At 44.5% G+C, this 56,172-nt stretch overlaps 2 protein-coding genes across 11 annotated transcripts; one reads left to right on the top strand and one right to left on the bottom strand.

The window, feature by feature from the left end:
- Nucleotides 1-211: 211 nt before the first annotated feature.
- Nucleotides 212-27,397, top strand: LOC142187954 (lysine-specific demethylase 5C-like). Of its 10 annotated transcripts, none has more exons than XM_075261749.1 (28): nt 212-358; nt 1,373-1,721; nt 8,386-8,463; nt 12,398-12,520; nt 12,659-12,829; nt 12,912-13,049; nt 13,294-13,359; nt 13,658-13,781; nt 14,795-14,979; nt 15,269-15,427; nt 15,558-15,677; nt 16,077-16,235; nt 16,333-16,514; nt 16,992-17,154; nt 17,256-17,375; nt 17,612-17,988; nt 18,088-18,212; nt 18,295-18,448; nt 18,792-18,888; nt 18,977-19,332; nt 19,430-19,568; nt 20,339-20,518; nt 21,250-21,390; nt 21,587-22,108; nt 23,443-23,497; nt 23,576-23,778; nt 24,273-24,491; nt 26,357-27,397. In XM_075261749.1, the coding sequence occupies exons 2-28, from the start codon at nt 1,578-1,580 to the stop codon at nt 26,366-26,368; spliced, it is 4,512 nt and encodes a 1,503-aa protein (XP_075117850.1). In that variant the 5' UTR covers nt 212-358; nt 1,373-1,577; the 3' UTR covers nt 26,369-27,397. The 10 variants fall into 10 exon arrangements, with proteins under 10 accessions (XP_075117850.1, XP_075117849.1, XP_075117848.1 ...); XM_075261748.1 differs by lacking the exon at nt 212-358 and adding an exon at nt 367-600; XM_075261747.1 differs by lacking the exon at nt 212-358 and adding an exon at nt 367-537.
- A 5,403-nt stretch (nt 27,398-32,800) lies between these two features.
- On the bottom strand, nt 32,801-53,067 carry LOC142187955 (semaphorin-3F-like). Its single transcript, XM_075261758.1, has 15 exons — nt 52,983-53,067; nt 51,818-51,937; nt 51,126-51,219; nt 50,927-51,046; nt 50,527-50,666; nt 50,330-50,444; nt 47,709-47,778; nt 47,325-47,469; nt 43,895-44,117; nt 43,721-43,809; nt 42,495-42,536; nt 42,129-42,292; nt 41,355-41,422; nt 41,119-41,252; nt 32,801-33,548 (listed from the first exon to the last, which is right to left on the bottom strand). The coding sequence occupies exons 1-15, from the start codon at nt 53,001-53,003 to the stop codon at nt 33,303-33,305; spliced, it is 1,791 nt and encodes a 596-aa protein (XP_075117859.1). The 5' UTR covers nt 53,004-53,067; the 3' UTR covers nt 32,801-33,302.
- Between the last annotated feature and the right edge of the window lie 3,105 nt (nt 53,068-56,172).

A 56,172-nucleotide genomic window follows, 5' to 3' on the forward strand; every position in this document is an offset into this window, starting at 1 on the left:
TTATTTTAAAGCTACAGTGCCCCTAACACCCTCCTTATGGCTTTAGTCTTAAATCCTTCTCCTGTCCCTTTAAACATTGTTTTCCAACGTGCCTGCTCACACTTCCGGGTTCCATTGACGTCACCCAGCAGGTATTTCCCCTCCCTCCACCAACCCGCTTCCTGTGTGGCCGCGCATGCGCAGCTGGGACCTTTAAACGTGCGACTGCACGGGAATATCAAGTCCGGCTCCCTTCCCGGCCTGGTCGCAGTGTGTTGATAGATCCCTCCGCTGAGGGGGGGGGGACTTATTGACGTGCCTGTCACATGAGCTCCTACGCGACGTTCGTCGTTCCATTGAGAGTCTTGACAAGTGTCAGGTTAGATGTCTCCTTATCTCCTGTGACAACTGGGGCTTTTGTCTTTCCGTATGGTGGTCGGTAAAGGGTGGGGTCACCGGAGGGGGCGCGGAAGGACACCGGTGATATGATTTCAAGATGGCTGCTGCGGAGACTGAGGGGGAGAATCGACTCTGAAAGAAGAAAACAACAATAACAAGGTGGAGAGCTGTCCATTAGGGTCCTTATCAGCGGCCTGGGCCGGAGAGGGGAGGAAGGAGGAGGTGTAAGGGGATGTGCCGCCATCTTTGCTGCTGCCTGGGTCTCTCCTCTCAGTCAGTCTGTTATAAATCTCCATATTACTTGTGTGACAAGGGGGGTGATGGGGCAGCAAGAAACTTCTATGTCAGCCAGACAGGACCTGTATATCTGACTGACTTATCGCTATACTAGAACAGCCGGCCATAGTCGCACGCACAGTAAGCATCCGCACATGGTTTTTTTTGCGTTTCTGTGGTAGAAAATTCGCCATCTTCACCCAATGACCGACTTGTTTTTGTATTTATCGGACCATCTTTAGAAGCAGCTGACGATTTTGTTACCAATCGTTAATGTTACTACGTGACGCCGATTTTCTGTGAGACCATCGCATCGTAACAAAATGTCGCATATTTGCTGACTGTGGCCGTGTCGGCTTGTATCTTAGTTATTTGATGTGGCGGCCATCTGCATGTATCTATATACTTGTTTCCATCCATTTACGTATGTCGTGTTTACATCTAACGTGTGTGTATAGGGCCAAGGTGACCGAAAACCTGTCAGGTTTTCTTAAAATTGTGTTAAACATCTGTATGTTGTTACGGCTCACAAATCGGTGTTATTTGGTAAGTACGCGATGATGTAAATGACCGCCGGCGTGCCACCAATAGTTATTTTGCCTTGCGTAGTATGAAGAATAGGGCAATGTATATAAATAGCACACGGGCGGCCATAGCAAGGGAGGAAGTGTCGTCTCTGCTGAGTCTATTCTCACCCTGTCTTCTGTTTACTACACAGGCAGAATAATCCGTGTCTCAGGAAACAGTCGACATCTTCACATCTGGGCTACCATCTTGATTCAGGATCAGTTTACAGTCCCCGGGCCTGACTCATCCCACCATTATTGTATTCTGCCCAGACCTCCTCGTTTCTGCTGAAGGATAATGCAGTGATACACGTCGACACCCTTCCCCTTGGATTTACCTTCTCAAGTCACTCAGACATGGAGACTGAAGATTTCATTCCACCTCCCGAGTGTCCTGTGTTTGAGCCCACTTGGGAAGAGTTTGCTGACCCATTAGGTTATATTGCCCGAATCAGGCCTATTGCCGAGAAGTCTGGAATATGCAAAATCCGGCCACCCGTGGTGAGTATAGGGTGGCTGCATTTCACAGCCTAAACTCCAACAATATAACTTTTCACTATAAACCTCCTTTTTTTTTTTAAATTGGTTTTTGACTAGTTTTGTTTCTTTATACTACTTCTCTTGTTTGCCTCGTTTCCCAGCAGTATTACTCACAAAAGTCATTTGTAAGGCTCTGTTCACACTGGCATTGTGACTTCCATTTTTACAGGAGCTTTTGTCCTCTGTCCGGTTGGTGGGGGGTGGGGCTGTGGGTTCTCTATGACATATGCACCAGGAGTTTTCCTAGTGCGTATGGCAAACATCGTGGTAAAGGCATCCAGGAGTGAGCCTACTATAGTCTGAAGAAGTCTAACAGAGTGTGAATAGAGCCCAAGTGTAGGTCCTTGTCTCATCCTGGTCAAATGTTTAGTTGTATAAGCTCAGGGGGGAAAATGGGTGGCAACCAATATGGCTGCCAGTACAGCTCAGCAATGCTTGTGACGAAGTTGGATTTCAACACATTTGGCCCAGGAAATGAAAATGTTGTATGGTTAGGCAGATCTGCTGGGACAGCTGAGTAATAATACCATATAAGTTGTAATGGCAGCCATCGTAGTTTTTATCCAGCTTTCCCAGACTCCCTGAAGGCTGATCTAAAGCAGTGGGGGCAGGAATTGGTACAGAATCAGGGGCACCAGCACTCTGGTATTTTGCATATGGTTTGATTCTGTTGTTACTAAAATCTTGCTGTCCACTGACCATGTAATTTTGAAGGTAGGCACCCACATAATCATGCCGTCATTGTAGGGTTGAGGCCTTGTGTGTTCATCTAAAGAGCCATATTTGTTTCACCCAGCTTTCCCAAACGTCAGATGTAACCTCTTCTACAGGGTGTATGAGAGTTGTTTAGTTGCTTGCTTCCTCTGGTGATCTAGTTGGGCTGAACCTTGGGTTTCCAGACAGGTCTGAATCCTGGGTCATGGGTTTGGACTAGAGATGAGCGAGTACTGTTCGGATCGGCTGATCGCTCCATAGAAATGAATGGATGCACCTGGTACTTCCGCTTTGACAGCGGCCGGCCGCTTAACCCCCCCGGGTGCCGGCTACGTCCATTCATTTCTATGCGAGCGTGCTGTTCGGATCGGCTGATCCGAACAGTACTCGCTCATCTCTAGTTTGGACCCAACACCCGAGTTGATTGGCCTCCTGAGTCATGCACATATACTTGTGCCGGGGAACTAGATCATTGTAACCTTAAATCCAGAACCCATGTAAAGCAGTAAGGCTGATACCTGTGAGACAGATCGACTCGGTGCTGGGTTCTGGTTCCAGTCACGTGACCCAGGGTTGGAACCAGCCTGGAAACTTGAGGTTCGACTGAAATAGAATCCCAGAGTAAGTAAATGATAAACTGTCCCTGGATAACCCGTTTAATAGAAGGCCTGAGCCTGGAGTGGGAGTATGCTGAAGGAAATGTTTCAGCATTTTAGTGGCTACTTTTGTTGCTTCCTCTCTTATCTTTGTGTAATTGCCTCCCACGCCTGCTCAGTGGCAGTCCTGACTCTGTCGGCCATATTGACATTTCTGATCACTCCTATTATCAGTAAATGTCTTCTGTGCTACCTATGGGTACTGCAGGACGGGCTGCTTGTTCTAGGCAGATCCCTTTCTTTTTTTCCTGTGACCCTACAAGACCAAACAACTCCAGGGGATGAGTATGGTACAATCCAACTCCCCTCCCCCACCTTGTAACTATTATACACAACCTCATATTGTATGACATGGCTTCTAAGTGAGAGGCTTTGTCAGCAGAGCGGCAGGAGGCGGCTGCCCTAGGCAACATGGCAGCACTATAGCCTTTCTTTAGGCCTGAGGATAGAAGCCAAGTCTTCTGACTCTAAATCACTCGAGGTTTCTCACACTAATATACACTTGTCGGTGTTAAAAACTGGATTCGAGTTGTAAAACTAGTTGTCTTGTCTAAACTACACCTGGCTTTGATGGAGGGGGATATCGTGGGGCAGATTGGTCACTGTACACAGATCGGCTCTGCTTCTGTCTATTATGCTGCAGTCACACCTCTGACTGTCCATTATCAGGCGCTTCCTGTCTCACGTAAGCAGTGAAATGTGAAGATCTGCCTTTCTGCAGTAAGCACTGACACCGGCCTACACTGAACTCATGTTGTCTTGTGTGACATCGACATGGAGTTTTGTAATGTTTGCTGTTGGGTAAAGGGGACATTAACCTGGCAATTACTTACATCCCTTTTAATGACCGTTTATCCCTTATCCCAAATATATAAAATAGGGTTTGGGTTTTTTTCTCCCTCTTATTTTGCTACTGAATAGAACACATCAGGCCCAGATTGGTTTTTGCCTTACATGGACACAATAGATGAAAGGCTCCACCCAAAGGTTCATGCCAAGATATGTTTGCTAGCAGACCATACAAACTATGGGGGAAAATGGTCATGTGGGGTGTATATAGCAAAAAATATATCTTTCATGGTCTTGTTTGCCATTATGGAGATTAGTATGATTTATAGCAACACTTCCAGAATTTCCTTGGATGTTTGTAATCAATCGTACATTGAAGGAGGTGTGTTTTTTTTTTTTTTTTTGTAAAGTGCAATGTTTTTGAGAAATTCACAAATGTTTGTTTTTTTCAACATATTTTATGGATTTAACAGAATACTGAAGACTTCAGGAATCAGGCAATAGCAAAGCAGTCTGAGGCTGAATGGGACAACATGGCGTGCTAATAAGTCCCTAAAGTTATGGCAGCGCAGCCTGAAAACTAAGTCGTGAGAACGTAGACCCTTGTGATCACAATGGCTGCTGGTTACAGTAGTGTTGTGTGCTCAGGTTTTACTGGATGCATGAGATCTTATAACAAGTTCCAGTAACTTAAATTGGACTGTTGGGGTCTTGTGGTTGTTTTTTTTTGGAGGGGGGAGGTCTAATGGTGCAGCACACTTTTTTTTTTTTAAAAAAAAACTTCTGGAAACTGAGCACCAGGGAGAGATGGGGCCTTCAAAAAATTATATATCGTTACCAATGTTCCATAATGTGACCTCAGAGAGCCTCTGATACAGGATCTAATGCTGCTGAGAACATGGTTTTCAAGGAAACAATTTTGGTCTTAAATAAAAGTTCCCCAGGCTTGCTTTGAAAGGATCTCCATGTTATCCCGTTTCATCATACACCACTAGTTGAAAAGTAGAAAATGGTTGTAATAAGCCATTTGTGACTAGTACTAGGTAGCATTTGCACATTCAGTATAATCATCCATTTCTGGATGGTTAGCATTGCTGGCCATACAACATAATGTTGGTGCTATGTAAGATATTTTCACAGCTTGCTTGCAGCGCACACCCATGCAAGTGAATGGGGCTGAGCTGCGGTACAGTCCCTGCATCATGTCTCACCACGTTGCTTTGGCCTCTTCAATGAGTACAAAGCAATCACCTGAATGTTGATTGGTGGAGGTCCTGGGGGTCCAATTCCCCACTAAGCTGATATACTTAGTATAGATCATCAATATCACAAATATTGTGACTAATGATCTTTACTTTGTAACTGGTTGCCCTTCCTTTGCGCCACAGGTATTTAAGACCATATTATCAAAGACTGCATATGTAAGATGGCAGGGAATCTTCCTTGCCTGTGATTCCCCTCCTTACTGTATGTGTGTGTATTGAGGGATTTTCAGGGGACTTTGCAAGTCCCAGAATTTGGTTCCCTTCCCTGGATTCATGAGCGGAGGTGTGAGAAGTGTTATCTTCTCAGTATAGAAGGTGACCGTACTGGATCTGGGTCACCTTTGCCTGTTGCATAAACTGGTTCAGGCGCTGTCTAGGAAGTGCTGTGCTGGCAGTGAGTAGGAGTCTGTTCACAACGCGTCTTCAGCTTCCATTTGACATATGCTAGGATAAGCTCCCATCCTCTAATGGATGGTTATAGCCCATTGTGTCTCATTGGAAAAATTAAAGATGACCGTGTACCTTAGATTTCTGAAGGACCTGGCAACTTTATAATGGTGACTGATATTGGGGGGGGGGGGAGCTAGAAGGGTGGGCATCTTGGATTCTAGCATGTGTCTCTTGTTCTCGCTGGGGTATGACAGCAGGTTACCCTCTTGTAATTGAGAATACATGCACACTCAATAAAATCCATCATGGAGGAGGTGGGCTTGAGAACCCTGACAGCTATTCAAGGTGTAGCCATCCACATTAGATGATGGCAACATAAGCCAGACCATTTTGACTGATCATGGTGGACAGACATTTGCTGTTGTATTCATTTTTTTAAATGATTGGTCAAAATCCCAGAATCCTTTGTCTCTGACTTTTATCCTGTGTATGGGCAGCTTTAGCTTGGACCTGGAAGTCCTTAAAGCTGAGGATAGAGCTGTTTATTACAGCAGTATAGTCGATCCTTCAGACCCATCTTACAGAGACTGAAACTGGTGTATATGCAGACATTTTGTTGGGATAGGCCAGTCCTCTTCCTCATCTCACAGATTTTTCTATTCCCTATAATGGAGCGGTCTGTTAGATTATCTTTCAGATTTTTCTGCATGCTACAAGCCTTGTGATCGGCAGATTTTATTTATTTTTTTTCTGATGTCAATCAGATCAATTTGCCATTTCCAAACGTCAACTTATCTGAGCAGTTACTGTTCTTATATGGCAGCAGTTATGGGGATTTGGCACTTGTAGGACTGTTTGTTCAAAATAATTGTCCTGATTCTAGTCCCATGTATGGTCGGTGACACACAAGGTACCAATAGCCACATGTAGTCTTCAAGCTGCCGCTACATTGACAAGTCAAACACCAGTTTATTTACTCTGCAGTTAAAGGGGTTGTACTATTATAGACATTTATTCCTTATCCACAGGACAGGGGATAAGTGTCCAATCACTAAGTCTCCCCTAAGACCTCCTTGTGAATGAGCGCCAGTGCGCTTTTGTGCCTGTCCTCCATTCACTTCCATGGGACTGTGGGTGCTGCTGAAGATTATAGACCTGGCAACCCCATAGAAGTGGAGGGAGTGTAGGTCACGGGCACACAAGGCGGCCTTAGAGCAGTGGTAGAAAGCCTTCGGCACTCCAGGTATTGTAGAACTGCAACTCCTAGCATGTGTACTTGCTCCGCTGTTCTTGGAAGTGAATGGAGCATGTTGGGAGTTGTAGTTTCACAGCAGCTTGAGTGTCGAAGATTGCTGACCCCTGGCCTTAGAGGAACTTTCTACCTGTCCTCTAAATCACTGAGAACCCAGAGATCGGACGCTTATCCCATGTCCTGTGGAGAAGTGTACATTACAGGACAACCCCTTTAAGTACTGGCTGTTTGGTTTGTTTAGTTGTTCCATAAAGCTGAAATTGATATAGGCAAAGATGTCTGCATCCGGGTACATTGTAGCGTCACTTTTTCATGACCGTTCATGTGACCTCTGCTGTGTGCATTGAACTTGCTGCATCATAGTGAGTAATAATGCAGGGGCTTCTGAATGACGGACGCTCTATGTATTGAATGGCTAGAAAGACCTCGCTGTGATGTAGAGCAGAGTTCAGTCAAGAAAATATGGATAGCTTTAAGCAGATGGAAGCTAAACACGTGAAAACCACCTAAGGCCGGACCCCATGTGGCGTAAATACTGCTTGTGATTCCCATCCCGCGCTTTGCAAGAAAATATGCGCAGAAGACACTCTATGGTTTCCAAAAAACATTGCGGTTTTGGAAACCGCAGCATGTCAATTATACCTACAGAAATGCTGGCTGTTTCCCCATAGGTATAACTGAAGCTGCAGCGGAAACCTCGACAAACTTTCTGTGAAAAACACTGCGGGAAAAACCACAATGTGTTGCTGCCTAGGTTTATCACGCAGCATTATTTTTGCTGTAGGACACCACGTGGGGCCTTCAGTCTCAGGTGGCGTTTACATAGGTCTCTTTATAAAGAATTTCATTCAGTTATACAGATCACCTATAAGTTATCCGCCATTATAATCCTCATGTTACAGACGTAGCAGACATGTAGGCTACTCAATACTGAGATAAAAGCAACATGTAAACCCCATCTGAAAGGGCGATCATCCTCCTGCACCACACCCTCTACTTGGGCACCCTCCACCCTTCACAGGCAATTTGGAGGCATTTATGTATTATCAGGCATTGTTTGCTGTGAGGAGTCCTATTGGGTAATTACAGAAAATTGTTATTAGAAGGTTATCTGGTGCAGTACAAAGTTGTGACACCAGGAGGCAGAGCTGCCCCTTGTGGTTTTATATAACATGGGCTTGTTTCCCCTATTAGGGCAAGTTCACACATGGTGGCCACAATAACCACAACCAGCTGACGTGGATTTACCTGATGAGCACAACCACTTTTAAATGGCTTTGGGGTCTGTGGCTGCTACATGTGAACACTGCCTTATGCTGTGTAATAAATGTTATCTGACCTGCTTGTACCAGGGTTTACACACTTTGTCCTCTTCAGAGTGCTCACCTGGGATGTGTGGAATCCACTCTGTAGAATGTAATGTCATTTATTTCCTCTTTTTTCTTAATGTGCCATTCTGTGTTTCCAGCTCATCATTGTGTAAATGTTTCATATCTTATTGCTTGCTGCTAGTAACTTTGTTGTATTCTGCCACCCCCTTCCCAATGGTTTTTTTTCAGGATTGGCAGCCGCCGTTTGCCGTTGAAGTTGATAACTTTCGTTTCACCCCTCGGATTCAGAGACTTAATGAGTTAGAGGTAAGTTATCCAGAAGATTTTTGAGGGGCTTGTTTAGGTAACACTACATAAAAGCCAATGGCTTGGTGTCTCATTGGGGCCATATTCAAACAAGTTCCTCTGCAGGTAAGACTGTTCACACCATGTTTCCAGCCTTTGTGTATCTGGGGGAAAGCTCCTAGCATATGTCTACAACAGAAAGCTGCAAAAAACTTCCACTGTGTAGGCATAGAGCATAATATTATATATTTTACATGCACTACACAGTGGGGGGAATTACATTTTCAAGGTTCTACCAACCGTTTCATTTGGACCAAATCGCAACTGCTATTATTATACTCTAAGGTCCCTTCAGACCCCAGAGTATGATGATTGGAGGCCCGGGGGAGGTGATCAAACCTGAAAACCAGTGTTTCTCACCTCTCCTGGTCTCCCTTCTGTCTCTGTCACTTCTATCTTCCATTATTGCTGAAGCCTATGGTTGGGCCTGGAGGGTCAGACGTCAAGTCTGAAGTGTCCAAGAATACAGGGAGCCACATCAAAGCTCAGGAGAGGTGAGTAACACTTTGTTTGCTCGACTCTCATCATTATGCTGTGTGGCCTGAAACCCCACAGTTTAATAGTAGTTTCTGTTTGGCCAAAATGAAACCACAGTCTTGCAAGGTTCTCCTGACTTGTACTGTAAATGGACGTGAACTAAATAATCCCATTAATCATAAGGTAAAATGCTCATTTAATCAAGATTTTTATTTGGGTCCTGATTGCCCAGGCCTAATCTTGTGCACCAGAATGGAAATCTTTGCCAGTCAAGAACTGGTGTAGATAACTCGCGCCAGCTTTCTGATGGGCGTTATTGAAAACTTGTCAGGCTAGGGCTTGCCTCCTGTGGTGTTGCCCACATTCTTAAAAAGTGGCACACTGTGTGCAGAAGGAACATGGTGCATCTATAGGGTGAAACAGGGCTGTACACCACACCTCCAACCTTGTATGCCAGAATCCTGGTGTAGGTGGCTTAGTAAATTCCCCCTGGATTGCTGTATGCTATTATATAGAATAATGTAGTCAGCTATGTTGTGTGCCTGTAAAAGACTTCTCCCAGCCCAACAGAGGCCTAAAGCACTTACAATTAGCACCACACACCTAAAATAACTCCACACTGGAACAAAAAACATTACAGCAAATGACTTTCTTTATTTGCAGTAACAGGGTTCGGGGCTTTTCATGTGAACACTGCAGAACATGTTGTGAAGTGTCCTGTTGTTTCTTTGTAATATAACTGGTCATGGGAAACCTGTAAAATTAGTAATCTCTGCAGGTGACCATAGAGGGGGCTCCTATAACATATGCAGCTCGCTGGTTTTCAGGAAGTATTATTATATGTATATTAATATCTTTAAAAAAAAAAAAAACAACCCTGTATGTCTCTGTGGTTCATGTTGACTGTCAGGGTATCAATGCCGCCGTGTTTTCACTATTCTGCTTCTTTACCTTTCAGTGGGTCATGTCCGATCCTAGGATAACGTGTTGTGTATAACTTTGGTTCTGCATTTAGCCTTTAGATTGGGCTCTTGATATAAGAAGTTTCAGGTTGTGCCGCTTATTGTGGTAGTTTGCTGCAGTGTGAGCGTTGTTTACTCTGGATACCATGGTGTTAGCTGGACTTGCTCACAGATAAGAAACCATGTACAGGGTTCCAAGAGTTGTCAGCAAATATACACTGCTCAAAAAAAAATAAAGGGACCACTGAAATAACACCTCCTAGATCTGAATGAATGAAATACTCATTGAATACTTTGTTCTGTAGAAAGTTAAATGTGATAACAAAAAAATCACACAAAAATCATCAATGGAAATCAAATTTATTAACCAATGGAGGCCTGGTTTGGAATCCCCCCCCCCCCTCATGTCAAAATGAGGCTGAGTAGTGTGTGTGGCCTCCACGTGCCTGTATGACCTCCCTACAATGCCTGGGCATGCTCCTGATGAGGTTGCAGATGGTCTCCTGAGGGATCTCCTCCCAGACCTGGACTAAAGCATTTGCCAACTCCTGGACAGACTGTGGTGGATGGAGCGAGACATGATGTCCCAGATGTGCTCAATTGGAATCAGATTTGGGTAATGGATGGGCCAGTCCATAGCTTCAATGCCTTCATCTTGCAGGAACTGCTGACGAACTCCAGCCACATGAGGTCTGGCTTTGTCCTGCATTAGGAGGAACCCAGGGCCAACCACACCCAGCATATGGTCTCACAAGGGGTCTGAGGATCTCATCTCTGTACCTAATGGCAGTCAGGCTACCTCTGGCGAGCACATGGAGGGCTGTGCGGCCCTCCAAAGAAATATCACCCCACACCATTACTGACCCACTGCCAAACCGGTCATGCTGAAGGATGTTGCTGGCAGCAGATCTCTCTCCATGGCATCTCCAGATGTCACATGTCACGTCTGTCACATGTGCTCAGTGTGAACCTGCTTTTCATCTATGAGGAGCACAGGGCGCCAGTGGCCAAGTTACCAATCCTGGTGTTCTGTGGCAAATGCCAAGCGGCCTGCATGGTGTCTGGCTGTGAGCACAACCCCCATCTGTGGACGTCGGGCCCTCATATCATCCTCATGGAGTTGGTTTCTAACCGTTTGTGCAGACACATGCTCATTTGTGGCCTGCTGGGGGTCATTTTGCAGGGCTCTGGCAGTGCTCTTCCTGTTCCTCCTTGCACAAAGGCGGAGGTAGCGGTCCTGCTGCTGGGTTGTTGCCCTCCTATCGCCCCCTCCATGTCTCCTGGTGTACTGGCCTGTCTCCTGGTATCGCCTTCAGCCTCTGGACACTACGCTGATAGACACAGCAAACCTTGCCACAGCTCGGATTGATGTGCCATCCTGAGTCCGTCTCATGCTACCACATATGTGAAAGCGCAACCAACATTCACAAGTGACCAAAACATCAGCCAGAAAGCATTGGTACTGAGATGTGGTCTGTGGTCCCCACCTGCAGACCCCTCCCCCCTCCTTTATTGAGTGTGTCTCGATAATTGCCAATTTCCATCTGTTGCCTACTCCATTTACACAACAGCATGTGAAATTGATCGTCAATCAGTGTTGCTTGGAGTTACGTTGTGTTGCTTAAGTGTTCCTTTTATTTTTTTGAGCAGCGTATATTTTGGGAGAAATTAAGGTCTAGTCGCATAGTAAGATACTTGTCATGGCATTTTAACTGGAAAGCCCCTTTAAGTTGTGCTGCGGCTTTTGAAGAATCACATCTATGCTTGAAGGGATGTCTCACTATGACAATTTGTTTGTTTTCAACCCCTGTATTTTTGCATGTCATGTGTTTGGTCTTTTTTCTCTTCTCTACCGTTTTGGCGTATAGGTTTAGAACCATTTTGAAGTTTGTCTGCAAAATTCATGTATGATTGCATAGGCTGTGTGGCTGCACACGGGTCTCTGCATCTCCATACAGTGGACACGCCACATGTTGCCGCATGCACTGCATTAATTCATTGTGGCAGCTGTATTTATGGATCATATAATGGCTGCAAATCCTGACTGTGGGTCTGATGGCTAACTGTTGGGATGGAATTTGTGATATGGTCCATATAATAAAGCCATCTGAATTGGCCCCTACAGAAACTAACAGTAAAATTGACACACAGAGGTACAGCAATTCCCTATAGAGTGCTATGGGTGCCATATAACAAACCTATACTACTTTCTGTAAAACAATGGCTCTGTAATATGCTCACGCACATGAGACCCCTCTCTGATATGTACATGTTATGTGTGCCAAATATTTCTATGGATGAACTGTGTTCCCCTTAGTGCATACATGTGTTTTGGGATTCTGATTGACTAGTGGTACAGGAGAAGCTTCGCGGTTTTCTTTTTTTTTTTTTTTTTCTCTCTCTCTCTCACAGGAGAGTGTGAATATCATCCTAAACTTTAACTTTTCCATTTTCAGGCAGAAACCAGAGTCAAGCTAAATTACTTGGACCAAATTGCCAAGTTCTGGGAGATCCAGGGATCATCTCTAAAAATTCCAAATGTAGAGCGAAGAATCCTGGACCTCTACAGCCTCAACAAGGTTGTATACCTCTCCACATGGCACTGATATTTTTTATGTATTAACAGGTTTATAACGATGGAGAACTTGCAGGACCAGTCTTGGTATACGCATATACTTTTGTGTTGCAAATCTCATGCTTATGTCTTGACTTTTTAGATTGTGCAGGAGGAGGGTGGCTATGAACCAATTTGCAGGGAGAGGAGATGGGCTCGCGTGGCACAACGCATGGGTTATCCCTCAGGAAAAAACCTTGGCTCCCTGTTGAGATCCCATTATGAACGTATTATATACCCCTTTCATATGTACCAGTCAGGAGCAAACTTGGTGGTAAGATTTCCCAGCGTTCTATACACTAATCCCATACCAAGGTATGAAACTTTTCCTTTACATTGGGATATTTCAAACGCAGGATTGTGGCGAACGACCACGATATGACAGCGAGGAAAAAGATAAGGAGTATAAACCGCATAGTATACCATTGCGGCAGTCTGTGCAACCTTCCAAAATCACCAGCTACGGGCGACGAGCCAAACGGCTGACTCAAGAGGTAAGAACTCTAGTCTGACAACCCAGTCTTCCTCCATTTGCTGACTTTCACATCTCCACGATATTCTTGTTGTCCACATTATCATGTAATACTATGATGCATTATTTTGGTTACCTTTGTCAGGATGGTGTGTGTAGGAGGCTGTGAGGAAGGCTTCACCTCCAGGTAGAGGTCACCTCTGACCTCCAGGGACTGTTTGGTCTCACTTTTTTTCCTTTTCCCTTGTTTTTGTCATCTCATGCAGGATCCTGACAGCTCAGATCCTGCCACACAAAGTTCCTCTCGGCCCCCAGAAACATCACCACCCTGGGTATATGATTTTCGCGTGTCCTACATTGCGCTTTAGCCCTATGTTTCTAATAAGTGTGTGCGAGTCACGTCATATGTGACCTTTTTTATAATGCTTAAGACTGCGTGTTTAGTGCTCACATTGTCCTGTATTGTAGTCTTATGTTTCTATCTGTTATAAGAGCTGTTATCTAACCTTGTACTATTATTTCTTGCTTGTGTAGATTTAGTCTTTAGATGCTGCTTTGGTTTCCTCTTTCTTCCTCACCAATTTTTCTGTCAGAAATATTCTCACTTCTGATTTCTCCTTTTGTCTGTAGCCAGAGCCCACCGAAGAAGATATAGAAAAGAACCCAGAGCTGAAAAAGCTTCAAATTTATGGCGCAGGCCCAAAAATGATGGGACTTGGCTTAATGGCAAAAGATAAAAACCTTCGTAAGAAAGGTATGAAGATTATTTTCCAATGGAGGAGATAACTAAATTTGGGACTAAATGGGATATCAGACACTTACTGATGCTGTCAATATTAGTGGGGTATAATATTCTGACTCCAAGCAGCCCTACTGATCAGCTGATTGCAGCATCCCTTACACTGATTATCAAGCACAGCTCCATACATCTGGTTGTGGCTGTGTGTGGTATTACAGCTTATTCCTATTCACTTGAATGGGACCAAGCTGCGACCATACTACCGAATGTATGTGCTTGATAAACAATGAAAAGGACTGGGCCACCTTTGGAATTAAATGGCTCATGTGTCTAGCTATTTGAAAAGTGGTGGGGAGGATTCTTAAGACTAGGCTAGCAATATCAAATGCAAAGAATTCTTCTTCCAGCCCCTTTATAATTGATGCATTTAAAGGGGTTGTCTGAGATCAGAAATGTGTATGCAGGTAGCAGGGGAGATGCTGAAAATAGCACTTGCATCCCTTGTTCCTGCACTCCGTGTGTCCTCTTCACTGTTTGTATACAGTGTGGTGCAGCAGTATATGTGTGGCTGTCCTGTCATGATGTCACTTCTGCAGCTGCTCTCTATACAAATATAGCAGCAGAGTGTATTGGTGACCCAGTGCAGGATACAGATAAGCAGAAGTGCTGTTATTTGCTGCATTCAAATCTCTGATCCCAAATTCCCCTTTAAGATGGTTGGTTCTGAGTTAGTAAAATCTAAAAGCCTCCTTGTCCAGGATCTTAGTCTTGTATGACAGATCAGCTCCATTCTCTAGTTATTTGGCATTGTAGACAGATCAAGCACAAAGATGACTGGCCAGCTTTGGTAATCCTTGAAATCCACTTTGCTGTTTCTGACAAAACCTGATGTTTCCCAGAGCTAGCATGATATGTGGCTTTTGCTTAGAAGATGACATGGTGTAGACATTGCAAAAACCTCCAGGTTTTGTATAGGTTTGCTGTAGATCTTTACTACAAAGTATAACCAGACTTTGTTTTTATTACAGAAACTGATATTCCTGAGTGCCCACCAACGTTGGTGGTGAAGGAGGAGGTTAACATAGATTCAAGAGAGTATGGAGAATACCATCCACATATAAAGCGGGAGAGGTCACTCAGTCCTGAACCCTGCACCAAGATGACTATGAGGCTCCGAAGAAATAATAGCAGTGCCCAGTTTGTACGTCCGCTTGTTAGTGTTAATTTTTTCTCTCAATTTTGTCTCTTAAAGGGAACCCCTGTCCATACGCCCTATTAGAGTATACAGATCTCGTGCTGTGTGAAGGGTCCTCTACTTGGCACCCACTTCCATAACCCAGAATAGAAAGCTGCTCTGGGAACCGTTGCCATGTAGGCCTTACTGGGTTACCCTTGCATAGTTGGTTGGGGTGGATGTTGAGACTGGGACTCCCAACACTAATCTGATCTTCCCCAGAGCTGCATTATTATGAAACCAGACCTCACTTGTGCTTCCCATACAGATGGATACCTACGTCTGTCGTATCTGCTCCCGTGGAGATGACGATGAGAAATTACTACTTTGTGATGGATGCGATGACAACTATCATACTTTCTGTTTGCTACCCCCATTACCAGAACCTCCAAAAGGCATTTGGCATTGTCCTAAATGTGTCATTGCAGTAAGTCAAATGGGAGAAACCTTTTTGTGTTTCCTAAACAATACATAAAATAACTTAACCCAGTTCCAAAAAATAACTTCTATACAGGATATGTAACAATTTTTTTTTTTTCTCTACCCTTTACTTCTAGGAATGTAAGAGACCCCCTGAAGCTTTTGGCTTTGAGCAGGCCACTCGAGAGTATACATTACAGAGCTTTGGGGAAATGGCCGATACATTCAAGGCGGATTACTTCAACATGCCAGTTCATGTGAGTTTGCCAGTCTAGTTTGGCGCTTGCATTGGGCACTCTGCAGGAAACCTGACAGTGATTCTGGACATGAATTGGTACAGTGCAAGGAAGTTATTGTGAGGAATTGTGGCTCATGGCGCTTTTCTGCCCCATGATGCACCACTTTGCTCTTTCGGAAACTGTTGGCCACATTTTAAGTAAATGGGTAGGGGTCTAGACTGGACAGCTTGGTCCATCAAGCTTGCTGTAAATCGCAGCATGAGACTTACTTGAAATTTCTACTAGTCACTGCTGGAGTACATTTCAGTTCTGGCACTCGGGAGCCTCCTGTGTTGTGTTAGTATTAAGATGATCCAATGATACAACCAGCACACTTGGTTTCTTGCTGCTGTTAATAATCTTCCTTGTTCCCTGCAGATGGTACCTACAGAGCTGGTGGAGAAGGAGTTCTGGCGCCTGGTGAACAGTATAGAAGAGGATGTGACTGTACAGTACGGAGCAGATATTCACTCCAAAGAATTTGGCAGTGGCTTCCCAATGCTTGATGGCAAAACCGAGTTGACTCCAGAGGAGGAGGTGATTGACATGTTCAGTTTGCGTACTTTTATTTTCCATGCCTATATTTGAGGTTTTTTTTTTTTTTTAAATCTGACTCTCTTGTTGGTTCTTCTAGGCGTATGCCACAAGTGGCTGGAACTTGAATGTTATGCCAGTGCTTGAGCAGTCTGTCTTGTGTCACATCAATGCTGACATCTCTGGGATGAAGGTGCCCTGGCTGTATGTGGGCATGGTGTTCTCTGCTTTCTGTTGGCATATTGAGGATCACTGGAGCTATTCCATCAACTACCTGCACTGGTAAGATGCAAAACCATTCATAATAATAAAGACACACACTGATGTATGTTGTTAGGGGTAACATTTTTATAGGATTTTATAAAACTTTAGCAGTTGTCCTATATGTGTATTGGATACTGATGACCTAGCACAGGGTTGGTCCACACAAATCTATGTAAAGGGTAGGTGATAAATGTGTGATATGCTGAGATCTCAGCTGATCATGAATATGTAAGAGGTACTCTTGTGTCCTGCAGCCGTGGGACGTGTGTTCTGCTATTCCATTCATAGTCTATCCATGGAGATGGCGGAGTACCCAACCACTTATGTGAACAGTTCTCAATGGAGGTTGAGACACCCAGCGTTTGGATCCCATATTCTTCCTTTTACGCAGATGTCTTGGCTAATAATCCCACTAACACCCCCCACCCCCCTTCCCCTGCACATTTTCTAGTCTGCAATTTTGAGATGACATAAACCACTACTATATTCTTCCAGGGGAGAGCCCAAGACCTGGTATGGGGTGCCGTCTTCTGCTGCTGAACAACTTGAAGAGGTTATGAAGAAGTTGACTCCAGAACTCTTTGAAAGTCAGCCCGATCTTCTTCACCAGCTGGTCACACTCATGAACCCCAACACCTTGATGGCACATGGGGTGCCGGTCAGTGATTCTCTAGACTTGTGCAATGACGTTTTCTTTTAGCATTAGATGGATTTTATTCCGTTCTTCTCTCGTCATATTAAATTCTCGTCGTCCTTTAGGTTGTGCGGACAAACCAATGCGCTGGAGAATTTGTAATTACCTTTCCGAGAGCTTATCACAGTGGCTTCAACCAGGGTTACAACTTTGCTGAGGCAGTCAATTTCTGCACTGCTGACTGGGTGAGAGTCTCATTAAAACGTTTTCAGGCTAAACCTGCAGTTTGAGCATTAAGATTGTATAAGATGTAGATCAGAGCGTCAGAATTCTTAGCCGGCTGTCCTAGCTGAATATTAAAACATAAAACCCTCCAGGCAAATGCCTGCTGCAATAACACTTAGAGTGTGAAAGTTTACCAATTAAAAGTCAATGCAGATTTATCCAAGTCAACCTCACAGATGATCTCTTCAACTTCTAGCTTACAGCCGGCCGAAAATGTATTGAACATTACCGGAGGCTCCGGCGATACTGCGTCTTCTCCCATGAAGAGCTAATGTGCAAGATGGCTGCATGTCCGGAGAGACTGGACCTCAGTTTGGCTGCTGCAGTGCACAAGGAGATGCTTATTCTGGTGCAGGAAGAACGGAGACTGCGCAAGTCCTTGATGGAGCGAGGCATTACAGAGGCTGAGCGGGAAGCCTTCGAGTTGCTCCCTGATGATGAAAGGCAGTGTCAGAAGTGCAAGACCACCTGCTTTCTTTCTGCATTGGCATGCTATAATTGTCCTCAAGGCCTTGTGTGCCTGTATCACATTGACGACTTGTGCCAGTGCCCAGCAGCCCGTCAGTATCTCAGGTAAGGCTGGCACTTTTGTGCACTTCTAGTAAGAACCAGTTGTGTCTGGTTTACAGTGGAAGTCACATGTCCTGTAGTGAATGATAATATTTGTTTTAGGTACCGCTACACTCTTGATGAGTTGCCAGCCATGTTATACAAGTTAAAAATTCGGGCTGAATCCTTTGACACTTGGGCAAACAAAGTAAGACGGGCCTTGGAGCTTCAGAACGGTGCTAAAATAGGTGAGACTTTAACAGCTCTCTCAACTGTGGCTTCTGCTACGTCTTCATTGTATTAAACTGGCTTGGGGTTGTTTATCTTTAGCAGAACTGGAACAGCTGCAGGTTCTTGCAAAAGAAGCTTCTGACAAAAGGTTTGCGGAGAATGAGATGCTTCATGAACTAAAAGGCACTATTAAAGAGGCCGACTCTTGCATCAGTGAGGCCCAGAAGGTTCTTGGTGCTCCTCAGCCTTCAAGGTTTGTATCAGAAGTGCAGTATAAGGTTGGAGATTCTTTTTTTTTTTTTTTTTTTTCTGAGCCAAACTCAGAAGAGTACTTAGTAGGGTTATATAGAAATTTTTGCTGCATAGCCATAAAATTGCATTACTTCACCCATTCGTTGATTGGTGAAGTGATGCAGCTTGCATAGACTTCATCTTCTGTTTCAGGGACCACCTGAGGTGCTAAAATTAAGAGATGCAAGCCATTTCATGACTGAGCCCTATGCTACTTGTGTATGCCCCTAGCTCAGCATATCAGGGTAGGATGCTGTACTTGCCTGTTGGTATATGTATTACATTGTATTTTTTTTATATATTAGGACTAATTCTACAGTAGTGTCTCTGGACAGTTTGCATAAGCTCATACGACGTATCCAAGCTCTTCCATGTGCCCTGGATCAGCTGGCGCCACTACAGGTGATTATAAAGTCATCCTTTCTTCTAGGTTCATACAATGTTATGCCAGTGATGTGCAGGATGTTATATCTGCGTTAAATCTTCTCAGGAACTTCTGGAAAAGGCTGAGGTATTACAAAAGGAAGCAAAGAATTGCTTACAGTCTCTCCCAGACAGTGCGCCCCAGATGCAGGAGTTGTTGGAGCGCTGTGATGCTTTTGGTGTGCAGTTGCCTGAAGCTGTACAGCTGGCAAGGCATTTGCGTCAAGGGCAGTGGTTATCGCGGGTACGAGCAGCCCTCGTTGCAGGACGTTCGGGCACGCTCCAGGAGATGCGGGCATTGTTACAAGAAGCTGGTGAAGTGGCTGAAAGCCCTGCAGTGGAGAAGGCTCGTAGTGAGCTGCAAGAACTCATCTCCATTGCGCTCCGCTGGGAAGAAAAGGCTCAGATGTGCTTAGAAGCAAGGTGATGTTTCCTCTCTAGTCACCTGAAGAAAACCTCATTCATTGTCTTATTAGTTCTCTTGTGTTGATACCAAACATCTTGATGGTTATCTCTGTAGGCAGAAGCATCCGCCTGCAACTCTTGAGGCAATCATTAAGGAAGCGGAGAACATTCCAGTACAACTTCCCAATACAATAAGTTTAAAGGAGGCCCTCTGCAAGGCCCGAGCCTGGAGTGCCGATGTGGACGAGATTCAGGTCAGAAATAGTTCTTATATTGGATGATTCACAGTCTAGTGATTTTCTTAGTTATCTGGGTTCTCCAGAAGTCTCTTTAGATTGGCGCTATACCTAGGAGATTCAGGCTGGTATAACCAGGTCTTGAGATTGGAACCAGCTCCTTGCCCCTGGGTCCCTAAACCCTTTCTTATCACGATTTACTTGTATGGGCTTCTCTTACTATAGTCGTCAGCTTCTATAGTGCAGATAGCTTCCTGTGAACACTGGGAAAGTAGGTGGCAGAGTGACCCAAAAGCTAGTTTTGATGACAGAACCAGAGAAAGCTGGAGTGGGGATGTCTCAGCCTAACTAACTTCATTAGAACTCGTACATGAGATCCGTATCCGTTCCTGACTGGCTGTAACCTCCTAATAATTCTGCTGTGCCATTCGGGGACTTTAAGACTGGTGTAGTCTATGCTGTGTGTGGCAGCAGCAGGGGACAGACAGGCCTGACTTATGTATTTCCTTCAGTAAACAATAAAAATGGTCTCTTACAATTCCCTCAGTGCATGTGAGTCACACTCTCATTTTATCATCAGTGATCTCAGGACCGCTCCATTGTGGAGTACACAAGTTGCCAAACACTGACCCAATAAGACATTTGTTCTGTTCACGTTCTTGTCTGTAAATCTCCACAAGTTGTATTGCTGAGATCATGGAGGGTTGGATGAGCACCCCAAAGTATTCTGGTATCTGACCCTACATACAGATCCCTGCTCTTCTGACCTCTTTGCATGCTTTTTATAGAATGGAGATCACTATCCCTGCCTCGATGACTTGGAGGGACTGGTTGCTGTGGGTCGAGACCTCCCAGTGAAAATGGATGAACTTCATCAATTGGAAGTGCAAGTGGCCGCAGCTCATTCCTGGCGGGACAAAGCAACGAAAACCTTCCTGAAGAAGAACTCTTCTTATAGTCTTCTAGAGGTGATTAATGTGAAAATAACCCTGGCTCGTGTCCAGTGTCTTATCCTCACTGTCAAGGAGTCAGACATTGATGGCCTATCCTTAGGAAGCTTTCAGTGTTGTATGCCTAGGAGCCAAAAACATGGGGCCCCTGCTGATCAGTGGAATTTGTTGAGTCTTGATTTCTATTTTGCTTAGTGGTAGAGGTCCCAGTGGTCAGACCCCACCACATCTAAGGATGGGCTACCATCCTGCTAAAGAATGGGAACAGATGTCCTAGTAGGGTGAATGGAGAAATAGGATGGTGCTGCGCCCTGTCAGAAGACAAACACTATTTGTTACTGGTCCTGGTGCTACATGTTCAGTTTCTGCAATATTGTGCTGAAATTGTAATACTGGAATAAGTGCTTGTGACCATTTGGCGGTGGGCTTTAGCCATATCTATTCCAAGCGCTGTCGGGTTTGAGCAGGCAAGCATTGCTTACAAAGCAGCAGAATAGGAATGAGGAGATTCCTCCCTAATCTCTATAGTGAATGTTCTTGCTCTTTTTGGCTGCTGTGCTAATCGTACGTCCCATCATGCTAAGTGTCTTCTAGAACTGAAAGGTAGGGCAAGACTAAATGCCCAACTGTTTTACAATGTGGAGAAGCCCCCTACACCCTGTCCCTGCCTGCAGACAGTCCAGCTATTTTACAATTATCTTGCACTGTTTTCCTGTAAGAAGGTAACTTGTCTCTTCCTATTATTGCAGGTGCTGTGCCCAAGTGCGGATGTTTCTTCAGGTACTGGCAAGAGGTCCCAGTGGAGGAAAGAGCGAGAACATGGCTTGTATCGATCTGATATAGAGAGCCTGGGGCTGTCCGCACAAGATCTGCGGGATCCTGGGTGCATTGTAAGTAAAGGTGGCCATACCTGTGCATATGTATGTGTGTGTGTCCATAGACAAGAGGTAGCCAATGACTCTGAAACCCTCAAGTTTAGCACAGTTTGGTGTGTTGTGTGTCTTTTTGTTTTTATTTCTCTTCTCTCCATTTGTACCCTGCCTTAGCATAGCTAATAATCTTATTGGCTCATGTCTGTCTGTTCAGGTCCTGGCCTTTAAAGAAGGAGAGCAGAAGGAGAAGGCAGGAATTCTAAGACTACGGACTATGAACTCCTCGCTGGAGAGAGGTTGTGTCTGCGTGTGTGGAGAACCTCCCGGGGAGCTTATGCTGCGCTGTGAGCTTTGCCAGGACTTGTTTCATGGGCTGTGTGTACCTGGGCCCAGACTTTCTTCTCATCGTGTGGCACATGCTTCGCCATCTCTGGCATGGTGGGAATGGGACAGTCGGTTTCTGTGTCCACTCTGTGTGCGCTCACGGCGGCCACGGCTTCAGACTATACTTTCTTTGTTGGTTGCTCTTCAGAAACTGTCAGTGCGCTTACCGGAAGGAGAAGCACTACAGTGTTTAACTGAGAGAGCAATGAGCTGGCAGGATCGAGCGCGCAGGGTACTGGCAACACCAGAAATAGCCAACGCTGCTACAACACTGGCGGAGAGAAGACAGCGGTTACAAAATTCTAAGGACCCACAGGCACTAAGGGAGACGACACGTAATGAGCAGAACCCTGTAAGTCTTGTGGAAATGCTTCAACGATTTCATATTCCAGGAATCCATAAACTTCAACTACAACTCCCAGCATGCTCCAGTCACTTCTGTGCAAGTGTGCATGCTGGGAGATGTGGTTTAACAGTTGGATTGCATCATAAATTGGCATAAAACAGATTTTATCCTCTTGTGTCGGCTGAAACTACACAATGAAACCTGCAACAAAAACCTCCATGATTAGATGCAGTTCTCGCTGTTAGTCGGTTGTCTTTTTATCTGCCGTTCAGCCCTGAACTCTTGTGGTTCAACTCCAATGGTTAAAAAATCACTTTGCATCTGCACCAGGTCTCTGTGCCAGAGCTGCAGTAGTCCAGGACAGGAGGGTTTGTCATGGGGACATTTATGTAGAGACCCAGCTTTAAACATTGACTATTTTAATATACCACCTGTGCTAGTGTCTTACATCTATAGTGAACAAACTCTAGGCACCTACCTTACCGGGTATGTAGGGTATGCACAACCCCGATAACCACCTTTCCTATGGCATTAGTGGTGTCTTTTTAGTAGGGTTTTAAAGGGCTTTCCGGGTCACCATATTGGCGGTCTATCCTATATCCCCATCAGCTATGACATCCGTGCGAGTGCTGCATCCTTGTTCACACTGCATGCCATCTACATAGCAGCTAAAGCTGCAGCCGCTACTATGGAATATTCTCCTGATCTATTTGGGTATTTGACACCCTGTTCTGTCAGTATGGAGAGCCAGATGCCTTATGTTTTGCATGCTTAAAAAAAACTTTCCTACTTCTGCCAGCAGGGGACAGTGTTGTATATAGTTGTATCTGAATCCTGAGTACCAAAATTGGAGTATTGCCCTATAAACTGACTGTAGGACTATTCTAATGAATGGAGTGTTTTCAGCCAGAGGGGCGTCAGTCTTCACTTTGCTTTTTCTGGATGCCGATGGTTGACAGATTCTCATGAATTGGAGATTTCCTTCATTTAATTTTAGTTTTGTGCTGAGGATTTTAAAAGACTTGTGGGTTCTCTCTTCCAAGTATCTGCCCACAATGTACCATTTCTGCATTAGTACGAGCCAACTATTAGAGAGGCGTGGTCACTCACGTAAAAGGAAGTAGCCCTGTGCCCTGCAGAGTACATAGGAGGGTACTGTCATGCAGCATTGCCCAGCTCCGGACTCCACTATAAACATGCACCCTTGACTTGGCTGAGTGTGCACATGCTCTAGAAGAGAAGTGAATAAGCCTCTGCCCGACCCTTTACCTTTCCCTAAGAACAAGGAATCCATCGTCCTCTCACTAATCTACATTTCATGGTTATGTCTTCCTATACAGGTTCCCCATGAAAATGGAGATGGTCATTCAGAGAATGGCACGTGTGTGATGCCAGGTAACCTAACTCCATGGGACATCTGTGATCATGTGTCAGTGTCAGATGTGCCCTGGGTTGACTGTTCCCTCCTTCCAGATCTAGATGCCATGGCAGCCCTGCTCCCACGTATCGACAGGACGTCAGTTCTGGATATTTCTATTGGGTCTCGAGCTTTGCTGGAGGACCTCATGTTGGAAGGGGACCTACTTGAAGTGACACTTGAAGAAGAACTTACTATTTCGAGGCTACTACTAGCATCACAGACGCCGCCGGTGGAGAGACTGCGGACATTGATAGAGGTAATAGAAGTCTTTATATGTAGTGTAGGGTCATATACTGCAAAGACTTACTGATAGGGGATCTACAGTCCTATATGGGACAGTAACAACGTCTGTAAAGCCTCTGCAGAATATGATGGTGCTATACAGGAAAAAAATAAAGTGTCTGTGTAAAGTGATATATAAAACATGCTCACTTGGATTACAGGACTGGCTTTTGCGTAATGGACCTGGCTACTGTCTTGTCCTCTAAATTTAAAAAAACATTCAGTGACCCAGCTTCGGAGTTATACATGACGTTCAGCTCTGTCCCTTTACACTACTTGATGGGGAGTCAGCGGTTCTAGGAAGCACTAGAGGTAGTTTGTGGCCCTGTATAGTTCCCTAAACCAGTTTTGGGGCTGCACCCCCAGTGTCTCCATGAGGCTTACACATTCAGCGAGAGTTCTGTGTTAGTATTGACCTTTCTGTGCCACAAAGGATTCCCAGGCTTATTTGTCTCTGTTCCCTCACAGATAGAACGGTGTGAGCGAAAAACCAGTCGACTGAAAGGAAAAGACCATGAAAAGAAGAAAAAGAGAAGGAGTGAGAGGGCAGAAGGAGGTTACCTGCCCCCAACACTCCAGAAAGAGGAGCTGGGACCAAAGAGAAGCCGCAGCGACCGATCTCAGGACCTGACGGCAGAGAAGGAGAGTCCGAGGAAAGTTGGTGCTGAAAGTAATCAGAATGGAGAGGTGAGAAATGCAGCATCTTAAGATCTCTCATTGTACATGAACCCAAGTAGGCCAAGACGGTGACCATTTGTGTATGACACGTAGAAGAGGTCTTTGTGAACGAGTCCAGGCAGCAGGTGCAGGGTCTGTGGTCCGGGCCCCCTGTTAGTGGTGGTCTAATATGTCCTTTATGGAGGTGATGCTGTACTAGATAAGATTGGATGGCTTCATATCTAGGCTGTGCAGTGCACAGAGGATGGGCCATTCTGGATACAACGGAAGCAAACACTCAGCTGTACGAAGTTATTGCAGTGCTCTGTCTGAATGTAAACCAGAATGTTCATTTACTGACTGTAAGCAGAGCAGTTAGTGAGGGAATGGTCCACAATGTGAATGAGAACCTTTCATTATGAAGAGGGTGAACTGTCTGCAGTGTCTTAAAACTTCTGCCATATAAAAGCCTTAGATGGTCTGGACTGAGACCTCCCCCTTTCCCCCCAGATGTGCTCCATCCGATGTCCTATTGTCGTCCCTGACGAGGAGGGGCTCGTGTATAGTCTCTATAGCTGGTATATATGTGTGTACATAACTCTGGTCACTGTCACAGCTGCATGCACTTCTGCCCTGTAGGTGGCGGGTCTCGCACTCACTCTCTGGTCACTCTTACTGATGTATCCCAATAATATAAAAAGCACCAACTAAGTATCAATGTATAAATAACACAAAAAATTCTTTTGATTTTAAATCTAAATTTATTGTTACAAAAATGTTTTTAATTGTAAAAAATATTGGTATCAGGAAAAAACAAACACATAAAAACATTTAAAAACACACAAGAGTGGAGGTCGCACTGGACTGAGCAGCTCCAGCAGGTGTATAATCTGCTAGTGGTGTAGGGGATGAGAACAGCCACAATTAATGTGTGTATAGAGAGGCCCAGTATTTTGTATATATAAATGTAAATAGGCTCCTATTGCCCACAATATCACAAGATCAGGGCACTTAATTGAAAAATATCTGTAGCATTGCAAAAATCATACCCCTATCACCACTATATAGTAAGAGCATATAAGGTAACAGAACCAATGTAAAGTTACACACACATGCCAGTATTACATAAGCCAACCTACATAGGACAAAATGTGAAGCATATACATAAACCACTGCTCACCAGCTGCGACCTCCACTCTGAGCCCCCTGAAGAAGCAGGGGCGAAACGGTCCGTCGGGGCTCAGAGTGGAGGTCGCAGCTGGTGAGCAGTGGTTTATGTATATGCTTCACATTTTGTCCTATGTAGGTTGGCTTATGTAATACTGGCATGTGTGTGTAACTTTACATTGGTTCTGTTACCTGATATGCTCTTACTATATAGTGGTGATGTGGGTATGATTTTTGCAATGCTACAGATATATTTTTTCAATTAAGTGCCCTGATCTTGTGATATTGTGGGCAATAGGAGCCTATTTACATTTATATATACAAAATACTGGGCCTCTCTATACACACATTAATTGTGGGTGTTCTCATCCCCTACACCACTAGCAGATTATACACCTGCTGGAGCTGCTCAGTCCAGTGCGACCTCCACTCTTGTTGTGTATTTTTAAATGTTTTTATGTGTTTGTGTTTTCCTGATACCAATATTTTTTACAATTAAAAACATTTTTGTAACAATAAATTTACATTTAAAATCAAAAGAATTTTTTGTGTTATTTATACATTGATACTTAGTTGGTGCTTTGAGTTTTTGCGGGTATCTTTGTTTTTTATCTAGTATTGAGATTGCTTTGGGTTTGGTATCCCAATAATATGTCTGTCCCAGTAATGGACCAGGCACTGAGCTCTGCAGAGATGTGACCCTGACTCCATCTTCTCTTCCTCCCTAGCAGCGCTTGTGACATTCGGCGTGATGGACCTGACACTATACGGATCAGGACAGTGACACTCCCCACCAGACCTGAGTAATACCTCGCTGATGAATAAGGCGGCTGCAGGGGTGACCAGACCTAGAATCCCCTCTACCTCTTACTCAGCATTCTCTGTTCTACACACTCGTCTCCTGGAAAAGGAGGGGAGAACTTCTTCTTCTTTCTGGGGACACCGAGTGGAAGCCGGTGCTACTTCTTCAAGACAGATGGCAAAATTCTGCATAAGACTCCTCCAGGATCCCAAGAACATCTCTTCCTCTGACGTCAAGCAATTTACTCCACTTGGAGACAAGATGCAAATTCTGTCAAGTTTTCTCCATGGATCCTGCAGGGCGAGGTCGTGTCCTGGCCAGCACATGCAGCTCAGCCTTCTGGACTGGGGTCACATACGTGACCAATGCCAGCATCTGGTGCGGTGCCGGGCGAGGGTCTTGTCAGTAAGGAAGCTATAACAGTGGTTGGGGGTGGGGGCACACCTTTTATTTATTCCCTTCTCCTTGTGGTTTCTAGTTTCACTAACTGCCCTGCTTCCTCCTGTTTCCCTTGGATAGTTCAGGATCCAGGGGGCGCTCTGCACTTCCCATCCCTGTAAAACATGTTCACTTTGTTGCAAACACTTTGTTTAAGGAAAAAAAATAATTTCTAGAAAATGTAAAATGGAAAAAAAAAAAATTCCCTGAAGACTCCGTTCTGGAGAGTTATCTTTTCTGACATGTAGAAATAAAGGTAGAGGTTTTTTTGGACGCCGTGTCCCGGTTTGCTCCTAAGCTGTGTTATACCTCAGTATTGCAGATACAGTTTATTTTACAGAAGTTATGTTTGGCGCCTCGGGAGACTTTGGGTCATGTTAGTTGGGGTTTTTTGTTAGGGTGTTTTTTTATTTTATTTTTTTTCCCCACCCAGAAAGATTTAACTTATTACCGTCCTATGACTGGAAGTATTTGCTCTTTGTTAGGTCCAGGTAACTGGTAATAATGTCCTTACGAGGTGGCGCTTTGGATATATTACATTTTTTTTAATTTTTTTTTTTTTTTTGTTCAATAATTCATAAAGTTCTGTCAAAATCACTTTGGTTTCTTGAATGGTCCGTTGTCCTAAAAATGCGGTTTTGTTGACAGCCTTGTTGTTGGTGCTGAGAAGTTTCTTTCCATAGGTCTACAAGACTACGTGAAGGTAAGACATGAAATGAACATGTAGAAGCCTTACTAGGTAGCATGTGATGTCGCTTCAGGGAAAGTCAGGTGCTTACCCAAGGGAAAGATAAAGTCCTACCTATGGCTACCACTAGAGGGAGCCACTTTATATACTTCATACCTAAGGCCCCACATTGCGGAAGTGCAACTTTATTTGGTGTGGTTTTTTGAGCCAAAGCCAGGAGTGCTTTGAGCAGGAGGTGGAAGTATAAGGACTTCCTATATAGTTCTGATTCTATTTGTAGCCATTCTTGGTTTTGGCTAAAAAAAAAATGCAACAAAAAACCTGCTGCAATGTCTTAGCCTTAAAGAGGTTTTTTGGGACCTGTATGTTGATGACCTGTTCTAATCAGTAGGGGACTGGCTCCTCTGACCCACACAGAAACTACCAAGAACAGCTCTGTACATGCTGCAGTGGATGTGCTGGGTATTGCGGCTTAGCACCATTTGAATGGAACTGAGCTGTGATACCATGTCACTTGCCATGGGCACAGGGATTCAATTAGATGATCTTACAGGACTTGGGTGTTGCCATGAGTGGCAGCGCTGCTTTCTTTGCATTGTGTGACCACTTACCAAGGAGTTGGCTATTTTGTGAGCTTCTATGACCAGTGAATAGTCCACAGACGTAGCGGCAGATAAATGACCTTTATTGTCTATGTGGTAGGATTGGTTGTAGTCACATTATGGATACATACATCAGGGTAAGTATATGTCACCAATAGTGCTGATGCCCTGCGGCTAGTCACTGATCCAGCAGAGCTTGTTGTCTGGCAGGAGGTTTCATTGACAGATGGCATCTGAACGCCGATCTCTGCGCTGCCAGATGAGATGTGTGACAGGGCCCGATCTGGCCTCCAATTTGGACCTCTCTCTTACAGATACTTCATTGCTAAATATGTTTGTTTCCATATTTAACCACTTCAGGCCTAGAAGTACTTGGAGCCTTAAAAATGCCCCCACCCAATACTGTAGCTTGCTGGGATGTGACTGATCTCTAGGCTCCATGTACAGCAGCCTGTAATACCGGAGTACAGGGGCCAAGTGGCAGAGTGTAGCCAGACTCGAATTGTGGGTGTGCTGTATGTTACTGCTGCAGGTTGGTGGGGAACCTATGAGGACGGCCCCCAAGACTGCCATAAAGCAATCCTAAAGCGTCTACTCTTCTGATTTGCAATAATGGCTTGTTCATATCTGCGCCCGATCTCCATCTGTCAGGTTTCTGTCTTCTGCAGGCAGAAGACGGAAACCTGACAGTGTCTGGCCGTGAGCGTTTTATTCTCTGCGGCAAAACCAATTTTTTTTAAACTGGACACAAAGTCCTGCATGTCCAACTTTGTGTACGGTTAAAAAAAAGCTGTTTCACCGTAGAGAGCATAAAACGCTCACCGGTGCTCACGGCTGTACACTTTTCAAAGATGCCTGCAGGTTTCTATCTCCTGCCCTGATTCTGGAAACTTGCATAACTGTGAACCTGGCATAACTGATATACCATCTTATAGCAGTTGTATATTAGAGATGAGGTGGCACTAAGTACCGGTGACTCGGTGTTACTGCACTGTCCTGTGACGTCTGTCTCTTCCAGCTCCACCTTCTTGGACATACCCTAGGCTTCTGGCAGGTAATGAGCTCACCAGAGGTATACACCAACCACCTTCATTGTCAGGGAAGCGTCTAATAGCAGGTGGCGCTCTCTGCTTGACCATACATGGAGTGTGGAGAAGGCACTTGTGCAGTACGTTTCTAGTACACTGGTATTCTTAGTGAGAATGGGGCCAATGCACAAGATTCCTCTGGTGTTTCCTGTGTATCTATATTACCCAGCATGCACCAGCTTCTCTCCTGTATTGGTAGGTTATAGTAAATGTACACGTTAAATCATAAATCTACGATTCTGCTCTAACGTGGCCCTGACTTAAAGGGATAACATCCCTGTTCGCTTGCATGGAGTAAGCTCCCTCTAGTGGTTGGCAGCTGTTTTGCTTTATTCATATTCTGTGGCTGCCTGCAGCTTCCACTAGAGGGAGTCATTACTGTAGTCAAGGATAAACTATTTGAAGAAAAAAGTTACTGACTCCAAAATCAACAGATTATTAGTAAATATGTAACATCTAGTTACAATATTCCCATCACTGATATAATCACGTTTCCTGAAATAGATCTTTTTCTGCTGTTTATGAAGAGCTAATAATGTAGAATGTGGTCTGTGGTATGCGCCCTCTAGTGGTGGTGGCAGGCAGCACATCTGTCACCTACTTCACAGGATCATGAATTGACAAACCTCTTTATTTAGTCACCTCGCAGGGCAGAATGAAGTAGCAAACTTTTAGGAGAGTCCCTATTAAAATGTAACTCTTATTGTTTCTTGTTAAAAAACGAAGATCCCTACAAAATTACTAACTATACTGGACACATGTTTTCATGTATAGGAGTTCCTTATAGGGTTAAGAGGTTAAATTGACCGTGGTGTTCAACCCTCACTTAAAACTTGTGAATTCACCACTTTCACTACATTCATGCAAAACCCTATACTTAAATCAGGTAACCCTTTTCATGTCCCGAGCACACTAATACCGTAACACTATGTCGTTTAGACAATATTATAAATGCAACAATTGTGGTGAGTAATGTCCCAGTTGTATTGCTGTTGTTCCTAGTCCTGTCGATCCTAAAGGACCAGGCTGCTACATACTATACCCTCACCCGATATATCCTAAGATACACATGCCTCGACGCGTTTCCCTAACTGTTCATCAGGAGGTACATTGATATAGCGTAATCGCACGATAGATGTGCGGTAAAAACCGTAGTTCACGGGACCATGAGGGTTGGCCCCGTTACTTAAGAGATCTACCGATATCGGGGCCAACCCTCATGGTCCCGTCATAATATATTATGTAATCTTGTCTAAACGACATAGTGTTACGGTATTAGTGTGCTGGGGACATGAAAAGGGTTACCTGATTTAAGTATAGGGTTTTGCATGAATGTAGTGAAAATGGTGAATTCACAAGTTTTAAGTGAGGGTTGAACACCACGGTCAATTTAACCTCTTAACCCTATAAGGAACTCCTATACATGAAAACATATGTCCAGCATAGTTAGTAATTTTGTAGGGATCTTTCGTTTTTTAACAAGAAACAAAAGTTACATTTTAATAGGGACTCTCCTAACAGTTTGTTAATTTATTCCCTATACCCTGTGTATTCTTTCGCAGAATGAAGTAGGCGACAAATTGGCTTTACTATAGAATATGCTTCCTGCAGCAGAAACTAGAGCAGGGGTAGGGACAGGGGTGAACCATGGCTTTCTGCTGCCTGAAGCGGACGTCAGAAAGCCGCCCCCCCCACCCCCGGAGGAGGGGACGAGCGGAGGGGGTGGGGCGGAGCGATCGTCTTTAGCAGGAACGGAGAGGACCTGCTCTCTGCCTGAGCATGAGGGGCGGCCGCTGGAGCAGCGCTGCTCCAGCGACCTCCCCAATCCACCGCTCAGTGACGGTGACCCTAAGCCAGTCCAGGACAGCTTGTCCTGGACTGGCTTAGGTCAGCAAAAATGCCGCCCTCCCCGTGGCCCTGGCATAGCGCCGCCTGAAGCGGTCGCTTCAGGTCGCCTCATGGGAGGTGCGGCACTGGGTAGGGAACCTTCGGCTCCCCAGCTGCTGTGAAACTACAACTCCCATCATGCTCCATTCACGTCCTTGGGAGCTCCAAGAACAGCAGAGCCAGTATGCACGCTGGGAGTTGTAGTTTTGCAACAGCTGGAGAGCCGTACGTTCCCTATCCCTGAACTAGAGGGAGCTTTACTGTATAGGGATATGGAGCTTTTGACTGTTTAGTTAGTATAGACTTATATTGTATGTGCAGATATGAAGTGGATGACCATGTAAGGTTTAGTTCACACCTGTGTTGTGGCACCAGTTTATAACTAAAGTCATAATGTGATGATGGATCCTATCTAATGCTACAGGTTTGTTTTTTTGTTTATTTACTGGTATATATCCATTTGAGGGTAAGTTCACATTGGGTTTTTTGGTCCGGAACCTGAAGTGGAGGCCGCCTCAGTTTCTGGACCAAAATATGGGTAGCTGCGAGTGGATGCGGGTGCATCACAATGGTCTTCGGTCGCGTACTCCGCTCAGGATTAGACCCAAATGAATGGACCGAGGCGGGAGAGAATGTCTTCAGGCCAATGTCACGATGGCGAATCTGCCTGAAAGAATGAGCAGGTCGCTTCTTATTGTTTTGTTCCGGCTCCCAGAAAAAAGAACTGACCGGTTCCCATTGATTTCAATGGCGGATACGACCTCAAAATCCTGACCAAAAAACCCTGTGTGAACTTGCCCTTTAAATAGAGAAAAAATCCTGATGGAACCTTGAATGTGAACAGAGCCTCAGCCATCTGGTGTGCTGACTAGGAGAGTCAATAAGACTGCTTGGGGCATGTTCACATTATTGTTGGAGGTCTGTTTTTTTAAAACAAAAAAAAGACACTCAGTTATTGTCTTTCTGCACATGCTGCAGGCATCTGGCCTCAGTATAGAAGCTTACTATTGTCATACTGAAGACGGAGCAGGATTTGGTTTCATGTAATCAGTAAGGTCATATTCGCACATCAGTCTCATCTAGCAGAATGTAACGTGTACCTCTAATGGTAAAAACATTTTGCATTACTGAATATAAGAAACTTTGTAATATGACTTATTATCTGCACTGAGTTGAGTCTTACCTTGAAGATACAACAGTGAACAAAGCGCTGTCATAGCCAGTGTAGCAGTTGTAGCTAATAGTCTGCCTCCTCCCCCCTCCCCTAATGTAAAACATAACTGAGCCTGGTAGGAAGCAAATATTTCTGTTCACTTGTACTATTCCTTTATATTTGGGGTTCTGATGCAGGGCGCACCCATGTGGTCAGGTTAGTATGGCAGTCAGGCTACTCGCTACAGCGCATTGTTTCAGGCACAGGAAATGCAGCCTGCACAATGATCGTGTGTGAATACAGTCTCTAATCTATATAACAGGCGGCCGACATGGATTCATTGCCAGAACATTTTCCACCACTTTCCAGTCCTATTCTAAATGGTTTAACCTTCTTTCGTCTTCCCACCCTTAAAAGTGAAACCTATACAGCCAAGATATTGGCACAAAATAACAAATATATAAAATGTGAGACAGACCTGGAGGGGGCGCTCCTGGGTACACTGAAAATACAATAACAAGGAACAGATACAAAATAGCTTTAATTTCGGCCTTCAGTTTGTGACTCTGATATTGCTAGTTACAGGAGGGCCAGCAGTCGCCTGGCATCTGTCCAGTTCAATGTGGTGCAACTCAGTCTCTTGTGCAGGAAATCTGATACATGGAGGGGGAGAGCCCTAGAGGCCGAGGATGGTACACAAGGTGGCAGCTGCTCACAGGTTAAAACAAGAAATCTGTCATCCAGTGTCTGTGATAAATAGGAATACGTACACTCACTACATCCGCACGCACACACGTCTCTATACAAAGTATCGCTCTGGAATGTCTGACTACCACTAACACCTCTCACCCTACACAAACCAATACTCATCTGCTCCCTAGCCAGCATGGCTGCTACGTGGCTGGGTAGGTGCTACCCCCACAGTCTCGCAGTAGTTGGAGTCTCATGTTGAAAAAGTGGGTCTGGATCTGTGTTGGCCAGCTCGCTCTGGAGGGGTTGTCCATACAGTAACTGCTTCAGTTCCTCTCCATTTGTGTTCTTGATTTCTGCCGGCTGCGGGTCGGTGGACATTGTGCTTGTAGTGGAAGCATAGTAGGGGCAGCGCTCAGTTTTTCCAGCATTTCACGGGGTAGAACACTTAGTCTTATTTTGCCACGTGCACGGCGGAAGCCATTTTCTGTGCCCAGACAGGTGTAGAGGCCCGCGTCATTTATTTGTACAGAGCGTAGAATGGCGCCTCCTTCCATGGCGTGAAGACGCACCTGGTAAGTAAACAGATTATTACTGAAGTGTTTGGCTCCCATATACAGCCATGTGTAGTTACAGCCAGTTGTTGCTGTATGGTGCCTACAAAATACATGCTAAGAGGCCTTTACATGCAGATTCTCTACCCACCCCTCACGGATTCTTTGCATCATGACTGCCTTGCAAAGCCCCCTAACATGAGTGAGAGGCAGGAATAAGCTGTTGTGGTTCCTTCTTCCCCTGCTTTCTATTAATTTCAATGGGCTTTGGAATCCTACTGAAGATGGGGCTGTTGCTCTTTGACTTGAACTAAAGGATAGAATCTGCTACTGACTGCCATTGGAATGAACAGGAGTAATGTAAACATCACATTATATACATGGGACAGAAGGTAAAAAGAAGACAGCTTGAGTATAATACATCTAGTACCATGAGAGCTTCCTTATACCGTATACACTGCATCAGGTATGGCCTTGTATATAATACAATGGCGACAGCACAAATACTGAGCTGACTGTAGAACAGCTTGTGCTCATAGCTACCAGTCTGTCCTATGTCCCCCTCCTATAGGTGACAGCTGTTGGTACGTACAGACAGATGCAGCAGCCAGTTAATAGTCCGGGTATGCCATCACTGATTTCTGGGAGGTCTGACCTCCGAGACCCTCACCAATCCTGAGAATGAGGGGAATGCAGTGCTGGCGGAAAGCTGCAACCTGTTTAGCTTGAATGGGGCCATGCTGCTGCTGCTGCTGTGGGAAAATTGCCTTTTGACTCCATGGCCAGAGGTATGGCTATGCTGTAAAACAACTGGGGTTAATGCTACACCCCTTTCTCTTCCTCCTCCACAGGGGATGTACAATTACTGTTAGGTCAGTGGGGGTTTGTCCCCTAGGAACCCCAGCAAACACAAAAAAACACTGCCTATTCCCTGTGGATATGCCATAAATGTTGGAACTTTTGTCACATCTCTTCTGAAAAAGCTGCTAGGGCAGGGCCTAGTGGGAGATAACATGGCTATCCGCCGTTCAACTCTACACCAGCTGACAAATGTCCTGGCGATCCTGGCAATGTCATTGGGTTGCTCTACCCCAATCTCACAGGTTACCTGTGTTATTGGGATTGACTGACTATAGTAATCACAGCCCCCATAGCACAGGTATTAAATTACCTGAGAGGGAGCGGGTGGAGCGATGATGCCTCAGATCACATGACCTCACAGGGTACATCATCTGCATCCCCAGGATGAAGTAAATAACCCCTTTAATTTCAGTCTGTTCTGATCCTATGGCGGATCACAGCAACAAAGTTAAAAGGAACCATCGTCATTGGTTTCTTTCCTCAAGCTGCTGCTTAGTCTTGGCGGTCACCTGCAGCAAGAACTTCTGGCAGGAGACATTGGAGATGGGCTAGTGTGAAAGAAAAAAAATTTTTTTTTTCTTCTCCCCACCTTTCCTTGGCAAGTCCAACTTCTCCTGGACAACCACTTTAAAAAAAAACAAGACTGAAGGCGGCCTCCATCCTTACAAGCAGATACAATGTGCTCCTTCTGCCTGCATCATATTAGTGCTCAGTCTGTTGTTCTGATCCTAAGTGATAGAAGGCCAAGGTTCTGTGTTTCTGTATACTAGTAAGCATTAAGCTGGAATCCCCTGGTGTACTGGCTGCTGGCATACAAAAAGATATTGTCAGGGCACAGTGGAAACACATTGTGCTATCTGCAGCAGATTTTCTTTCCTTATTATACCTACAGCGTTTCCACTAGTATAAGGGACATTCTGTGATTTTCAAAGAGTTTTTTCCAGCAACATGGGTCTTGAGTCTAAAAGGCATACACTTCATGAATAAGGCGCTCCTGCACGCCAGATCCCAGGGAAAGCAGACTGCTGTGGTAGCAGATTAATATTTAATAATGTGATAGGTCTGCGGGATCCTGTCATTTGTCCTTTATATAATCTCCTCATCAGCTTGGCACCATGGTCAGGTGACCAGGTCAGAGGGGAGGTTGTCAGATCACGTCCATTATTTATTAGTCATTGATGGCCTCTCCTCCATGACTGCCTACAGAAAGAGTGGCCATCACTAATAGGACCGCCCCCATGACTGTACATACAGAGATAGCTGTCAATCACTGATGAGAAAGTGTTGGGATGATCTGACAGCCCCTGACTATAGGTAGAGATACTCCCTACCTGATGGGACAGTCTCCTTGACATGGCAGATATCTCGATGGATAAATGACAAACTTTAATAAGCTAAGGCCTGCACATCCAGTATTCTACATTAATCAGTGCTTTTCAGTAAAACGTACAAGAAATAATATCAGGTTCTTAGTCTACATATTGCTCAAGGTGTATAATCCCACTAGCACGTTCATCGTACCATAATGTACTGCAGCAGAACATAATAGGAAGCTGGTCCGCTCCAGAATAATATCATCTATGAATCGCCTTCTGCTTAGTTATGCCCTAGAGCTGCACCCGCCATTCTGGCCCCTACCTGTACACACTACTTCCCCCATAGAACTGTACTGTGATGTGTATGAGCTAGTCCCGCACTGACAGCTGATCTCAGCAGGATGACGCCATGAATCTGTTACTAGTATAACAGCCTAACAATGGTGGTTGCTGAGCATCAGCTAAAAGTGCAAATGTAGATAGGAAATAGGATTTTGCCGCTGCAGTTTCTTCCCAGGTGGTTGATCAGGAAGCTATTACTTTAGGGGCTGGCATAATGGCTGCTGTAAGATTTGTTTCCCTTACATCGTACAGCACAATGCGGGGTATTTCTGCCCGTGTGCTGGTAGGACAGGCAGAAGTTTTAATGAACATACAATATGCATGACACAACCCTATAAGAGGTCACTGAGACCTCCCCCCTTTGTGGTTTCTTCTGTCCTGTGATGGTGGGACAGGTGGTGGAGGTCTGTTTGCCCTCCTATACAATTTTTCTTACCTTATGGGCTGTTTTTTCAGTCTCTTGTCTTTTCTTCCTTCTTCTCTTCTTTTCCCTTCTTTTCTTTCTTTCCTAGAAGGAAAAGAGAAATGTGCTTAGGTGGGCAGTGGGACTTGTGGCCCAGCTGCCCTTAATCCTACCTTTTTTCTAGTGTTCTGGTCCGGGGGTCTGGTCCTCTTCACACTGCTTCTGTTTCGGTGGTGGGCTGCCCTTTAGGTGCCAGTATTCGCGTGGATGCCATCAGGTGCGTGGTCTCCTGGCAGTATAATCTCTCCCACTCACTTGCGAGAGGTCTGCTGCGGCGCTTCCCCGAGGGGGAGTGTCTGCAATTCTTTTCAGTTGATCGGAGGCAAGCGCTTGGCTCCCTCTAGACCCAGAATCTTTCTAGTGGGTTCTGGGGAAGCCGAAGTATGGTAGCGAGGCCGACTTTCAGCGGCATTCTTCCGGTAGCGCGAATCGTGCAGCCGCAAAAATAGTTTTTTTAGGCTTGATTTTATTTCTGGGGCCTTAAGCCCCTTGTGTGTTTGGGAGGGGGAGGTGCGATGTGGCTGTTTGCTTATGGCAGTTTTACACAGGTTTTGAAGGGATTCTTTAGTTTGGATGCGGTTTGAATAAAAGCCTGCCTCTTCCTCCTCCCTGTGCCTTACTTGGCCTTTTCAAGGTTGGGCTTGAGCATTTGACAAGTTGTCTGCATTACCAGTGCTGCTGCTGCTACTACTACTAGCACTGTGTCTTGTCAGCGTTTCATTAAGGTACTTCTTCAAGGTCTTTAATATTCAGCCACGCATTTGCTAAAAACTGGGTTTTCCATAGGTGTTGTCGTCTACTTCAGGCGCTGATGGCGATTTTAGGAGGATAAATCGAGCTTTAAGCGTAAGCATTTGTCTTATGCAGATTGCAACATGCCGCTTCCTGATGTGAGCCCGTCTGAGGTTCTATCATTTTTGACAGTTTCCTCCATTATTTGATCCCTCAGCTGTTCCCTCTTAAATCTGTAGGTTATGAGTGGTCCTGTTGCCGTTTGTGTCATGGGCGTCCCCAGTGGGGAGCCCTCTACTCTGAAGTGTCCAGAGATGATCCGCTGTCCTCCCTGAGTTCCATCTTTCTGGCAGCCGACTAATTAGTTGAGGCATCCCAGCAACAGGTTAGGCTGGCTGCAAAATCCAACGCCTCGAAGTTTGCCTTGTGTTCTCTTCCCTTTGAACCACGGAAGGGGTTTGGTAGAGGCCTTGATGATTTGATGGAAGGGCTGACAGAAAGGGTAAAGATTTACCAGAGTCCTTTAGGGCTAGATGTAGACCTTCTGCTCGGGGTCATGGCTATCAGACCCAGTCTAGATCCCAATGTTAAAGGCACCTTAGATTCCATTCCAGAGGTTTTGGGTGTAGATTCCCAAAGAAGAAAACAGAAAAAAATGCCCAGTTTTTGACAGGCGGTTGCTTCCTGTGACCGATTTTCTTGTTGGGGAAGTCGCCTCTCCCATTTTCTTTGTTTGGAAGAAAAACAAACATTCAAGATCCTTGAGTCTTGCAGGTGGTGGAGAGGGTATATGACATTGAATTCTGCCATCTTCCTCGGGATCGCTTTACTGTGACCCGTACCATTCTGGACTACATAAAAAAGGAGGCCCTGGAAAGGATTACCCTTCTGAAACAAGATATGGAGGTTTATTCTTCAGTCTTCCTGGTGCCAAAACCATCAGGGGACTGGAGGATGATTATAGACCTAAGATACCTAAACCAGTTCATAAAGGAAAAGTATTATTTCAAACTGAATCCATAAAGTCTGTAACATCCTTTCTCCAACAAGGCGAGGTCCTCGTCATCTTGGATTTAAAGGATGCCTATTTGCATGTGGTTATTTACCGGCCTCACAGAAAGTTTCTCAGGATTGCTGTAATAATTTCCGGTCACAGGGAGTATTCTTAGTTTACCGCTCTTCTATTCGGCATTTCTTCAATCCCCACACACTTTCGCCAAGGTGGTGGCTACAGTCACTGCCGCCCTCAGGTTACAAGGCCTGGTTGTCGTTCCCTATCTTGACAAATGGCTTATAAAAGCTCAGTCAGTATCAGATCTTCTCCAGCACCTTCAGTTAGCCATCTCCTTACTTCAACATCTGGGACGGCTGATAAATTGGGAGAAGTCAGAGGTAGTGCCTACCCAGAAGAAGTTTCTAGGATTCCTCCTAGATTCAGACCGAATGCAGATCTCCTTAACCCTTCCAAGAAAGGAAGGATAATGGTAGCCACTCGATATCTGTTCAAGACCCGCTGGGTATCTATCAGGACTGCAATGAGAGTCCTGGGCCTAATGTCATCCTCGGCCATGGCGGTCCCATGGGCTTTATAGCATATACAACTTCCAGTCCGAGATTCTGAGGTCTTGGAATCGGTCTCTCTCCCGGTAGGGTCATGTACCGTGTTTCCTCGAAAATAAGACAGTGTCTTATATTAAACTGTCATCCTAAATATAGGACCTGTCTTATTTTCAGGAGACGTCTCATGACAACCAGCACTTCCTTAGTGGAGTGCCGGCATGACTGCCGGTTGTAGGTAGTGTGTGTATGTGTGGGGGGAGGTATGCTACTTATTTTCCCCATCTTCGTAGCAGCGCTGGTGCTGCTGTTCATCCCAGCACCGGAAGTGATGGGCGGGGCTTAGTGAGGCTTCCAGTGGTTACGCCGGAGAGCCTCACTTCATTGGCATTGCAGCCGGCTGGATGCTGTGCACTGTGTTCCGTGTGCACAGGAAAGCCGGCTGCTGCCTCTGCCTCTTGGATGAGCTGGGAGAGTGAACAGCGGATTCCACAGCAGAGGCAGCCTGATTTTTTTTGGCACGCCTTATTTTCGGGGGTGCCTTATATTAGGCAATGCTACGGAAAAAAAAAAACATGCCTTACTTTCGGGTAGTGACCTACTTTCGGGAAAACATATGAACAAACAAGGAGGAACCAGTTCCCTATCTCTCCTCAAAGAGGTGAACTTGATTTTCTTGTGGGCAGAAAAGAACCTGTCCCACCTATCCACAGTTCACATCAAGGGCTCTCTGAACATAGTAGCGAATCAGTCGAATGGTCCCTCAATCCAGAGGTTTTTCCAACAGATCACCCTTAAGTGGGGTCTCCCAGAAGTGGACCTCATGGCAATCAGACTCAACGCCAAGGTGGAGATGTTCTGCTCACTTTACCAGGAGGACAATACCTTGACAGTGGATGCCCTGTCCATTCCTTGGAGGTTCAGACTGGCATACATCTTCCCTCCTCTTTCCATGATACCAAGGGTATTGATGAAAGTCAGACAAGACCAATTCTCTGTGATAGCCATTATTCCATTCTGGCCAAAGAGGTCTTGGTTTGCCCAGCTCATGTGTCAAAGGACTTATTGGAGGCTTCCCACAACCCAGAATCTGGTTTCTCAAGGAGCTCAGAAGTGCTAAGATCTGAGGAAGCTCAACCTTTCTTTCAGGGCGGTTTGGATAAGGGCTTTTCTCTGACCACTCTTAAAGTGCAGGTTGCTGCTTTGTCCGCCTGTTTGGAGAGATGTTTGTCTCAACTCTCCCTAGTGAGTAATTTTCTTAAAGGGGCCGTGAGACTTAGACCGATGTGTTCTACCCAGGTTCCACTGTGGGATCTGGCCTCTGTCCTTTCTGCTCTTTGTGGTTTGAGCCATTGGAGGAGGTGGATCTAAGCTTTTTCCCTTTGACCCATTGCAGGAGGTGGATCTGAAATTTTTGACGTTTAAGACCACTTTTCCCTTGGAAATCACCTCTGCTAAGAGGGTGAGTGCGCTTCAGGCCTTTTCTTCTGAAGAGCCCTATATATCTTCGAGGACAGAGTTCAACTCAGATTTCTTCTGGGGTTTAATCCCAAGGTACCATCTTCCACTAACATCAACCAGTTGGTTTCCTTGCTGGTTTTCTTTCCATCTCCTTCCTCTGTGGAGGAAGAGAAGCTCCATTCTTTAGATATGTTAAGGTGCCTTCACACTTATATAGCCCGTGCTCCTTCAGGAGATCGGAAAACCTCCTTATTAATATGTATGGTAGGCTCAGGGGTCTGAAAGCCTCGAAGCCTACCATTTCTAGATGGGTCAAGGAGGCCATCAGAATCTCCTTTTCAGCTCAGGGTTTACCACCCCCTGAATTTCTAAAAGCCCATTCCACCAGGGCTGTATCTACGTCCTGGACTGAGATGCGGGCTCTGTCTCTGGTCTTCTCACCTCATGTTTGTAAAACAATACAGGTTAAACTCTCGTAGATCAGAGGCAACTGCCTTTGGGTGTTCCGTATTGGATTCAGTAAGGCGAGGAAACCCTCCCTAAGGCAATTACTTACTACATCCCCGCATTGTGCTGCTGGTAGGACGTAAGCACAAGCTTCCCTCACTAAGAATTTTCTGTGATTTACTTTTGTACTAACACAAGGGGGGGAGGTCTCTGTGCCCCCTTATAGGGTTGCGTCATGCATATTTTATGTTAATTAGAAATTCTGCCTGTCCTACCAGCACACGGGGCAGAAATACCTTGCACTGTGCTGCTGTTAGGACTAAGAGAAAACAGATTATCATCATAATCAACGATTAACACATCTATCCTCAGCAGCAGAGATACTGGAGCTGAGCACTGATGTTCTTACCTCCTTTCGATGCTGGGTCCCGTCTCTCTGCAGTAACCACGTGATGCTCTCAAGGGGGGAGTTTGTATCACACTGAAGAAATACTGTTCCTCCTTCGACCCCTATCTGCAATTTCTCTGACACCCCTCGATCCACTGGAAATCAAAAATAATAGACAGATTCCATGAAGTGATTTAGAAAATATGAAGGCAAAGAAATTTTGGGGACAAATCTTCATGTTAACACAGAGAACGTACCTTGCATGTTATAGCCTCTGCACTGGCGCATAGGGTCACCGTGCTTAACATCCTGTCGCCGATTCCGCCTGTGAATAACAAGGGGATCGTTATGTCATCATTACAGTTTTTATAATGTAATCAGTGGCCAACACCAGCCTGTTCTATGGATAAGTTTCAGATGTGCCATTCTATATAGCACTGCAATAACTTTACATCACAGGCACCTGAAAGAGAGATTCTCATCATTTAGGATATCACTACAACACTTCAGCAGAATTGTAGGTCCCTGTCCAGCAGGTGGCGCTGTGTGAAATAGTCTTGTCATATCAGCCACACGAGGCTGCGGCTCCTGTCTGGTGTTGGAGAAACAGCCACACACAACCCTCATAGAAGTGAATAAAAGTTACAGAACTGGCATAGCACAGGCATTTTTAATTGAATGGGATAACTCATCTATTGGAGATCAGGAGGCTGTCTGGGCCCCCTGCTAATCAGCTATTTAAAGTGGCCGAATGAAAAATGCACTTGGGGGACAGCATACGCCTTTAAATTTTTGGGCCCTGAAACAGTTGAATCTGGTTGTCTCTGTAACTTCATCCACCTCAAAATGGTGGAGATAAGAAGAACCCTGAAATTATTGCTGCTGCCCCTTCATTGAGTGAAAGTCACAGCAGTCAGACCCCACCCCACCTCCATGATCAGTGAGTGATGGTGTATCCTTGTGGTAGCCTATCATTTACCATCACAGAAATTCCCCATTCAAACATCAGACAAGTGTATTGCTAAGCTTACCTCACGGGTGATGGGGTGTAACGTGCACAAGCATTTGCACTCCCGTCCCAGGCACAATAAGGGTCCCTGGAGAGACAGCAGTCTGCACACGTCTTCCCATAGACCGCACAACGATGGAGAGAGAGCTGCGTCACCCCCACATCTGAAGAGACGTACAACTGATGCTGCAATGAAGAAAAAACAGCAAATGGCACTTGTGTTCATGTTATTTTCCTAGTTCCACATTATTGGTGATACAGCCTGGCTAGTCACTATTACTGCTAAGCTGATCATGGTATGGCCATGTGGCAGGTTGTGTGTCAGAAATGAACTTCTTGCAAGTAAGAGAAAAGTGCCTAACTTGATACAGGACAGTAAGTTGCTTACCCTCTTAGAAGAGATTTTGATGTTTTTAATAGTGGATGGTACCTGTGCATGGCAAAGAGAGAATGAATTAGCTTAATGTACATAGTAAACAGATCCTTAAAGAGACCTTGTCTATGATCACATACTACTAAACATGTCTTATGCATGTGACAGTAAGCAAGGGCTGAATAAAGACCAATCCTGCTGAGCAGAGAAAGCACAGATCAGCCACCACACACGGACAGGGCTGTATGTGCCCCATACGTTTCTATTAGTAGAGAGATACAGGGGAGCTACCTATGGCGGCTCATATATAGAACTGTGGGAGGTGAGCTCATGGTATAACATTTTAAAGGGGTTGGCCACTTTCAGACCAATATTGACAAACAAATGTACAATAAAAAGATATACAATTTTCCAATATACTTTCTGTATCAGTTCCTCTCGGTTTTCTAGATTTCGACTTGCTGTCATTCATTCTGTTATTTCTAGAGGATAACACTCTGACCATGGTCATGTGATTTACGGTCCATGGTCATGTGATGAGCACACAGGTGTACAACTGATTACCAGACAGATGTCTGATTACTGTGATGTGACTATAACGAGCAGCACCTGTGCTGATCACATGACCATGGACCGTAAATCACATGACCATGGTCAGAGTTTTATCCTCTAGAAGTAACAGAATGAATAACAGTGAGCAGAGATCTAGAAAACCTGAGGAATTGATACAGAAAGTATATTGGAAAATTGTATATCTTTTTATTGTACATTTGTTTGTCAATATTGGTCTGAAAGTGGCCAACCCCTTCAAGGGGGGCTGGTAGGAATCCTGCTGATGAAAGTATGGGTGATCCTGATGTTATTGCTGCTGGGTGGCGAGTGGCAATCCTGTTTTGCTTTTAGAGGAGAGAGCCTTGGTTTGTTAGCCCTCCTGGGCACATAGCAGACATATCTGAATGACTGGGGAAGTGGTAAGAAGCATACCGTCCATCAATCACTCCTCATCCTGCCTCAAGATGATTTGGTTAAGATGTCCAGAATGATCACACAAGGTAAAAATAAAAGCTACAGTAAGATCTATGAGCAGGAAGTGGCCTGCTTGCTGACAGTCTCTAAGTAGGAGCAGATGCTTCGTTCTAGATGTCATTTAAAACATAATAGCAATATAACAATGTTTCACACACTGAGTGTTGTCCTGTTTTCTAGAGACAACCCATGATACCCAATATTTTGGGTCTTACTTTGAAAACTTCCACTTCTTCTAGTGTGATCCCTTCAGTCTCCTCAGGCCCTTTTGGCAGAATCATCACCTTCTGCACTGTACCACGATCTGAAGAGATAGGAGCGAAATGATTAACTGCACCGCTCCATTACACCACCTGGAAGACGGTTACAAAGGGATAGGGTTCACTTACCTGTGCCCAAAAACAGCACTGTGTATTCCCCATCAGCAGCAGGCACAGTGTCCACAGCAATACTAGTATATGTGTATGAGGCATCAGAGAGCAGGAGAAGGGGCCTCCGGTTCACAGGGTACACTGAGGTATACATGAGGGGGTGTGTGCGTACAAATCTCAGCACATCTTCCCCAAAAAGCTTACTGGAGTGGATGCCGGTAACAGAAAATCCACCTGCACACTGCAAAATACATCACAATGAAATACAATAGAGACACGTGAGCACAGAAAACAAACAAACAACAGTAAAGAGGACCCAATAATAAACATAGCCCAGAATTATTAGGGTGACACAAGAGAACACAGGGAGAGCTGCTTTCCCATAGAGGTAAAGAAAAAGGTGGATTGATTTTCAAGTACCCCCTTTGCATTCATTTCTATGGTGAAAATGGCCAGTGTAAATTAGGCTTTGAGGGTACTGGGAACATGCTACAAAAGAAGATGGGAATAGCTCTTACAGTCTGTCATCAGCCCTGCCCGAGGATAGATAGGTTACAGTCCCCAGCATATCACCCCAGCCCCACAGACAGATAGCTTAGGGTCACCTGAATGAAATAGTATTTTCCCTTGTGAATTGCTGCCTCTGTTGCAGAGATATCATGCTTTTTAATATGCAAATGAGCTCTTTGGAGCAATAAGTGTGTTGACCGTTACCTCCTTGGATTAATGATGATGGCCTCATTGCTCCAAATACTCATCTGCATAGTAACAAAAACATCAATATCTTGCAGCAATTCACAAGGGGAAAACATTGTTTGATTCAGGAAACCCTGAGCTATGTGCAGGGCTGGGTTCTGGTGACCCTAACCCATCTATTGGCTGGATGATGTGCTGGGCTCTGGTGACACTAACCTATCTATCTGCGGGGCTGGGGTGATGGGATCTGTGAGTTCACATCTAAGAATGAAGTGACTTCATCTCTGATTTAGTGATGTGTCCACTTGTACGTTTCCCTGCTGCACTCCTGGACACTTAGCTGTGGCACCGCTACTAAGGTAAAACTAAGCAATTGGCACAGTATTAAATTACAGCCAGAACGCCCCTGTTCTCAGAGACCACATACACTACTGCTCACGAAGTGCCAAAAAAATCTTCACTTTATAAGGTGGGAATACCCCTTTTAAGCTTAGGTGGGAGATCAGCACTACAGGTGACGCATCATCAGCCATAGTTTTCTAGGTTGTGAATACTGTGCCCTAAGCCTCAGGGGGTTCAGACCAGTGTGGGCCATCACAGATGCCATAGTTCTACTAGTCTGGTTGTGGAGTTTGTATCTTAAGTAAATCTCCACTTTTTAACATCACATTCTATGGCAACAACATATATCTTTATATTGGTTAGAGCTTTAGTCTTCTTACACAGAGCTCTAAATGTTTGCTGTACAGTTATACAAAAACCTGTCCACCACTAGAGGGAGCCAAGGAGCTTACTGTCACATACATTAAACTCCATATGCAGAAAGCGCCCTACGTTCTCATAGTGGTGCACGCAGGTATCTGGCTATTTTTTCCATATACCTCTGTCCATAAGGAGGGATTTGGAACTTTATATAATAATAATAATAAAAAAAAAAAAAAAAAAAAAAAAAACACCTCTGACCACTAGAAACATACAGCATAAAACTGTGGTCCTTCTCTCAGATAACAAAATCAGAGGACATTTACTGTAGGCTGCAAGTAACAGCTAGACCTATAGTAACACATTGTCTAAAGATACTCAACCCTGTTTTCTTGAATGTTACAGTTACGGGGTATAAGCCCTAGTCCCCTCATGTATTCCTAATACACTCAGTGCCCAAAAGACATGGGAAGGTACCGGATGTGCTGTTAATAGCGGGTCGCCCCTCAGCAAGCCCTGATAACTGCAGCAAGACGACGAGCCATGGACTCCACGAGGTGTTGGAAGTTCTGGAGGGATATTGATCCACGTAGTCTGCACTGCAGCCCACAATTGGTCCTGTGTAGTTGGCGCTGGGTCCATGAAGCGGACATTGGTATCCACAACATCCCATAAATGCTCTATGGGATTGAGGTCAGGCGAGCGAGCAGGTCAATCGAGGGTTGTGAGGTCACTGGTGTGTTCATTAAGCCAGTCCCATGCCACCAACGAGCGATGACATGTTGCATTGTCCTGTTGGTACACAGAATCCCCATCAGGGAACTCCAACACCAGACTTATGGTTTGCTATAAGTTGCACGTTTCAAGCACCAGTCATTGATCCCTGCACCCAGACAATGGGGCCCAATTATGACCATGTGAACACGGCCCAGACCATGACAGATCCACCTCCCACCTAGACACGTCCCTGTTGGCATGCAGGATCTATGGCTTCATGGGGCATATGCCACACTTTCACACGCCCATCGGCTCCATACCACTGTTCCATGGTCCAATGACGATGGACGCGGGCCCATGCCAGTCCTCGAGCTCTGTGTTGTGGCGTCAGAAAAGTGACACGGGTCGGGTGCCGACTGTTGAAGCCTATGCGGTGCAGTTCTCGGCATACAGTCCTGGTGGAAATGAGGTCATGGCACCCCACATTCAAATCAGCGGCGATTTCACCCACAATAGACTGTCGAGAGCCCCGTACGACTCTGAGGATGTGATGTCCATTCATTGAACACTCGTGGTCGACCGATACGCCGGTTTACGTGGCTGCCAACGTTGTCTCTGCAATATTGCAGGTCCACCCACTGTTGACCTCGGAAACCCAAATTCCTGAGTAATCTCCAGAATGCTATGCCCCATGCATCGATTATCATTCCACGTTCAAAGTCACTTAACTCACGATGTGCTGGCATGTTCACGAGACACCTGTCTGTATCAGACTGCTCAGATATCCTGGCGACACTAGCGCCATAGGCCGCACACATTGCGTCACACTGTTTGAGCGTCATATCCAACACAACCGGCACAGGGACATGCCTTCCCGTGACTTTTGGCCACTAAGTGAAGTTCACCTACAGTCAGTGACAAGCTTTAGAGAGACAGGAGATAAGGACTGTGGACACTGTGATCCCCAAGTCATGAGAAGAGGGTCCCTGAGTCTTTTGTGTGAATGCAGCAGTAGTGTGCATGTGTGGCCACTACTAGATTTACTTCAGTGCAAAGAACTCCATCAATCCCACAGAAGCAAATGGAGCAGTGCTCACACATGTACACTACTGCTTAATTCACACAAAGTATTAGAGGAAGCCTATGCTCGTGATTACTAGGTCCAACTACTGGAAACCCCGATCAGATTTCTAAGCTATGGATAGATTAAAAAAAACAAACAAAAAAAACCCCTTTATCCTCAATATCCCAGTAACACCCTGTTAACTCTTTGATCACATATTATCACATCATTGTGTCACTTTGGCTCTCATATTGACATAACATATCTCACCGCTCCAGGCCGGGGATAGGGTGTTTTCCCTGTATATGCAGTCATCTGGTACCCATGTCCCTCCTTGTGTGCGAATGGCCCATTAAACACTGCACGGACGTCAGCAAGAGAGAACACACAGACGGCAGAGCCCCGGAACACGGAACTAAGAGACACGCACAGAGACAGATACATTAGGAAACACACGGCAGGGTGACTAGTCACACACTGGGGTTACAAGACGGCCGTGTACTATGCCAACAAGGACAGATTATACACCAGTACAGGCCTAGTGCAAACTGGTCTTCATGCAGGGCAGAACAATATAAGACATACAGTATAAATGGGGAATAAACACACAGAGGAAAGAAGAGACAGAGCAACATGAAAGATGGCTATGCTCACCCTAATGTGGTGAACACCCCATAAATCAGGGGATTCTGCTTGTCCTGAGTTTGCTGGATGAAAATATCACCTATAGCAAGATATAAGGAGAGATAGAAATAGACAGATGAAATATCAGCGGGTTTTGGATTCTTGCACATAATCTGTCAATACTTATATACGAGTGTATGAATGATCTGTGAAAAATGGTCACAGAAAGGATACGTCCTATTTTTTGAGATATCATTCACGTGAATAATCCCATAGGCTTTATTTGTACTGAAACCTAATACCCATCAATATTTGGTGTAACCTTTGCCCTTTGGAGGAGGAGTTTGGGATGACATGAGAAGACAGAAGGATTGGAGTAAGCCTACATCCACCAAAGGTCTGTGCTTAGTTCTCCAAGATGGTGGGAACAGCCTTCCTGCTGAGTTCCTTCAAAAACTGTCTGCAAGTACCGAGAAGATTTGATGGAAGGAAAAGGGCAAAGGTCACACCATATATTGATAGTATTTAAATTTTTCTTTTTTCATGTTGTTAAGTGTCAAAAAATAATCCATTAACCCTTCTATTTCTGAAAGCAATCTTACTGTGAAGAATTTGTTCTGCACCTGCCTAAAACTTTTGCTCAGTCTTGTATATCTCCTGCTACAGATGTTACATGCATATGGCTAAAAACTAAAAGAAGCAGCCAAGAACAAAACTGCACATTGGTCAGCAGACGTGCTAGACTATATTTCGGTAATCCCCCCTCCTCTTTACTAAGGAGCCGGCCTTCAGTAATCCACGCTGCACCACTAACAGAGCACGTCCATTGACACACATTAGAAAGCTGTTCCAAGTCTGTGGTGATTCAAGTGTCGTCATGGGGAGTTCATTACTATTTCATGGAGTAACATTTGTAAAAGATGAAATAAGCCCCTGCTCCCCTCCCCCTTCCCGCTGTATAAATGTCAGCTAGGTTAAGCACAGCGTACTCAGTGGGGTCTGACAAAAAGACTGGAAAATAATAGATCTTAGAAATACTTTCCAATGAGATCACCATCTGAACAGAGATGTAACGTGGCTAATGATAACCACGAGACCTCAGACTGGTAACATTTGGCGCTTCAGATCACGACCATTATGTAGCATCTTTGTTTAGCTGTTCTCGTCACTCATTTGTCTCTCCACAGCTCCGAGCCCTTAGGCCTAATTCACACCAGCGTCTTTCCATCACTGAGCAGCCAATTAAAGAGCAGAAGTGATGGAGCTAGCAAAATAGCAAGGAGGAGGTAAACTGAGTACAAATCTGTATTTTGTCTGTCTCGGCGGCTTAATTGGCGGCTGTGATGGGAGAAAGTTCTGTGAATAGAGCACAACACGTATACGGCAAAGCGCTAATGAAGAATATCTGTATCTGTGACCACACAGCAATGTCACCTCGGCTGTACATGGAACAGATGGGAAGTGCTCGTAGGAGTAACCTGCTGTCAGTGTGTACAGTAACCTACCTTACCACCACAGTAATGACATTTCTCAAGTCAGTGTAAATTCTACTTCTCATGGTTTTGAGATATTTAACAGATTATATTGAGGAGTAACTGAAATTCTCTCCTTTAAAATTTTTTAACCCCTTAAAGATAAGTCTATATTACACCATTTTTCTGCACTGTTGCCGTGCAGCGTGGAGTCCTAGGTTGGAATCTGACTAAGGACAATATCTGCAAAGAGTTGATATGTTCTCCTGTTTGCTGGTTCCCTCCTATATGGGACAGTGCTTGAAAAGAATCAATAAATAAAATAAAATAGCATTATTGTCTGTCAGTGTAGAACTGAGAGGCACACTACTGTATAAGCCTACACCACAGACATGGCCTAATAAGCACCAAGGCCATTAGCTCCTATAATAAAGCTCCGTCCCCTACAATTGGTCTGCAGGGTGATGACAAGTGACAAAAGTCAACAGTAACTGAGTCCTCTAAAGAGTTAACCACATCCTGTACGTCCATCCATTCACTCACTGCCACTGTCTGTACTTGCATTCGGGTGTAGAGAGGGTGAGCCATAGGGGTTACGGTACCACTATCTTAAACTAGTGGATGCCTTTTCATGTTCTAATAGAAAGTGCCATTTCAATTAAACAGTGGAACAGTGCTAAGCTGTCAAAGGGGTTGTCCAGGCTCCCCCTCATGATAAAGTCTAGCCAACGGTAGATGGAGAAAGATTGTGGTAATGGACATATATCAACAGTAACACTATGAGAATAGGATCTTCTATAATATTATGACCAATGGATCCCTACACCATAGTTCTCTTATCCACCTGCAGTGCAGGCAACAGTATCAAAGCTCCATGTAATTTGCTGTGGCCTCTAGGGGTAATGTCTCACATTAGGGAGAGAAGACACATGCCCTGCTAAGAATTTTGGGTAAGGAATATGCAAATAAGAATTAATTGGTGGAAAAGAAGAACTTGCTCCTAGTCTCTCCCTTTAGAAGGTAGCTACCTCTAGATTAATATCTGGTTTTCAAATAAACCTAAGGGCATATTCTGGGAATCTAACCTCTGGTAATGCACTGGAGATACACAGTACTATATATGTACGTTATACTATTCCTGCCTGCTAGTGTGGGGTAACAGAAGAGAATATAACTTACGTAGCTGATCAAATGATGTCTCCACTCCATCTGGGCCAATAACTGAGCAGACAAGTCTTGCCTTGAGGAAGGATGTCCATTTTCCGACCAGTGAACGCATTCCTCCTTCATCATTCTGCAATAAGTGATACGGTCATTGATCTGCAGTATGTAGCATACACCAACACAAACTAAAGATCTTTATCTTTAGTCCTCACCAAGCAAATCCGTGCAATCCTTGACACCATAGCCGGGCCGCTCTCCCCCTCTAGACTCCTTTCTCGGAATAAGATATAGAGTTTGTCGTCCTCTTTGAAGCTGCTCTCAGACACCACCAGTGATCCCACAAATACGGGGTCTGTAAAAGAAGAATAGGATTGTGTATAAGGGAAAGTTCAGACAATGCAAGTATAACTTGGCAGATATAACAGAATACACTATTGTATGTGGCACTTGCACAGATTTCCTTTTTAACATCTGGATTCATATCCTTCTATACAGATCCACGTGGTGGTATCTCCTTGAGGCAATACCATTCTCTAAAAACAGCAATACCAACACCCCCCTCACATTTGTAACCACAGCTCTTGGGTTAAGTCTGTAATACTGACATATTACCATTCAGCCAGCGAGAGTCGTACTGCTCTGTTCGGATTGGAAGTTTGTGACCCATTGTGCGGAAAATGGCAGAGTCTGTCCCCATATAGTCCACTTGCACCCCAGCATACAGGACCCCATCTGTAGTATAAAATAATATATAAGTTATACCAACTGTTGTGTAAACTTAGAGAGCTGCAGAAAAAGTGCAAACCCTCACCAATAATGGTGGCCATGTTTTCTTGCTTAGGATCATAGGGGCACCTCCCTTTTCCAGATTCATGAGAACCAGAAATGATACGGAATACATAGTCCTAGGACAGAGAAGAACAGTCATTTCTGTAGACATTAGAGTCAACATGGACAAGATGGAAGCAGACCAGAGACACAGTGTTTCATCTTTCATGAAATCCCTCAATAATTGGTAGTTGTATAAAGAAACCTGACACAAAGTACAGAATCTTTCCATTACATTACATTGCAGTAACCATTGTTTATCACTAGATGGTGCTGCAATTCTTATACTGAAAGCAAAGCCTGAAACTTCTGAAAGTAGCAAAGCAAATAAAACAGGTATAAGAGTAAGACTCTGTTTACATTGGTATTCAGATTGTGTTCATTTCATCCCTGACAGACAGAACTGTGTAGTCTGGTGTACGATTCTGCACAATAAAGGAGTCCCATATAAGTCAGTGGGTACCATATTAAATCCATCCTTCAAGAAAAACATGATGCTAGTCTGGACACAGTCTAAAGTGCAGTTATTGTGAGGCAGCCACTAGGATCCAGTAAAATTGCTTCAAAACTACTCAGTCTGAAGGCATCGATTGTATGTATGGAGCTAGCAGACGGGTGACATCACCTTCCTCCAACAGAGAAGTCACCTTAGTGAACTTTAGTCCCATTTCTCACCTCTGACCTCCATCCCCGATAGATAAGGGTGCACTGAGGCTGATAAGCTCCAGTCCCACAGGCGTAGAGATGTGTTCGGTTCAGTGGCTGAATGACACGGAGGTAATTGGCGCACTCATCCTATGGGATATATATGGTAAGAGAGGTAAGAAGAGGACAGAATACAAAGTAATAAAAAAAAAACAATGACTAAAGATATAAAATTACTGGTGCAGATTTTCTAATCCTCTACAAAATGTAGATATAAACCTAGATAAGATTCAGAAGATGCAGCACATTTAACACAGTGAGCACGCCGCGGTATGTCTGAGCATCTTGCTAGACGTTCTATACCAGGGGTCCTCAAACTTTTTAAACAGTGGGCCGGAGGCAGAGCAGGTCGCACAGACATCGGGAGCGGTGCCCTCCAATAGGTAAAGTGAAGTGCGCTCCATGGCCTGGCCCGAGCTCCCCAGGAGCTTCATTATAAATGCACGCCTGCCTGCGTTGTCGGCGGGGCCAGACAGAAGTGCTTGGCGGGCCGCATGTGGCCCTCGGGCCACAGTTCTATACTTTTCCTTAGATCATGGTTTGGGTGTGTTTATTTTTAAAGCAATTTTTCCACCAAATTTGTTGGGCTATGTCAAGTCAGGTGTAAAATGTGTTTAAAACATATAAATAAATAAGGGCAAGTTGTGTACGTCATTATTTGACACAAGTGGCAACTTTAGCTAAATAAACCCCTTCCATTGCATTTGGCCAATTTTTACTGATCAATAGTGAAGTAAAGGGCCAGAGAGTCAGCGGGAGAGGTTGGATCACTGCCCCAAAATGTCCCACAGTGATGTAGTAAACTATCCATCAAGTTGCAGAGAGATGCATTACTTTTATATTCCATGATCTTGTGCTCTACATTTATATTGCTCCTCGCTGCACAGTATCACTTCTCAGATGCCCTGGACATGTTTTTTCCATGAGATATATTGCAGCAAGACTCATCGGACTTACACTGAGAGCCTATTTGGACTTTAATAGATCTTTAAAGTGGATACAACTGGCCTCCTAAATAACATAAACCTAAACATCAGAAAGAATTACACATAGTAATGTGAGGCAGCAGTGTGCGTGTGCAATGGGCACTTGTGTACAACATGCATTATAAATAAGGGCAGACTAGTATACTCACTGCACGTCCTCTCCCAGCCATGAGACATTCCTTCTGCCGACTTGGGGCAGCGGGCCAATGAATCTGACAGTGAGGAAAGAGAACAGTCACTAGTGATCTGACAGATATGCACCCCATAAGAACTATTGCCCCCCATAAATAAGACTCTGTACTGTAGTCATACAGAAGTCAGTCAGTTCATTTCTAGTATACAGACATCACACCTACATGTCTTAATCTAGTCATCTGACAACTGATGTTAACTTTGGACATTGTGTGGCTAGACCATTAAAACAATGCAAGCTGATACTCTGATGAAAATGTATATGGGTAATAATGGGCATGTAAGAGCAGCCAGATGTGGTCACTCTCCAACCACATTCATTGTGCCCCAGGATCAGTGTATCTCATCCAGAAGATGTGACAATCTGCAGACTAACCTTGTGAGTGGTTTACACACTGTAATACAGTAACACAATACATCACAGAAAATCAGTAACTCCCTTAGTTTATTATAGAGACATAGAAGGAAAGAACCTCGTTATCACTGCCCATGTGGCGTCTCCCGCCGCTTTGTCATACCTTGACAGGACATGACAATGACCATCTAATGTATATGGGGGCCTCTTGAATCATCTCTGCCAGCAACTGGGTCAGCGGTGAAATTGGGTTCTAACATGCTCAACTGTTCTCAGGCAGGAAAGTGCCTGGTAGTTTCTTCCCTATCCTTATCAACAACAAGTATCGGTGAAAGAGGAGAGAGCTGTCAGGTGAACAAGCATTGAACCAGCATGTATCTCTTATATGGACAGCATTAACCTTTTCGCTGCCAAGGGTCTCTGGAATTTTTGCACCTCCAGTAGCCAGAGCAATTTTCACAGTTTTGAGATGGATAAATCAAAGCTAAATTGCAACATTAAAAAAGCATCCAACCCCCCCATACCTATATATTTTCTTAAAGTAGACACCTGCAGCATTGTCTCAATGCCACTTGGTACTGTATACGAACAGGCACCTTCATGCAATTTTGATTTAAAGTGAATGTTTTATGAAAAAATGCAAATAAATTTATATTAACTGTTAAAAGTGGAAACCAAACAATAAATTATATGCACCAAACCTCCTAAAAATAAGAATTCAACATGTGCAGAGTTCATACATATCACTATGGCCTGAACCCGCATACACGTGTCTTCAGAAAATCGCTAGAACTGGAAGGAACAAAAATCTGCTTTGAAGCTGGAAATGCTAAAAAAGTATCATCCTATAAAATCTAGGGATTACACACCATGAAAAGCAAGTGAACCCCTAAACCCTATATATTTTTTGAAAGTAGACAACCTGAAGAATACATATATCTCAATGGGTCATCAATAGCCACATCCACCTTCATGCAACTTAGTGACAAACACAAAACATTTTTTTTTTAAAATGCACTAATACACATATTTGCACCTAAAACTCACGTTCTATCTCATATTCATATACAAAATACATCTAAAATAATAAGTTAAGGTGTATACAATGTGTATATATACTATATGTACCGCAAACATTAACTACAACAAGAGCTCGGACTCCCAAAAACCCTAATACAGAAGATATGCAGGATTTTGCTGTTATTCACTAATATGTTATAAATCTATACTGCACCTACCAAACTGTGATTGTGATACCAAAATCTAACTTTTTTGAGATTGCACAGCATACCGTATATAAAAACACAATTTAATAGTTCATATATACAACCTTCATGCAATGTTGCGGCAAACAGAGATTGCAAGCAAAAATTGCACAAAAATTCAAATTTTCCACTAAAGTGCGGCTCAAGCAATCCCTTTCTGCAAACATAATGTACTGTCCATAAAACTGCAATATGTGAGGAGTTCATACATACCACACATGTATATATTTACAGGGGCGGGTGTTAAAGAAACGCCAAAATCGCAGAAATGCGCCATCCCATTTTGTGCATGCAAATTAAATAGGACTTTACATAAAAATGTTATTTTCCATCCTCCTATAAAAATTTTAGCAACCTATACGTTCATCTCTAGTGATAATAGTTTTTACTATTATTTTAGCATGTAACGGATATCGCTTGAGGCGTATTTTACTCTAGAAAGCTCAGATATGGACAGGGATTGGGTGAAATGTAAACTTTATTCATGACTTTGTATGTGTTGTGTAAGTGTTTGGTGCGACTTTTTTTTTGGCGCTGCGACCTGGACAATAGTAAATGTCTGGGTCACAGCGCCAATAACCTTCCTGGTTGTGTTCAGGAGGTATAACAAAAGAATACCCCACTAGTAAAGCTCAGGGGGAATTATATTATACCTGTATGTAACAATCAGACAGCAAATCAGTATGCTATCTGATTGACAGGAGGGGGGAAATAGGGACTAAATCCCTCCTCCCCCCTCCTCCTAGGGTCACATAGAGGTTGTCCACAAAGATTAGAGAAAATGTTTCTCTATCTCTGTGTCTCCGTGCAAGCTGCTGCAGCTGCAAGTCCTTCTCCCCTTCCTGTTTCACTAATGCTTCCCGAGACAGGAGGTGGGGGGACAATTTAAAGTCCTGTATCTCAGGACTCGTTTGGCCTATGAAGATGATTTTAGATTCATTTTAAAGATGAGAATCTCATCTTTAAAATGACACCAAGATCTTCATAATAGCCCTTACAGATTTTTAGCGAATTGCTGTTAGAAACACTGTCGGGAATTGAGATCATCAATGAGATCTAAATCCCCAATAGCGTTTTCAACAGTGAATCGCTTTGGCACAGTAAGGGTTAACATGAAGATCTTGGTGTCATATTAAAGATGAGATTCTCATCTTTAAAATGAATCTAAAATTATCTTCATAGGCCAAACGAATCCTGAGATATGGGCATCAGAAGTTAAGCACGTACCTCTACGTCCTCGGCTATGCAAGTGACACCCTGGGAGGACGTAGAGCTACGTGATTGGCAGTGAAAGGGTTAAGCAGGCCTTATACATTAGATGACTATCAGACAATCCTGCCGATTTCGGAAAGCCTGGCCAACCATCTAATGTGTATGGAGGCCTCCAGAGTCTCCCCTGATGGCTTATGCCAGGAGGGACTTTGATTTCAATATGTCAGATCCTTCTGTTCTCTTGGAGAGGAATCGCCATCAGATTTTTACTTTACCCTGATAACACCTTGTACCATTCCAGTCTTATGTAATATC

This window comes from Leptodactylus fuscus, unplaced genomic scaffold, assembly GCF_031893055.1.
Source record: "Leptodactylus fuscus isolate aLepFus1 unplaced genomic scaffold, aLepFus1.hap2 HAP2_SCAFFOLD_346, whole genome shotgun sequence".
Lineage (NCBI taxonomy): Eukaryota > Metazoa > Chordata > Amphibia > Anura > Leptodactylidae > Leptodactylus > Leptodactylus fuscus.

Bases quoted from the DNA above. Each gene is read 5' to 3' on its own strand.
- LOC142187954 (XM_075261749.1), top strand. From the start codon at position 1,578: ATGGAGACTGAAGATTTCATTCCACCTCCCGAGTGTCCTGTGTTTGAG. The intron at 20,519-21,249 runs GTGATTAATGTG...CTATTATTGCAG, and splicing joins CTTCTTATAGTCTTCTAGAG to GTGCTGTGCCCAAGTGCGGA. The intron at 21,391-21,586 runs GTAAGTAAAGGT...CTGTCTGTTCAG, and splicing joins TGCGGGATCCTGGGTGCATT to GTCCTGGCCTTTAAAGAAGG.
- LOC142187955 (XM_075261758.1), bottom strand. From the start codon at position 53,003: ATGGCTGGGAGAGGACGTGCA. The intron at 50,667-50,926 runs GTAATATGTCAG...CTTCTTTTACAG, and splicing joins CGACTCTCGCTGGCTGAATG to ACCCCGTATTTGTGGGATCA. The intron at 43,810-43,894 runs GTAAGTGAACCC...CTATCTCTTCAG, and splicing joins AGTGCTGTTTTTGGGCACAG to ATCGTGGTACAGTGCAGAAG.